This window comes from Vanellus vanellus (genome assembly GCF_965231255.1).
Source record: "Vanellus vanellus genome assembly, chromosome: 6".
Lineage (NCBI taxonomy): Eukaryota > Metazoa > Chordata > Aves > Charadriiformes > Charadriidae > Vanellus > Vanellus vanellus.
In genome coordinates this window covers 20,522,246-20,593,022 of record NC_138911.1, presented here as the reverse complement: position 1 = coordinate 20,593,022, position 70,777 = coordinate 20,522,246, and the positions used below count along the sequence as shown (strand labels likewise).

General features: G+C 49.0%; 2 protein-coding genes across 3 annotated transcripts in view; one reads left to right on the top strand and one right to left on the bottom strand.

Annotated features, from left to right (window-relative positions):
* LOC309673113 (uncharacterized protein) overlaps positions 1–5,667 on the top strand; it is a gene marked incomplete at its 5' end in the record, with an annotated part of 24,635 nt that extends 18,968 nt beyond the window's left edge. The window contains 4 exons of the mRNA XM_082484827.1: positions 1,199–1,264; positions 2,646–2,745; positions 3,936–4,088; positions 4,292–5,667. Coding sequence (XP_082340953.1) covers positions 1,199–1,264; positions 2,646–2,745; positions 3,936–4,088; positions 4,292–5,535 — 1,563 coding nt within the window. The 3' untranslated portion in view covers positions 5,536–5,667. The remainder of the gene's footprint in view (positions 1–1,198; positions 1,265–2,645; positions 2,746–3,935; positions 4,089–4,291) is intronic.
* An 11,331-nt stretch (positions 5,668–16,998) lies between these two features.
* HRAS (HRas proto-oncogene, GTPase) lies at positions 16,999–63,555 on the bottom strand. Of its 2 annotated transcripts, XM_082485879.1 has the most exons (7): positions 63,178–63,555; positions 62,388–62,515; positions 27,613–27,766; positions 22,784–22,962; positions 20,289–20,448; positions 19,427–19,551; positions 16,999–17,316 (listed from the first exon to the last, which is right to left on the bottom strand). In XM_082485879.1, exons 3-6 carry the CDS (start codon positions 27,721–27,723, stop codon positions 19,432–19,434), a joined length of 570 nt encoding a protein of 189 aa, XP_082342005.1. In that variant the 5' UTR covers positions 27,724–27,766; positions 62,388–62,515; positions 63,178–63,555; the 3' UTR covers positions 16,999–17,316; positions 19,427–19,431. The 2 variants fall into 2 exon arrangements, with proteins under 2 accessions (XP_082342005.1, XP_082342004.1); XM_082485878.1 differs by lacking the exon at positions 62,388–62,515 and having other exon boundaries at positions 63,178–63,554.
* Between the last annotated feature and the right edge of the window lie 7,222 nt (positions 63,556–70,777).

The following is a 70,777-nucleotide window of genomic DNA, read 5'->3' as shown; positions in this document are numbered from 1 at the left end:
TGTCTTCTTACACCAACTGCAAAGCCCGAAAGGTGATGATGCTGGACTGGATTATTAGCCCTAAGTGCTTGCATTTAACAGCTTTGCTGCTGCTTAAAGACAGGTGTGTAAGGTTTGCTGTGTGTTTTGTTGCTTGGGCATGTCCAGTTGTTTTCCCTAGCAGATGGTACAAGCCCATTTGGTGGCAGGAGGCAAATCTGCAGGACACATTGACTGCAGTCTAGTGTCTAAGGCAACTATTTCACAACAGCTGCTCCCTTCCCCTCTTCCCCTCCCCCCCCCTCCCCCCCTTGCATTTGCTCTAGTCAGTTGGTGTTCAGTGGCCAAACTCCTGAAGGTTTCTTATGCTCCCAAGGGGGTCGGTGGCCTGGCTCCAGGAAAAGCTGTTTATATTACCATCATCTGCAGCAGCTCTTGCTTCATGCTGCGAACGAGTCAGCCCTGGCCATATAAGTGAAACAGAGCCAGGACAGGTTTTCACTTAATTATAGCCATGGGGATGGGGAAGGGAATAACTCTGAAAGCTGCTCGTGCCTCCTGGCTCCCAAAGGCTCCCCAGGTTTGCAGGTGCCCAGCACCAGCTGAAAGCAAAGACTGGCGCTGGCCGTTAATCCCATGCGCTCCTTTCTCTTCCCATGCCCACCGCTTTGCTGGCTTTGCAGCAACAGTCACATCAACTCTGTGTATGTGCAGGGTGCTGTGCATCCCAGCACCAGCCATGCCACACCATTAGCCGTGCCAGAAAAAGGAAAGCTGTGCATGAGTGCTGCACTGTGTGCCAGACAGGGGTGGAAAAGTGATAGGCTGGGGTGATGTTGGTGAGTTTTTTAAGTTTTCCTTAGTCTGTCAGGCTGTCCTGCTCCTGCAGCAGCCATGCCATGCAAATGAGGTAGTGCTAGCAGAGCTGGCTTGACTGTGCAGGTCTGGATTTACCTGTGGGATACTGCAAAGTTGTGGCTGAAGTCCGGCCACGTCAAGGGTCAGGCTCAATTAATATCTTGGGCAAAGAGCCAAAGCAGGGCTTCTACATTGGTATTTAAAGCAAGCACTCTGGGAGATAGACCGCAGCTGCATCCTGCACTCAGACTCCAGCATTAATAAACCAACCAACCAAGCTCCCCAAAAGCCCTATGAGTTGCTTGAATCTCCAGCAGCCAGCCTGGTGAAATGCCTGTCTCTCTCTGCTGTCTTCTCCTAGGACAAGGAACAGATGACTACGGGGATTTACACAACCAAGTGGTTCCTGCAATGTTTCATTGACCGGGTGAGGATGCAGGTTGTTTGCTGCTCTGCTGCTTGCATGCATAGTTAATCTGCCTGTTTTTTTGAAAGGTATCATAATTTGAAGAAGGTGTTAATATTTTATAAGGTGGATATTATGCACACTCTCATAAGGCAAAAAAAATTAATAGGGGAGAAGCTAAAAATAACTGCATGTCACTGATGACAAGCCAATTCCTGCTGCCTCATCATAAGCGGTCGCTGGGAGGTGGCTCAGGAGCAGCAGTATACGCTTCAAAGTAAGCAGAGGTCTTTCTCTTTGCCCACTGGCACTGCTGCAAAGGCAATTAACTTTGGCTCTGGAAACAACATAGGGAGAAGAAGAGCTGAAGGCACAAACCTGAACAAATAGCACTGTAGCAGCTGCAGGCAAAGCAGCGGGCTCAGCATTGAAGACACATGAAAGCGTGAGAAAATTACCCTGATTTGTCCAGAAGTAATTTGCCAGTCCTGAGCCAAGACTACTTTCTTTTTAGGGGCAGCATTGTGCTTGCACACTTGAACGCAAGATCCAGACTTGCTAATGTTTAGGACATCTGTGTCCCCTTTCTCAGTTTTCTGCTGCTCCTTCTATAAAATAGCAGATGACCTCTTTCCCTTGAGAGGGAACTCACTGCTTTGCAGTCTGTCACTAAAAGCTGTGTAAAATGCAAAATCCTTTTAAAAAGCTCTTTTAAAAGCTGCAACAGGCAGCTTGCCAAACTCCAGAGAGTAAGCACAGCATCCTAAATTTGAACTTAAATGTCACAGTAGAACTACTATTAATTTCTGTGTTGGTGAGATGCCTTAAATCTTTGCTGGGAGATGATGGGCTGCTCCATCATTTTGGATATCAGTTCAGTCCTGTTTGCAGAGGTTTTTCTAGTAGACAGAAATAAGCCTGTGTATAAGGAATACCACTTTTACAGACACCAAAGGATTGATTATTTTTTTTTTAATGCTTGAGTGAAGCACTGTTGGGCCTTCAGACCTATCCCATAAATAGTCCTTCATCTGTTTGGGCAATTTGGATGGATACAGGAGTGTTTTTTCATGCCTGCAAGGCTGAAAGATGACAATGCTCCCTCCAGGGTAGGGGAATCCCTGTGCTAGTGTACCTGTGCAGAAAGTATCTCCTCTTCCTGCATTCATGGCTGGGTTTTAAGTACTTTCCTGGTCATGCAAGGCTTTAAGGCAAAACCATAGATGATAAAACAGGTTTTTGTGTTACAGATTAATCCTGGACATCCAGTGCCTCACCCTGTTGTGTGTTTTGGTGCGAGGGGACATAGCGATGCCACTAACCTCTCTATCATCTTCCCATCAATCAGTGCTAACAAGTATGGTGCTAATGAACTGGTTTTTTGTTTGTGTGTTTGAAACAGACCCCCTTCACCCTCACATTGCGGCTGTGGGATATCTACATCCTGGAAGGAGAGCGTGTGCTGACGGCCATGGCTTACACCATCCTCAAACTGCACAAAAGTAAGGTCCCAGCAGAGTGTGTATTGCATAGCAGAGATGGCACCATGCTGGGCCACCCTTGTGCTGCCAATCCGGAAAGCCTTGATGGCCACTACCAGCCTGCTTAGTGCCCTGTGCTGGCCCCAAAAGGCATAGTCCTATGCTGATGCTCTGGAGGGGAAATGAGATGCCACGAGGGTTGAAATCCTGCACTCAGCGCATAGCAAACCCCACCTAAAATGCTCCCAGCTGCCTCTTTTCATGCTGCACCCCACATCTTTTATCAACACTGTTTTAGGGGCAATAGAGACAGCAACCCATCTGTCTGCAAAGCTCTATGGCAGTTCAGCTGAAAAGGCTGTAGGGGGAGAAAGAAAGCTATTAATAGACTTCTAAAATGACCAAAACCTGTTTTTTTAAAATAACATTAAGGCAGTGATGTTTCTACCTCGAGGTCTTTGGGACTTTGAACCCCTCCCCCCCCCATTAGCTAGCAGCCTTGCTTTGTCTTTAATCTGGGACAGGAGTGATGCTGATATTGTATGATGGGTACCTTTGGGCCAGTGGGATTTATGGGACTGCATGTGTTGGCTTCTGCAAACAGCCACCCTGCTCTTCCTTCAGTTGAACGAAGAACAGGCTATCCAGAAATACATCTTCAAGTATCCCGTTTGTTTGCAAAAACTGGGAAACTGGCAGGCAGCCAGAAGTTTCAGCCTGGCTGTGAAATCATCTCTCCTCCCTGAGGAATGTGGTGTGGATCAGCCTCCCTGCCTGCATTCTGTTCCTGCCTGCATCGCATCCTTGTCTGCATCCCTTCCTGCTGGCTGGTGCAGGTTGGCATCCCTGACTGGCGGTTGTGGCTTTGACACTGTTCAGTCTGATGCTTGGGGTCTATCTCATGGAGCTTTTCCTCCTCCTAGAGGTATTAGTGAGAACTTCCAGAAATGTCCCAAAATGTGCATCCTGGTCAGCACAGGTCCCAGCCGCACCATCATCCTGCCATTGCTGAGGTATTGCCCAGTGGTGGCATGGATATGTAAATGTATTGACAACCCTGAGCAACAGTGGGAAGGTGGGAGAGAGGCAAAAACGTTCAGGCTGTCCCACCCCAGAGTGGGAACAGCAGCAGAAAAGCAATGCAGCCCATGCTCATGCTACCCTACAATTTGGCCCTGCCGCTGCCATTACTCCTTTCTATCATCCCTCAGAGCGCTTGCTGAAGATGACACTGGAAGATTTACGGGAATTTCTGCAGGAGAAAATTGCCGCTTCCCTGCAGTACGAGGACGATGCTGTCATTGAGCAACTGCAGGTGTCAATGACAGAACTGCGCAAGATGAAATTTGACCTCCCCCCACCAGGTGGGTAGAGGGGAAGGCGGGCAGCCCAGCAGGAATGGCTGATGGTACCCTGGGGAGCAGAGCATCCCTCTGGTGTGGCTGGGAGCTGGGGCAGCCTAGAAGGGCTGGCACCCACTCTGCCTTCCTCACAGCCAGGGCATGCCAGATGCAAAAATGAACTGATGCACAGTTTGGGTTTTATTTTTTCTCTGCTTCCAATGCAGCAAAGCCTGAGGAGTTCCCACGGAAACCCTTGGGCCTGGAGCTGTCCCTCAACCCAGTAGCCATGAAGAGCAACGTGGCAGCCAATGGTCAGAATGGCCGCGTGGGTGAGCACCCTCTGGACAAGGAGCCCCATCCCTACAGAGGTCCCGGGGAGCTGGCAGAAACAACGGCGGCTGAGGCAAGGACTTGTACGCTCCAGAGTGAAGCAGCTGAAGCGACAGACATCCACCTGTATCCTCCTGGCGGGGGGCCACTGGGAGAGGAGGGTTGGGTGCAGCCAAGTGAAATGCAGGCCCATGATCACCTCCTACCTTCAGAGCAGCCTCTTGTCATCCCCAGCCATACCGTGGTGGACCACAAGTCAGTCTCCCTGCCTGCCCCAGACAAGCACGGCTCCTTGGATTCCTCTCTCCAAAACATGCCAAGTCCTCCTGACTCAAGCTCCGCTGAGCTTTCCGCTACGGACCATGCGGTATGGCAGCCTGCTGTCTCACTGGTGGGAGAACAAGCATCTTCCCTCTGCAAAGAGAAAGCACTCGATGCACCCCCCCATCCTGTGCCAGACAGCTGGCAGCAGCTCTCCAGTGCGTCGCAGCATAACGGCCCCTCCGAGAGCAAACGTGAGGAGGAGATGGCTGAGAAATGCTGCAGAGCAGCACTGGTGGACAAAACGGACTTGAGGCGCTTGGCATCCAAAGCTGCATCCATGGGGGAGCTTGCCAGCCTGCAGGAGAACAGGCCAGGGAGCACCACCGGCACTGCACACTGGCCGGAGAGCTTGGGCACACCACCTGCACATGGGCTGGTGGGTCGCAGCGTGCCTGTCTTACCCAGCAGTGAGTTGGAGGCAGTGGGGCTGGGCGAGGGCTGCCCCTTCCAGCAGGTGCCGTCCCCTGCGGTGGAGGGGAACAGCCCCTACACCGTTATTAAGACCACCACTCCCCTCCACGTGGCCCATGCAACAGAGCAGGACGTCTCGAACAGAAAGCAGGTGGCATTGCCTCTGCCAGAGACTGGACATCCCCTGCCTGCCACCTCCATGGCACCACCTCTTGCGCTGGACCTGGAGGAGGTAGATGCCCCAAAAAGCCTCCAGAAACCATTAAACGCACTGAAAGCCCCACGACCTCCCCTGAGCCCCAAACCAAAATTACCAGCACAGGTTGCCAAATCTCACTCAGAGAACAGTTTCCTTTCAGGCTCTCCTCCCCTGACAAAGCTGCCCAAATCGGTGACATTTTAGTAGGGATGGGGGGAGGCAAGGGAGAGGAAGCAGGTGCTGGAGCAGCACCCTCATCCTGTTTTTGGGACTTCCCCGTTCAGCAGGGCTGTGTTGAAGTGACAGCACAGCAGCCATTGCCTGTCGAGCGGTGCTTTGGTACGAGTGCCCGGAGAGGAGGTGGAGCAGTGACCGCCGGCGCAAGGAGGCACAAGGAAATTGGGTTTGCATCTTTCCTATGGACAAATTGGAAAGTGCTTTCATTTTGTGTTTCATCAAAGCTCCCCGAGCCTCGTTGCGTGTCAGGGAGAGGCAGAGCTGGTGAATGTGTTGCGTGTTTTCTTCTGCTCCTGCCTGCTGTGAGTACCCATGGCTATGCAAGTGGGCGCAAGGCATAGGAGTCCAAAATGCTTTCTTTATAATGCCTGATCAATGCAGCCAACAGCATTGCTTTCAAAGGCCTTTGTAGCAATAGATCTTTATTTCTTTTCCCAGACCTATGGTTGTAGGCAGCAGCATTTTCAGGCAGCGCCAGGGCAGCCCACTACTTACTCTATGCAATTCCACAGGCAGTGCCCAGCTGTACCCTACTCCTGCTGCAGCAGTGGATGGTGTCCTGGAGGGGAGGTTTAACAGCTGGTGAGTCCCTAGGAGGTCTCCTTGGTGTGATCCCAGTGGAGAACTGCCAGCGGGGTGGTTCTTTCCCAAGTTTTCAAGGTGACAAGGACAGCAATGAAGGTTGAGCCTGGTCTCTTGGGCTGAGTGGCCTTTCTGCTGGCCTTTCCCTCACAGGTTCAGGGCAGCGAGCAGGCTCACTGCCTTTTTGGTTGGCCGAACAGGAAAAGGGGCTGCTGCCTTGGGAAGTCTCCTGCTTTCACTAGCAAGCTGCTGGAGGTGTGATGGTGTCTAACCATGGTGCCCAACCAGAAGCCTGCTTTTACTTTTAGCAAGTTAAGCATCAGAGTGGAAACAGCATAAGAGCTGGGGAAAGGGAACACATTGCCCAAAACCCAGTCTCAGCCCTTCTGGTTTAGCCCACCCAGAAATCAACAACTAAGGAAGGAAACCTGGGCACAGAGGTTTGGAAGATGATGCTGTAAAGCAGACCACTGCTGAGGAGTGGGTGCCCACTTGCCCTTCATGTACCAAGTCCTGGTGCCCTGTCCATCTCCTCCCCATCCCAGGGTGTTGCTGTTGCACAGCCCAAACCATTCGCTGGAGGTGTACAGGGACCCAGGGACAGCTTGCCCCACTGAAAGAACTGGTCCAAACTCATGTTCCCAGGTGAAGGGACTTCAGCAGGAAGGCAAATCAATGGAAGCAGGAGGAGATAAACTAGTCCAGATGTGTGGTATTTGACTGCTGTCCAGAAGGGGTTGGCTGCAGATGCTACCTTAGGTGGGACTGCAGGTGGGATTCCCATCCCTTCAATGGAGACCCTGGGCAAAAGTTCCTTAAAGTTCTAAGAAGACTTTGAAAACTGGTTTTTATCTCGGAGGCTGCTTCAGTAACATACTTAAGCCTACCTGAAAGCCCAGCAGAAAACTTCCACTAAATTACTTTGTGGGGTTTATCAGGGTTTCAGTTTTGTTGTTTTGTTTGGTTGTTTTTTTTTTTTTGTGGTGGGTTATGTTAGCAGTGGGGAGAGCGTCAAAGGGTGCACCCTACCTTTGGATGTTGCCAGCCAGACCACAGCACCCTCAGCTTCTGTTGTAACCCCTGCTCTGTTGGAGACCCCATCTTCTGTGGAGTCTCCAACCTTGCCTGTCTTCTCTCCCTCTGCAAAGCAGGGATGACCCTATTAGCTACCTCGCAGGGGTGTTGTGAGGAGTAGAGAGTTGCGCTTTGAGGAGAGGTGCTGTATGAATGTTCAGTATTTGTGTTTTGAGACACCACAGGTCCTTTCTAGGACAATGGTGCTTGAATTGGTTTTAATTTAGAGTACATTTTTCAGTAATGGTGCAGTAGTTAAACCTATTTGTGTGTTAAAATACCTGGGGACTACTTCAGGACAGGTATAGATTGCCTTTCACTAGCAGCCCTGGAGCTTGCTGGGAAGCAATGAGAAGCATCTGAGGGCTGGTGGTCACCTCTGGGCTTGGTTTCTGTAGCTTGGGGGTCTGTCCTCTCCTTGAAACACACATAGGACTCCTGCTAACACATCTGAGCGTTTGGCTCGTGTGTGCAAGAGCCAAGACCTCTTTTCCCTCATTTTGACCTTTCTCCCCTCATTTTGGGCACACAGCCTTAACACGTCATGTTGTTATGTGCCCAGGCTCCTCACCCAGCATGAGTCTGGGATGTTTTGCAGTATTCATATTTTAAAAGGTAGTTTGCTCTAATTTTGGAGAGCTGTCAAATGCTCAGTAGCCAACACATGGTGTATGGTGTTCTACGAGAATATGTGGGGCTTCCTCCCCTCCAAGCCCTAATGGGAATGAGCAGCAAGGTCCTCGGTCACCTCCAAGCCTGGGGGAAGCCACCAGATGGCTTCAGTAACCTTTGGACCAGGCAGACACAGGCCCTCCCATCAATGTGCTTCTTGCTGGGAAGGTCTCTGAGCTCCTCATTGTGCCACCTACGAAGCTCTTCTCCAGCCTGTAGCCCCCTGAAAGCTGGCAGATTTGGGAAGGGTTCCTGGGGCAAAGTAGCCTGAGCTGGCTGGGAGCCAGCAATGTGCATTGCTTTCCTTGAAGTGATGCTCTCACTTTAGCACATCAACGCATAATCTACTAGGAGATGACCAATTTTCTCCTTCTCTTCCTCGTGCTGCAGATGAAGGTGTGGCCATGGCAGGTCTGTGGCAGCAGGGGTGGGCAGGACAGGGGCTGGCCTCAGCTCTTTCGCTGGGTATGAGAGCAAGGGAAGGAGAAGGGCGAGGGTAGCAGCTCAGCAGGACATGCCACTTGCATCCCTGGCCCAGCCTTCTACAATGGCCTTAGCCCCGCAGCAAAAGCCACTCTTGCCACAAGCAAACTCAGGAAAGCAGCTCCCCCCCGCCCCCATTCCTTGTCCTCACAGCCCTGGGATAGCTCTTGCCTCACTGCCCTCCATGTAGCAACATTGGGGGGGGTGGGGGGTAGTTTGTAATTGAGCACTTTGAGTGGCTGTGGCACTGGCAGGCAGCAGGAGCCACAGGGACCAGCTCCGGCATGGGACAGTGGTCAAGGTCAGGGTCTCTTGGCCATGCACTTTGAAAGCCCAGCTACCATCTGCTTTTCTTTTTAATTGCTATTCTTGTTTACAGCGTGGAACGCTTCCTCCATGACTCTTTCTAATGTATTATAATTATTACTTTAAAAAATATTTTTATGTCTGTGCTTTTTTTTTTTTTTCCTTTTTTTTTTTTTTCGTGGCTTTTTGTAGGGAAGGTTTTGGGGGGGGCGGGGGGGAGTCAATCATTCCTTTTTACACTGATCCAAACAGACTGTCCAGAGTATTTGATGCTGTGTTTTACATGGTTGTAATGGTAACGGTTAAAGAAGTTTATCATAAAATCAGACTCCACGAGGTTTCTTACGGCGCCAGATGCTGCAGTTGGACCAGTTGCCTTCTCCTGCTGGCTTTCAGCTGGGTTCACCAGGTGTGCTTCAGCTGTGGCAGGTCCAACCTGCTTCATCTCTACCTTCCTCCCTGCTTTTCTACCATGGTTAAATCCAGGCATCCCCAGCAGCAGTGAAAAGAAAACCACCTTTCTACGTACTGCTGTCCTCTCCCAGCCTCCTGAGCCAAGGGCAGTATCCTGCCCCCGGCCCATGCACATCCCTTCTGACACAGCTGGTGGCCAGCAGCCCTGCTGCAGCTTTATTTTTTTGGCTAGGAATTCGGTTTTGGAGTTTGTTTTCCTGCCTGCAGGCAACGTGGGGAGGGTTGGATGGGACGTGGAACGCGTGGGCACAGCTCCTTGCACGGCAGGTGGGTGGGCGGGTGCGACTCACCATGATGCCATGTGAGTCAGGACTGAGTCATGCTTACGCCAGTCACTGGGAGCGTAAGGTGGTGCCGCTCACAGCTGAAAATGGATTTTAAAAAGCTGTGCATGAGCAGCACCTCTGACACACCCCAAATTTCATAGCCAGTGCTTCCTGTGCTTAGATGACCACGGTACTGTTGGCTTTGGGGTGTTAAATTTGGGCAGTATTCTTTTTCCCAGAGAGAAAACTGCTCTTTAGTGCTTAAGAAACATGGGTGAACACAGGGTCATCTGTCTCTACCAGAGCAGCACAGAGGGCACAAAGAGTGATAGAAAATGGAGGGGCCAGGATTAGCTAAATGCCACCCTAGGATTTAAGGCCAGTGCAGGAAATGCGGCATCCCCGTGTGCAATCCAGTGGGTGCTGTAGGCTGGTATTCCTGCTTCTAACAGTGCTGTGCCTTACCTAAATGAGGTGAAACAGGAACAGAAAAAGCTCCTACCTTGTTCTCCAGTGTCCTTAACTTAGGTTATTTATATTAACTCGTTTAAAAAATGGTCTGCAACGCTGCCAAAAAAAAAAAAAAAAAGGCCAGCAGCAGTGCAGTGAGGATGCAGCTCTCAGCACATCTCCCATACTGTTTAACGCTGGATTGCCAGCCCAGGGATGCTCCATTGCGAGCACGGGTGGGACATCCATGGGCTGGAGTGAAGCAAACCTTGTCTCCCCCATGTTGGCAAGTGCCTGCAGGCAGCCCAGTTGCACAAGCTGCTTTGTGTCACCTCTCAGCTGACAGACCCAGTGAACCTGTTGGCTTTCAGTCAGCACAGAGGAAGCAGCCGGTTGGGACTGGGTTTGAATGGCTGTGGCAGAAGTGTCCAGAAGGGCAGGGTTGCCCACAGGGAAGACGAGTCATGCTGGGTTTGAGGGATGTGGCAGGCAGAGTCCAGTTCTTCTCTGAAACAGGCTCAGTTCACTTGGTAATTGAAAAAAATGGAGTAAGACATTGCTTGGTATCCTTGGTCCCCACACCCCATGCATATGCCCGGTCGTGGCCTCCTGGCTGTGGCAGGGTGCTTCACCCTGCTCCTGTGGGGACCAGGGACAGGCAAGACTCCACCGCATCTCCTAACTGCATCCTTTCAGCTAACACAGGAGCCACGGTGGTACCCAGCCTTGAATGGGTGCTGAATGGTGGTCCCAGGTAGGGTTGCCTGAGGACACCCACTGCAGAGAGCCCTCCCCAGGGGGAGGCCACCCCTGGGACTTGCCCACCAGGTAAGCCTAGGACCTCCATCCCTTACCAGAGAAGACGACGACTTCTGGGTCAGTCTTGGTGGATGCAAGCCATGCAGGGCAGTGGCACACTCTCCTGCTGCAGGAAGGTCCCAGCACAGGATATGCTGATGTCCCCAAGGTGCTGCTGCTAGGGAACCAAGACCAGGACAGCCGTGTAGTCCCAAACCCAAGCTTACCAATACCCATTTGCTGTACAGCGCTGGGGCCAGTGACCAGTCCCGCTGCCTCTCCCTGCGTGCTTGGCATTTGCCATTATTAAATCCCCTCCTTCCCCAGTGGAGCCACTGCTTTCATCACAGCTTTCAGACAACCAGCTCCCAGGGCAGGTCCCTGCCCAGAAACCACTCCAATGCAGTCCCACAAGCTGCGCTCAGCTTTGGTGCCCTGGCAGCCCTCTAGGACTCCTGTCCTTCCTGGCCCATGAACAGCCAAACCAGCAGCGCCGGGAGCTGGCACAGGCGGGCAGCCACATCTCGCCCTGTCACTCGCTGGCTCTCTGCCAAGGCACGGCTGCGCTCCTCATCCTCCGTGCCCACCACCCCTAAGAGCTCAGCAGCCCTGCTGTGTGCCTCTGCAACACATCAGCAAGTCGGCGCTGAATAATTGATGCTAAGTGGAGCCAGGAGCAGAGCCAAGCCGAGGGAGGGAGCAAGGCTTTGGCCTGTTTTAGGCTCTGGTCCCGGGATGCAGCAGGGGGAGAGACGGGTGTGCTGTGTCTGTGAGCTTTGCGCCCCAGCCTGTTTGGCAGAGGCAGGGCTGGAGTTTGGCTGGGCCTGGGAGTCTTCCTCCTCTTCACCCTGCTGTGCTGCTCACCTGATGCTCGCACGCTGCTGTGCTAGCCGTGTGCTGCCTGCGTCCTGCTGTCCTAGCTCTGTGTGCTCTGTGTGCTGCAAAAGGGGCTGTGGCAACAGCGGCTGGGGGCTGGAGAGCAAAGCAAGGGCATGCAGAGCACAGGGCGTGCAACCCCCGGTCCCAGCAGCCTTGGCTGGGGCCAGTACCTTGGCTTTCCTAAACCACAGACCCTGTATTCAGCCCACAGAGAAAGCAAGGCTCGCCTGCCCTAGAGGGAACAAAGCTGCGCATGGGGCCAGTCCCATCTGCCTGCCCCTGTTCCCACCAGTTGCTGGTGGCCAGGACATTTGCTGTCACCCTGCCCTCTGAGCAATGCCCCCCCCCCCCCCTACAGCACATCATTGGGTATAAACCAGCACATGGAGAAAATAACAGCCCTGCAGCTGAAAGATGCAGGTCTGACCCATTCCTAGACCATCTCCCAAATCCTAAAACCTCAGTGACTGAGGAAGCCTGCAGGGCATACACCAGCATCTTTCTGGTAGAAAGGCAATCATGCTCATCTAACAGGACATGGGCACCATGAGAGTGCAGGCAGTAAGCAAACCAGAGCTGAAACAATGCGGCAAACATCTCACTAGGAGACACAACAGCTGGTCCTAACCCACGAGCGTTCTACTCACTGGCCACAGTTACAAAAGAGCCCAAGATGGGAATAGAGATGACTTTGAAGGCACACACAAAGGCACAAGTCTAAAGACAGGTCACTAAAGCCTGGCTTATTTAGCCCTAGTCTTCCACACAATAAAGCCGACTCTTCTTAAGACACAGAGAAAGGTTAACTGTAGAAACTTCCATCCTTGCTCCAAAACTGGTATGAGATCCCTCGAGGTACTTGCGGATAGATAGGGTGCAATACCACAAGCCCCTGCTTCCAACCACCCCATTAAGAGCCTCGGCCACTGGTGCCCTGGAGGCCACTCAGCCCAGCCCCATGCCAGAGCCCCGCTCCTGTGGTATCTAAGCTTGCAGCTCACTCAGGCTGGCAAGTACTTGGGGAATCTGGTTCTTGGGTGGCGTTGCTTACCTTTATGGCTTCTGGTGAAGTCAAGGAGAAGTGATACAGAAGTACCGCTTGGGCTGGAAAGGACTGCAGCAGTGGATTGGACCACAGTCCAGAAGGGAAACCTGGTCTGCTCCTCCTCACCCAACCATGCTGCAAGTGAGGAGGATGAGGCCAACATTTAGCCAGGGCTGCTCTATAAAACTCAGCCTTTCATTCAGCTACCCCCCCCCCCCACCTCTCAGGTCTCTCGCCAGCAATGAGTCAGTGGTGCCAGCTCCTGCAAACTCAACCCAGATGCTTGCCAAAGTCTTCAGCAAGCACCATGTGCTCATCTGTTTTGGAGCCACCTCTGCTGGCTTAGGAAAACGCTTCTGTGGAAGCCCTCACAGACTAAAAGGCATGAGATCTGTTCCAGTACTTTATCAGCATCTTTAAGGTCTTATAAGCAGTTTTGTCAGTTGACTCATCTGTGATGTCTCTGGAACCCCAACCCCTCTGTAATAGGGTGTGGGGCACCTGAAAGATGTGGGAGACAAACGCTTAGACGTCAGTCCTGAGAGATCTGGACCTGATCAAACCAAACCAGACCAGACCTCCTCAGCTATTCTGTCATTTAAGTACAGGTTCAAAGGTGGCACTCCTCCATCATCGGAGATGCAGCCTCAACAGATAATCAGTACAATGCTGCCTGAAGCCTTCTCAGAGGTGGTGTTCACACTTGCCCGAGATCCATGGCACAGCACCAAGTTTGGTCCAGCCTTGCCATGACCAGCTGAAGAGATCACAGCAGCCAAACATGAGTAGATGTGCCCAAGTATAGGAAAAAGCTTAACTCTATGGACGTCTGCAGCTTCCAGCTATGCAGCTGGAGCAGCTGCACATTCTGCTCACCTAAGCTTGTGCCACAGAAGAACTGAGATATAGGCAACAAACTCCTTGTCATAGGAGAACAATTGCAGTATCTGAAAACCACGTTTTCCAGTCCAGGTACTTCTAGAACAAACGTGCCTTAACTATAGGGAAAATCAACTAAATCAATGCCAAACCCAGCAATTCCTTCTCCAGACCTTCATTCACTCTACTAAAACTGTAACCCTGATACTACTTTCAGACTCGAGAAGTTCAGCTAGCAAGCAGCGAACACATAGTGAACTCATATACTGAAATCCTACCTGTCATGACCAGCAAGTTGCTCTCCTGTACCTGAATTACCAGCACCAAGCCAGCAAATGAAAACACCAAGTCCAAAGTAACAGCTCCACCTAAGAGAAGTGATACCATCTGGTTTTTGCCTACCCCAAAGATCAGATCAGAACTGACATATCTTACTACACATCAAAGGTCTGTCACAATTCTCCTGAAGCCAACCTCCTGGAACAAAGATGCAGTACTACATTAATACACGCTTAATACGTGGTTTCAGGGGAAGAGCTGCGGAGTCAAGCTTTCAGCACCTCTTTTTGCTCCCAATCTACCTCCAACTTTCAGCATGGACTTGAACATTGAACCTGAGTTGGGGTTCCTTGCAATCTTCTAATTACAGCAAAAAGCTAACCAGCAGTGCTTCCAGCTATATGGCTGCATTACTGACCAGCACTGTTTGACAGAGGGTCCTGGCTGCCTCACTTCTGATGGGTACAATCCACAAAAGGAACAAGATTTGTCTGCAACCTGCCAGACTTGGACTACCACCTATCAGCCAGGCCCTCCTAAGACGCTTGCAGTCTCCAGTTCCAGCTCCTACCTGCCTATTGGATTTCTGAAATGCTGTCCTGTCATAGCACTGTCCTACCACCTGCACCAAGGTGAAGCTGTACCCTGGCTCCTGAAGAACTTTAAGGTCCATTTGCAGAACCCCAGTGGCTCCCAGCACATCTATAGCCATACATAGAATAGGACTATAACCAGGCACCCCAGAAAAGAGCCTGTCAATATCTGGAACGACTTGAAGTGTACAGCAGATTGTGAAGTTTCAACTAGACTCTTCCACTGGGAAGAAATGTCTGTCTGGTGCCTGATAGTGTGCTGCTAAACACAGACACCAACTGCTGAACCGCTGATGAAACAGCTCATCTTCAGCACCCCTCAGTGCAACAGCCATTGAGGAGTGGCCCAAGGAAGCAACGGTATTTTGCAACTAGAAGATCCTCTAACAAGCTACAATAACACATGTGACTTGACCGGATCCAGAGCTTTCCTAAGCAAGCAGGAAAACCTCACCCCAAGGGATGCAGAAACCTCTCTGAAAGGGAGATGCTCATACATCAGCTTCCTGCTTCTGACCAACCTGCTGAAGGACTTTGTATTCCAGCCAGTGCTGCTCTAGCACACCCTTGCGAAGACATGCCATCCTCTTCCAAGTGCAGCTATTGCCCACCCTGTGAAGACACCTGGCTCCTGGTGCTCCCTAGAACTCCTCAGCTTGCTTGACCACGGCTCCCGGTCCTTGACTGTGGCTTCTGGCTCCAAACCAAAAACGAGGGGATACTCAGTAGTTAGAGCCATCCAGAATCCAGTCCTGGAGAGAGCCCTAAACACAGCATTACTTCTCATTTGAAGGTGTCCAGATAGAGCTATTCCATCCTTCAAGGGCCTGGCAAAGGATGGGATAAGCTCTATTGCAGAAAAAGAGCACCAGGTTCCTAGTGCAGTAACACCACCAAGCAAGGGCCCCCATGTCAACCCACCCACTAACTTCTAGTCATCTTCTAGAAGGATGAAATAGCCCTGCCCTCTGCCCTGCATGCAGTTGCACAGAAGCTGCCAACTTAGGAACAAAACCCGTACTTCCAGGGTTCACACTTGAAACACCTTCGTTTGGGAGGTTGTCTTGGAGCCTCTGGTCCAGCCCTACCACGTAACACTAAACTCAGCATCTTCAGCACTTCTCCAGCATGGGGACAGGCACTGCTGGAAACAGCACACCCAGGTAAAGGCAGGGCAGCTCCTCCCTTGGGTAAACTTCTCCCACTCAGGCTGGGATCAGCCCTTGTCCTGCAGGAACTGGGTGCCAGGCAGCTGCAGCCAGGGTGGGGGCTGTGCCCCACAGCAGTTAGGTACAAAACCCAAGCCGTTAGCACAAGTCTTTTCTTGCCCAGGCCAAAAGCAAAGGCAGAAACTCCAAGCAGCTCTGGAGTTTAATTCTGCTGCTTTAATTCTGCTGCTGCCTGGCGTGATGGAGGACGAGGAGCAGGACAGGAGACTGCCCACATGGATGCTGGGAACCCCCAGGTGGGCTGTGGCTTTGTGCCAGCACTGACCCGGGTTTCTGTACAGGTTTTGCCATGTGAGGCATGTGACTCACACGCTGCCCTCGCCACTCCCAACCCCTGCCAGCCTCAGCTGCCGAACCCGGCGCCTCTTCAGGTCTGGGCTAGCCCGTGCAGAACGGCTCCCCACCGCACTCGGCTGGATCAGCTTCCCCCTTTGATGCTCTTAATTTTGGATGCCTGCTAAATTAGCCTGTGCAATAGCTTGGGAAAGGGAAAGGCAGCAAGCACTGAGCCGCCTGCTGCACTGAATGCAACGCCTCATCTTGGCTCTGCAAGAAGCCGGTCAGACCCCAGGCAAAAATCCCAAAGGAGCAGGGCTGAGCAAAGACGGGCTTCCCAATAGATTAGCCCTTATCCAAAACACTCCTACCCACTCTAAACCCAAGGACTGGAAGTCTGAATCCTTTAGTCTTAATTGTTGAGCAGCCAGACTGCTGTCTGCAGTGCAGGAGACCCCTTCTGCTACGTGCTCACCAGTAATTAAGCTGTGCATAAGGCAAATGAGGATTTGCATACCATTATACACTGCTGACAAACAGGAGCAGCCCAAGGTATACGTGCTATGCAGGTGTTGGCGTTAGCGAGGTGCTGGAGGGGAGCAGAAAAGCCTGATTCTACCTCTGGAGCACATAAACATTTGGGAGATGCTGTGCCAGAAAGAGCTGCCTGAAAAAAAAAAAAAAAAAAAAAAAAAAAATAAAAAAAAAATCAAGGAAGCAACAAAATGGCACCAGCTGAGGAGAACCTAGCTCTCACATCTCCTCCCCAGTGCTTCTTCCCTTCCAGGCATTGCATCTGAGGCCATAAGAAAATCCCACAAGGACTAGGTCAACAGCAAAGCACCCAGGGGAGCGCCAAAGACAGGCTTGGACTGGTTACACTCTTCCACCCCACCAAAACGTGGGGCCAGCAAAGATTTTCAGGTGGGCTAGGGGGAACAGGGACAGGATGACAACTTGCTGGAGACAAAGACAGCTCTTTCCCTGAAGGATACCCCACCCCAATCGCCTTCACAGCCTACAGCATGACCTCGGTCTGTGGAGAGCAAATCTCAGTGCCCTTCCCTCACCACTGTCCCACCAGTGATCCTCCCGGAGCACCAGCAGCAACACTCTCTGGAAGGAGGACACAGCCATCAAGACGGTTTGTTGAGACCATCAAATAATAATTTACTGTGATTCAATCTGTGGCTTTGTACAGTTGCCGGGGTGGGAGGAGGCCAAAGGAGGAGGGGATGGGGAAAGAAAAAAAAGAAAAAAAAGTCGCTTGCTGCAGGCTTGGGTGAAGTACGAGATAGTCCTTGGAGGGGCTCATGCTCCCCCTGTCCTCTTCCTCCTCCTCCTCTTCTTCCTCTCCCCCTCCCCCTATACTCCTCCCCTGAATCCGTTTGCTTCTTCCTTCGCTTCACCTCTTGCCTTGCATTCTGCACAGTGGGAACCTCTCCAAGACATGGTCCAGTCAGCTGAAACCAGAAGAGGACACTCATTAGCACCCATTTGCTATCAGAATTTGTGGGAGGTGTTTCCATTACCCAGACCTCACATTTCAGGATGACCCTGCTAATGCCCACAGAGGGAAAGCAAAGGGCTATACAAGTTTTGGGAGGTCTGGACCTGGCTCAGCAAAGCATTTGCACATGCACTGAAGGGAACAAGCAAATGGTCTATAGAGTGATGGGTGAGCCTTGGGCATCTCACCAGACCTTCTGCCTCTGCCCAAACCTCCTTGTGGGAAAGGGCACTGTTTGGTGAGATCTTTCTCCCTCTTCCAGGGAGGGACACACAAAGTGAGTTCAGGACAAATGCAGCCAAATCTTCCCGGCCACACACCCACCCTTCTCCTCCCCAAAACCCAGCGTGTCCTTGCCTTACTTCTCCTTTTGTGCCCTGATATTCTTCCCTCTGCTCCTGGCCACTGCAGCTAGAATAAACTGGGATTTCTGGTTTCCAGCTTCTATCTGAGCAGAAAAAGATGTGGGCAACTCACAGGGCACACTCTCTTAACAGAGGGGAATGTTTCCAAGAGACTCCTTCAAGCCCTTCTTGCCCCTCTTTTTGAAGGCACTGCCCATGCCGGTGCTGGCCACCAGGCTGTGACAAGGACCGTCACAGCTGCTGGCAGTTCGTGTAGGGGAGCCAGTGTCCGTGGAGCCCATGCCGTCAGCTGTGAGCCAGAGCAGGAAACAAGCCCCAGGCTCACACCCCCATCCGGAGGAAAAGCTCCTGAACATCTGGAGGACCTGAACATCTGGAAAACCTCCCTTAGCAATGAGAAGTGTGCTGGGCACAGCATTCAGCTTGGGCCCCAGGAGACCTTGCGTGCCTCAGCTGGGAGCGGAGGGGTGGGGTACTCGGGTGTTTTTTTGCTCATAGGAAGCAAATGCTGCCGATGTTTCTTTTTTATTTTTTTTTTTTTTTTTTTTTTTTTTCGGGGAAGAGCTCTGCTGTGCTCACAGCCTTTGGCTCAAAAAGCTATGGAGGAAAACCAGCTGCCCACCTCCACCTTCAGCAAGACCCTCTTAGCACCATCTCTGGACATGATGCGCTTGTCTTTAGGACTCCAGCAGTTGTGCAAAGGGGTGAAGGGCCAATTCAGGTGCTTGGGTGACTCCTCAAAAGACATTAAGGGTAGTGTTCATGCAGGCTTTTCTCCCACACCCCAGTCCCAGATGTCCCTAGATGTACATCTTCCCGGTGCGCTCATTCCCAATTCCCTCTCTCTCCACTTCTGCTATGGAAGGAGTTGGTTACACAGCCAGATGTTCCCAGGCATTTGGCTTAAGGCCACCCAGCTCACACAGAGACAGCAGCAATAGGAGCTCTTCCTCACTGCTATCCATCGGGATTGCAATGATTTGAATAAACTCATCATTAAAAAAAAAAAAAAAAACAAGGAAAGAAAAGAAGAAAAACAGGCAAGTGAACACAGACAATCTGAAAAACATTGTTTCTGGCTCCAGCACTCACAATTTATAAAAGCAAAACAGCCCCCTTATGGCTAATTCTGAACATTGCATCAGTTCCAAATATCCCAGGGGAATAATAATGGGGAAAACTCTTCTGAGGAACACAGGACTTTCACAGCAAGACAGGTCTGCTCTGAAGCTTCAGGATGAAGCAATTTACATGGGTGCATTAGGAGGCAACGCGCTCACCCAGCTCTTCATCTGAATTCTTCCAGGGCCAGCCTGGTGAACGTGCAGCAAGCCGGACACCTGCAACACCAGCTTAACTCCTCTTTCAGAGGGGCAGCATGGGAAGTTTTCCCAGGGAAAGCACGGCAAATCACGTATATTTTTTTATTCAGTTCTGTAGAATTTTGTTCCATGAAATGAGGGGGAAAAATAAACAACCCTTTCCTCCTACACGCTTCCTCAGGAAAGGGGAAATTTTGACTTACCTGTGTTTTCACAGAAAAATGCTATTTCAATCAAAAAGGTGTTTCATTAAAAAATACCCATTGCTGAAATTGTTTCTGCTGCGTTCGTTTGCAGACAAGTACATCTGCAGTCACCACCTGCCTCACTTTCAATATACCCCCTCTGCACCCCACCTCCTGCTTCCAAAACTCACCGTAGTCACGATATCACACATTTACAGTTCATGCAGCCAGGGCCGCTCTCATCTGGGGGATTCAGCTTGCGCAGCTTGTGCTGACGGATCTCCCGTACCAAGGTATAGAAGGCATCTTCAACGCCCTGGAAGAAAAGCATCACTTGAAGCAGCGTCCCACTTTGAAAGGGGACAATGGAGAGAAGAGAGGGCTTTGCTCCCCAGCTAGGTGTCCCTAGTGCTGTCTTACAGCAGTGCAGATTGCAGAGTTAAAGGCATGAAACCAAGCTGGGAAAACTAACAGGGATCTTAGTGTGGCCCCCAAACAGTGAGTGAGATTGAATGAACAACCATGAGGCCAAGGAGCTCTTAAGTCCTTGAGATTCATCAGCTTTCAGCAGCCTGAATGAGGTCTACCACCCAAGAGAAAAGCCACCACTAGTCCACTGAAGGTATCAACTTCCACCTTTGTGCTCTGGGAGCCCCGCATGGTCCTTCCAGCACTAGTATAGTCTGCCTGTAGGTCTGCCAAAATAGACCATGGATGAGGTTAGCCAAGTCCCCTGAGCTTAGCTGACCTGCAGTGACTACAGGGGTTATTCCAGAGCCTTGGAGAAAGCTTTGTAGAAAGCCCTGAGAAAGCATCTTCCCTTCACTGCTGCCGGAGCGTGAATTACGCACTTCTCTGGAATGGAGGCTCAAGCCCGGACAGGGGAGGGAACATCCTGATGGAGCATTTAGCCTTGAGGAAGCAACTAACCCTGGCCCTCGCACCCATCTGTCTGCAAGGTGGTGTCTGCCCATTCCTGCCTCTCCAGGACAGCACTGAAGAAGAAAAGAAACAGAAGATTTTATTTTTGGTTTTTTTAAACCCTCCTCCTACCTGTCTGGTTTTGGCAGATGTTTCTATGTAGGGGATCCCGTAACTCCGGGCCAGGTCCTGCGCTTGCCGGGTCTCAACTGTCCGGGCTGGTAGGTCACATTTATTTCCCACCAGCACCATGGGAACATCATCTGAGTCTTTCACCCTCTTGATCTGCTCCCTGCAAGAGTAAGAGGTGCCAAACTGAAGGGAGAAAAGACATCAGGGAACAGCTCCAGGACACTCCCCACCAGCTTCTTCATCAAGAATTAACAGCTATGCTTCGTTCCTGCCAAGTGCCTTGTGTTGGGCTTTCAGGAGAACGTAAATGACCACGGCACGTAAGTGAGTAAACAGCAAAATAGCTAGGGCACTTTTGGAAATGAAAACTAAACATACTTCTGCTCTTTAAATGCAACTGTTTACAAAACACAACTTGAAATTATGACAGCTTATATTAAGACATGAGCTTAAGATAGTTTAAGCTAAATAAAAATGAATACTTAAGCAGTTACCTGTGTTATTTCCAACATTTTAGATCAAGTAATCCCTCTGAATAGGGATAAAAAAAAAAAAAAAAAAAAAAAAAATCACCTGCAACCAGAATTTGCTGAGCTGATAAATCGGCATTTGGCAGCCGTAACCTTTTCTGCAGATACACAGGCAGTATTTGCTTCCTTTCACTTTAGTTCAGGTCACTCAAAGTTAAGAAACCAACTGGGAAGGAAAAAGGCTGTAATGCTCGCTTCTTCATTCCAACCTCAGATTTAAAACTAGGTGGGCGAGGATGAGATCTAGCACTTCTAAAAATCTTAAAGGCCATTATGACCACAAACAATCCATTCAATTCCCTCCTGATAGATAATAACTTCCTTTGCTTAATAAATCACTTAACTTCAGCTGCAAAACAGCTTTTTTTTTTTTTAATTGCTCATGCATCCAGAACATTTAACATGTTTTTATATAACTAATAAAAGCATTATTTAAAATGCTGATTTCTGCATTTTAATTGAATTTAAATTCTCATCCAAAAGAAGCTGGACATGCATCACACACACACAAAAAAAAAAAAAAAATCATCTTTCTTTAATGTAGTAGAACATAGAAATGAAGTCTGACTATATGTATGACATGCCGTAAAGCCACTTACATGTTCCATGTAACATCCTGATCAGCAAATGCAAGTACTAAATTTAGTGCATGGGCTACACTTAGCTGAAAAGAGATACTTGCTAATGGTTACTAACCAGGGAGAGCCAGTGTTTCTCTGGGGAATATTCTTTTAAAAGTGCAAACACAAAGAGCACAGACAAAACGAGATGAAAGCTCGTGATTTACATCATGATTAAAACCGGGGCTTGAAACCAAGCCATCCTGCGAGTGATTCACAGGCACCAGCCCCAGCACAAGGATGAATGCTGCTAAATCCCTCAGGTGCTTTAGGAAAATCCCATCCTTTGTCCTCCAGTTGAGCTAAAACAAGCCAAATTAGTCCAACCATATAGTTATTACACTGAACAAGCCTGCTAACCGAAGACAGACATCTCGACAGCTCAGAGCAGCGCTGCTGACTGTAGTGCAAGGAAGGGCTGTGCCTGTGCTTGGAGCTACAGGATTACCCAGGACCCAGGTTTATGATGAGCAACTCGGGTACACGGTCCCTTGGTGGGCAGTGGCCAGAGTGGGGACAGGCAGAGCCATCTCTTGCATCCTCTGCAAGTGCCTACCATCACAGCCAAGCCTCAAAAAAAGGCATACAGCAGAGATATCCCTCCCCAAGCCAGCACTGGGGTAACCAGGGAGGACTCCCACTGCGTTTGTATCATCTCCTGAGCTCTCCAGTTCTGCAGGGGTGATGGCAGCAGGGGGGAGAAGCAGGATGGGTAACCTGGGTGCAGCCAAAGCAGGACCATGCCGGGATGGGGTCCCTGCTTTGCCACTGCCCTTGCAGTGGGCATTCTCTTGGGCAATTCACCTCGACGGGGCTCTGAATCTGCTCCGGCTCCATCTTTGCCCTGGTTGAAACTGAGCTCCAACAGGCCAGGACTGCCTCTACCCGCATGCGTGCAGCCAGCAGACCGCAGCCTCACCACAACGGCTGCCAGCGGGGGAAGCAGCCCTCCCTGCCCTTCCCAGCCTCCGCTCCCAGCTCCCGGGCCCAGCAGAAGTCGCTGAGATCGATTGCACTAACAAAGCAATTCCATTAATTAGGGAGGGAAGGGAGGGGGTCATAGAGGATCAGCTCTCTCTTTAGTCACCATAAACACTTAAACATTACATTACCGAGTCCCCAAAGGCCACAAGCAATCCCTTCGGATAGGTTTTATTGGAGTCACTGACATTAGCCGTCTGCTCCGTCTCTTCCCTGGGGAATGGCCACTTGAGCTAATTGTCTTTGCTGGCAGCCAGTGCTTCCACCGTGGGGCCTGATCTAAAAGGGAGGGCAGGAGGGTGCAGCAGCGAGGCCTCCCCTTTGCACAGGGCAAGAGGGAAGGGGTCCTTCCTTGGATACCGACCTGTACTGGTGAATATCTTCAAAGGACTTGGTGTTGTTGATGGCAAAGACGCAGAGGAATCCTTCCCCCGTTCTCATGTACTGGTCTCTCATAGCACTGTACTCCTCTTGCCCTGCGGTATCCAAGATGTCTAACAAGCAGGTCTCTCCATCAATGACGACTTGCTTTCTGTAGGAATCCTGCAGGCCAGGAGAGGGACAGAAATGGAGGAGGATGCATTAAGGGAGGGCTCGGGTCTGGCCAAGTACCGGGATGAAGCAAGTGCATCCCTGGGAAGATGCCAGGTCATGCTCTGCCTGGGTTTAACTCCCATTAAATAGCTGATTTAAAAATGGGAAAGAAAAAAGAAAAACATAAATAAAAAAAAAAGAGGAAAAAGGGAGGAGCTGAGTAGGTTTCCCCTTCTCGGGCAGAGGCATGGAGAAGACAGCCTCTGGCTTGTTCTCCTCATTCCCAGCCCTGCCTCTGTCAGACCAGGGGCAGCTTTGTCTCTACCGCACCACATAGCCCTCAACAACTATTCTCCTAAGCTTTATTTAGTCCCGACGAATCCCTTCTGCTGCTGCCCTGCCCAGGTGCTGGAAGGGGGCACCCAGGAAAGGCAGTTCTGGCTGGCCAGGGCTTCCAGACACTGTCTGTGATCTGCAAGGCTGGAAGATGTTTAAGATCACCTGGAAACGCTGCACCTCCAACACATCTCAGATCAGGCACCAGAGGCAATATGCCACCAGTAAGGCTGCAAACTGGGCTTTATGGTAAAACTCTTCTTCAAACATGAGAAAAAAAACCAACCCATCATGCTGTGAGGAGGGTGTTTCCCACAACCAGTCTGTGCCCAGAGGGCTCCAGGAAGGTAAGGACTATCCAGGCAGGTCCTTTGAAGTTAGGAGTTTTCCCTGCAGCATAGGCAATTGCAACTTATCGCAGATGTGAGGCCTGGAAATCACCCAGGGAATCCCTCAAAAGATTTCATTTTCAAGGCAGGCTCCTCAAAGCACCACTCCTCCCCACCATGCCTCTCCCCCATGTCCAGCCTCATCAGCAGGGATGCTGCTGGGCCAGCCCCTGCACGGAGGAACAACCTCATCCCTCCCCAATAGCTCTCCCCCAGGTACAGTGCAGCATCCTCGACTCTCAGCAAGAGAAGGAAGCCAAAACCAAAGGTGTGAAAAAGATGCGAGTCAGCAATATGACCACAACAGTGCTTTGCAGCCACTCACAGAGGCTATGGCTGCAGTTCAAAATTAATTCAAATGTCTGCTGCTCTTCAAACGACCACAACAATGTTATCAGATGAGCTTTGCAGGTTTGCAGACAAACAGCCGACGCAGCAAAGGTCACTGACAGGACCAGCAGCGGCACGGAAAGGGAATGGAGCCAACACAGCCTCCACCCTTTGGTTCATTACTGCAACAACGTCATCTACTGGGTCTAATTAAAGTCTTTCCTCACCTTGCGTCGACGGCCACGAAATCAGAGGAGATGAGATCTGCTCTGCCACGACCGTCTGAGCCATGCCTTCCCAAAAAGGGGACTGCTGACCTACCAGCAATAAGCGTGGAGTGATGGACTGGCTTCCAGCCAACTGCTCTGAAGGCAACTGGCCAACTGCCCTGCAGAGATGCACTCCCATTTCTAATCAATAATGTATCTGGAGCCTCTTTGGTGCAAGGTAGGAGAGCACTGGTTTCACCTCCAGGGTCCCCAGTGCCTGGCAGGGCCTGCAGTGCTTGCTCTGCCCAGCAGAGCATCCTCCCACCCCTGCACCCTGGTTTGTGTCCAGAGGACCAGCCTCTTGGCATATGTGTTCACAATTAATTGCCAAGTTGCCAACTACAGGTGGTCTCGCCAGCAGACAGCATACCTACAGAGAAGCAATCCCACACCTTGGCTCAGGTCATCAACAGGCTGCCCGTAAGGCCAGCCAGCTCACTAACAAAGCAAAGGACTTAGCAGGACTTGCATCCTGCTCCCCAAAGGAAGGGGACAAGCTCTCCCCACCCTTGCTTTGTGGCCAGCTTCATCCGAACCCCTCTGGGATGCTCGGGATGGCAGTTCAGCTATCCCTGCCATGCTGCCACGTGACCTGGCTGCAGTTCCCCAGGTAGCTGCCACCAGCTCACATGTCCAGCCACCGACACCCTGCAGCCTCAATGCTCCTCTGTAATCCCCCATATCCTACCCCGCCTTCTTGCACAAGTGAAAGTGGCTGGACCCAGCTGTGAAGTGCCAGGTGGCAAAAACAACGTCCACTTGGGATTCAGACTCAGGATCCCAGACAGATGCTGGGAGCACCCCACTTGTGCCGGGGGACCACGTCAAGAGGTCCATTTGTTAAACGCTAGTCAGGATACGACCAGAGGCTTGGGAAGCCTGTTACTAGCTGACTGCTAAAAGCTGGAAGACAAACCCAAGAATTTCTCAGCATAGTCTGACTCTACTCCATCCCTACTCATTCGCCATGGGACACTGCCAGCGGCATACATTTCCTTGTTGCCTTGGCCCTTCCGTTCCCAAAATAAAGGTCTTAAGGGTCCTCGGCAGCCCAAGAGCAGGCATGCAAGCACATGCTGTAACAGGTCAGCTGGCACTGAGTTACAAAGACAGACATTTGCATTAGTGACTCAGGAGGGGAGCAGACACTTAGTTGGGGTCTCTGCCCCAGACAGGGGACAAACTCACTTCTCCACCCTTTCTGCTCTGGTGAGCATCTTCTCAGTGCACTGCAACCTGCTTACATCTCCCTTCGCAGCACAGCCTGCGCTTGATTCATTTAAGTGATGGGTAAAGCCTTTGCTCCATGTATGTATACTTTTTCCCCCTTTTATCCTGCTCATTTCAGCATCACTGTGCTGTTTGTTAGCCAGCTGAACCATCAAGAGTCAGCTCCTGGGCATGATCCAAAGCAGCTGAGTCACAGGAGGGTGGTTTGTTGGTCATATTTGGATGGCTGGCAGGTAACTCTCTGTGTGTCCTAAATCACCATAAAATGAAGCAGAATTGAAAAGAGTCACCCTGGAATGAGTGAGAAGATGGCTGGGGTGAGGGAAATGCAGAGTACGACCAAGGGAGCTGCAAAGGCATCAGGGCTGGCGGGACCTGCAGGTGGAAAAGCACCAAGGTCGAGAGGGGTGAAGAGCAGCTCATGGCTGCTTTAGGAAGAGAAGAGGAGGAGAAGAGCAGAGTGGGGCTGGGGGAAGCGGGGGAGGAGCAGGGGAGGAGAGCAGGCATCTCCCAGGGCACAGCAGGAGCGGGCAGGGTGAAGAGGGTGTGCTGGGAAATGCCATGCAAGGTTTACATTCCCCGCTGCCTGTTTACATGGAGAAAATTCCCTGGAGGGTACGTACAGCAGGCAGGCAGCTGGAGATAAATAGGATGCCAAAATCTAATACATCACTGGGTCAGAGCTGTCTCTGCCCACCGTAAGGTCCAAAAGAGGATCCATCCATGCAGATATCTCCCCATCAGCAGCTCTTTTGCCAAAAACAACCTGGAATGGTTTTCTAAGAAAAGCATACGATGCTACTGGTGATGAGCACCTGAGGGGGGAGGAGCTGGGGAAGAAGGCAAGTGCATCCGTAAGCAAGGCGCAGCACCGAGACTTGGGAGGCCTTACATTAAATTCCAGTCTCTGCCGCAGACTTTCTAGGTGACCTTGGCCAAATGACATAATAGCACGTGCTTTTAAGTGCTTTCTCTCCTTCCCATCTGTAGGATTGTGAGACCATTTCAGCCTTTCTACCAAGCCTTGTCTTGCTTGTTTATTTAAGTTGTAAGTTCTTCAGGGTGGGGACTACACATACAACACCTACCAGAATAGATTTCTGATCCCAGCTGGGGCCTTTTAGCCATTATGATAATAATAACTGCAGCAACCACAGCTGCATTTATACACATCTGGTAGAGAATCCTTTAGGACTGCAGACAGGAAGGTTATTGTCCAAGAAGCATGACAAAGCTGTAAGTTGCCTTCCCAGGGTCAACTTACTCATGCAGAGCAGCGGCCGCTGCCCCCATCTCCCCCGAATGAAAGTATAAGTCATGCAGGGTGTAATTAGCATCTCGCTAGCAATGGTGAAAGCAGTCAGAGATTGGAATATGTCTTTAAAAAGTAAAAGAAAAAAATAATAGTGTAATGGATCCTGAAGACCAGACCCCTCCTCTGCACAGCCTGGAGGAGCACAGCGTCCCTGCCTGCTTCTCCAGGCAGGGTGCTGAGCTAGACAGGGCAGTGCTACTATCCACACCAACTATGAGACCCATACATCAACCTTTAAATCCTCGTGATGGAGCAGAACCAGCACGGTGGGGCCCCAAAGGTTCATCTGCTCAGCAAATCTTGCTCAAACTGCAGGACATACATAATACGACCAAGCCCTGATAAAACCCATTTCATCAGTAAATCTCAAAACATCCTGCACAAGAAGTCAATATATTTACTCTGATTTCACAGGAGAAATGGAAGCATGGGCACAAAATGGCTCTTCAATCCCAAACCTTTAACCCCTCCCTACACAGTCATCTCATCAGAAAGGAGGACTTTTGTGCTGTTTCTCAGCCCCTGCTCAGCTCTGCCTGCTTTTGCTGCCTCCCTCACCATCTCTCTTCAGCAGACGCCACTGTCCTTCTGCAGGAGGCACAAATCGGTCATTACAACCTCTGAACACACACGTAGCGACTCAGAACAGCTCTGTGAAGCAGAGGAACATCCCTGCTCAAGTTCAGACTTGAGACCAAGCCAAGCACGCTCTGGGTTGGAGGCAAGGTGGAGAAGAGCAAGAGGAAAACACAGAGAAAGAGAGACAGACCCCATGCCCAAAGCTGCTTACCTCTATCGTGGGGTCATATTCATCAACGAAATGGTTCTGAATGAGCTGTATTGTCAAAGCACTCTTCCCAACACCACCGGCTCCTACCACCACCAGCTTATATTCAGTCATCTTCCAGCCGACCCCAGCTCAGGATTTCCAGGAGCACCACCACCTGCAAGGAGAAACAGGGCCACCACATTAGGAGAGGGGGTCCCTCCCCACTGCTGCCTGCTCTGCAGTGGGGCTGAGCGGTCTGCCCCCCTTTTCTGCCAGAAAAGGCAGAAATCCGCAAAGCACAGCCTCGTTCCTAGGTATTAAGAATTCCCAGTGCCTCCTGCACATCCCAGGATCACCCAAATGCTGCGAGATAGAGACACCAAGGACTGGGATCTGGCATGCTGTAACACAGAGACACCTAATTCTGCAAGACAGAGGTGAAGGGACACGCCCCTTAAGGTTTTAATGGTTTTATAAGTCTTTTAATCTTTTAGTAGGGATTGAGGATGGGACAAGGTAAACCCACTTCACTGCTATTCTGTATGGCAAAGAGCCACCCCTCACTGCTTGGGCTAAAAACCAGCAGGCCACCATCAGGGATGCAACATACCCGTACTGTGCCTCCAGAATCCACTGTCTGTCTTTTGCTTTTATGGTCTGATGTTCCGGGGTCTCAAATGTAAGACAGCCTCACCTAAAACCATGAAACTTGGTCTAAAAGTACAGCACAGAACCGCAGCATCCTGAGCTATTTAACCTAATACTCTCTGCTAGTAATGAAGGTTACTTTAAACTGGCCAAAATAATCCATCAAACTGAACACAAAACTATGTTTATGCTGTGATATGCTGCAATCCTCCAGCCTGACAGTCAGGATGTAAACTCTACACGTTCCCCAAGCAAACCTCAAGAGGTAAGGGAGTGTTACTGACAAGAAAACAGACGTACAGGCTGTGTAAATCAAAAGTAAACCCTAAAGTAACCAATTTAAGAGGTCTAGTTTTCCAGAAGTGCTCAGCACTGTCTCCAATTTGCCTTACCTCAAGCTGGTGATCCAAAATCATTAGATTTGAAACCCTTGGCCAACACAGTTTGGATGTCAATGCCCACAGTAGAGGGAAAGAAGTTCCAGCCCCTGCAAATACACTGTTAACTCCATGTCTTCACCCTCAAGGCTGCGCTGAACTTCAAACCACAGAGCTGGTTTGAGATGGTGGCAGATCCACACCTCTGCCCGTCCTCCAGCTAACAATGCCTCCACTGTGCTGGCCAACACAAGAGGGAGGAGGACTGCAGAAGGGGCACCCCTGCTCCCACAAGAAGAAGCTGGCAGGCCCCACAGGGGAGCAAGACATGCTATATAGAATCATAGAATGCTTAGAGTTGGAAGGGATCTTAAAGATCATCTAGTTCCAACCACCCTGCCATAGGCAGGGACACCTTACACTACTCCAGGTTGCTCAAAGCCCCACCCAACCCGGCCTTGAACACTTCCAGGGATGGAGGAGCCACAAATTTCCCCGAGGCAACCCGTTCCACTGCCTCACCACCCTCACAGGAAAGAGCTTCTTCCAAATATCTAATCTCAATCTACCCTCTTTCAGTCTAAAACCATTACTCCTCAGTTCTATCATGACACTCCCTGATAAAGAGTCCCTCCCCATCTTCCCTGTAGGCCCCCTTCAAGTACTAGAAGGCTGCTCTAAGGTCTCCCCAGAGCGTTCCCTTCTCCAGGTTGAACACCACCAATGCTATCAGCCTGTCCTCATAGGAAAGGCGCTCCAGCCCTCTGACCATCTTCGTGGCCCTCCTCTGAACTCGCTCCAACACATCCATGTCCTTCTTGTGCTGAGGACTCCAAAGCTGGATGCAGTACTCCAGGTGGGGTCTCACAAGAGCAGAGTAGAGGGGGAGAATCACCTCCCTCAACCTGCTGGCCACGCTTCTTTTGATGCACCCCAGGACACGGTTGGCTTTCTGGCCTGCAAGCACACACTGCCAGCTCATATTGAGCTTCTCATCACCCAACACCACCAAGTCCATCTCCTCAAGGCTGCTCTCAATCCTTTCTCCACCCGGCCTGTATTTGCACTTGGGATTGCCCCGACCCACATGCAGGACCTTGCATTTGGCCTGGTTGAACTTCATGAGCTTCACACAGGCCCACCTCTCTAGCCTGTACAGGTCCCTCTGGATGGCATCCCTTCTAACCTGCATGTCAGCCGCACCACACAGCTTGGCGTCATCAGCAAACTTGCTGAAGGTGCACTCAAACACAACATCTATGTCACCAACAAAGATGATAAACAGCACCAGTCCCAGTACTGAACCCTCAGAAACGCCACCCATCTCTTGGACATCGATCCATTCACTACAATTCTTTGAGTGCGACCATCCAGCCAATTCCTTATCCACCGACTGGTCCATCTGTTAAACCCATGTCCATCCAACTTAGAGACCAGGATGTCACATGGGATAGCAACAAATGCTTTGCACAAGTCCAGGTAGATGACATCACTTGCTCTTCCCTTATCCACAAACACTGTAGAGCACTTGCCCGTGAAGATCAAGGCAAAAAAGTCATTGAGTTCCTCAGCTTTGTCCATGACCAGATGACCAGGTTTCCCGTTTTCTTATGGAGAGGGCCCACATCTTCCCTAGTCTTCCTTTTGTCACCAACACACCTATAGGAGCTTTTTGTGTTGCCCCTGATGTCCCTGGCCACATTTAACTCTATCTGGGCTTTAGCTTTTCTAACCTGAGCCCTGCATGCTCGGACAGCTTCTCTATGTTCCTCCCAAACCACCTACCCCCGCTTCTACCTTCTGTAGGCTTCCTTTTTGTGTTTGAGATTGTCCAGGTGCTCCTTGTGCATGGCCCCCTGGCTTTTCTGCCTGACTTCCTCTTTGTTGGGATACATCGCTCCTGAGCTTAGAAGAGGTGGTCCTTGAATATTAACCAGCTTTCCTGGGCCCCTCTCACCTCCAGGGCTTTATCCCATGGTACTCTACCAAGCAGATCCCTGAAGAGGCCAAAGTCTGCTCTCCTGAAGTCCAGGGTAATGAGCTTACTGTGCACCCTCCTCACTGCCCCAAGGACCTTGAACTCCACTATCTCATGGCCACTGCAGCCAAGGCTGCCCTTGAGCTTCACAGTCCCCACCAGCCGTTCCTTGTTGGCGAGAACAAGGTCCAGCATGGCATCTCTCCCCGTTGGCTCCTCTGTCACTTGGAGAAGGAAGTTATCACTGATGCATTGCAGGAACCTCCTGGTTTGCTTATGCCCTGCTGTCCCTCCGACAGATATCAGGGTAGTTGAAGTCCGCCATGAGGACCAGGGCTCAATGTAGGGCTGCTCCTATCTGTCTATAGAGGGCCTCACCCGCTCAGTCTTCCGGGTCAGGTAGCCTGTAAGCAAACTCCTACCATAACAACACCTGTCCCTGTCCTCCTTTTAATCCTGACCCATAAGCCTTAAGACTAAGTTGCTATCATGGAAGGTGCTAATTGGGAATGATGAATAGCATCAGGAGGAGTAAATCACACTTCTGCAATACCATCTACTTGCCATGGCCCTTCAGCAGGAGAAAATTCATCCCCTGACACCTCCTCCCTTAAATTTCTGCTACAACTCTGCTGAGAAAGAGGAAGTTTAATTCAGGAAGATTACAAAACTCCGAAGGTTTAAATAGAAATCCACCCTTGTTGGACTGCAACCCCTGCCCGCTGAAAGTCACTCCAGGGTCAGATACCACAGCCACCATCTGCGATCTCTGCGGAAGCCACCCAAAACACAGTGGGTAGCTGGAAGAGGGAAGACAAGCTCACGGTTGCCCTGGGCAGCTGACATTTGATGCAGCCTGCAACATTGCGCAGGGATTAGAACCCCCCCTCCCTGGACAGTTGAATCACTCCACCCTCTTCTCCAGGCTCGCCAGCCCTGCTCCCGAAACCCTGGAAGCTGGTACAAACTGTGCCGGCAAAGGCCACCCTAGATCCTGTCTGCATCTGATGCATTTGCTAACACAGCAAAGATCTAATGAAAAGCAGGCCAGAACTTTCCGCCTTCAATCCCCACCTGACTGCAACCTTAAACCACTCAGACAGTTCAATCATCCACTCGAGCTGGGAGCAGTCAGACACAACCACCTCTTGCCAAAGCCCTTTTCTGAGCTGCTGTCTTGGTAGCGGGAAGGCAAACAAAGCTCATGCTGTTCTCACCATTCAGGATCCTGAAGAAGGGCAAGGGAGGGGGTGCAAAAGAGCAACCAGAGCACAAGCATGATGCCAAGGAGGACCTTTGGTTGCTGTGCCATTCCTCACTGCTGAAGAAGCTGAAGGTTGTTAAACACAGTGGAAGCAGTGATGGTGAGAGAAATGAAGTGCAAATAATGTGATACCTGAGGTCCATGACCAAAAGCACCACTGCTTCCCAAAAAAAGTCTGATGTGCCTCTGTTCTAGCAGCCAAGGAAGAGATGCAGTTTGGAAAGCGAGGCTACAAGAGGCAACCTAAGTGATCACGCTAATTGACTGTGCGCACGTTGCTGTGCTCCATTAATGCACACCCTCACATATATGAACTTCTCACATACAGTACTTCTCAGGGACAAAAGAGAACCCCACCCCAGCCTTCTCAAATCTCTCAGATGGGAAGAGACAATTGCCACGAGGGACAGTGATGGGCTGAAATGGGGACTGAGAAGCAAACGCTGACTGACCATCTCCACCAACACTGCTGGCCAGGAGGGGATCACTCCTGCAGCAGAACAGTTTCACAGCTGAACACAGAGGGGTCTTGAGGGTCTAAAGAAACTCTGCAACCAGCTCCCATCTTTCATACAGAGCAGGGAGATCTGCAATCCCTAGCAAAACACACGGCAGCTGCAAATAAAGGCCTGCAGCGGCTACGATGGACCTTGCTCTGCATCTGGTGCTGATGATGGAATAGCTGCTGTGATGATGCTCAAGGGGAACTGTACAACTGCCCAGGTCTGTGGGACTTGCTAAGGCAGTGAGAAAAGCCTAGACTCAATATGTGGAGGAAAAGACATGAGTCCTCAAGGAGGCAGTTCTCCCTCTAGACCACCCCAGTAGAAGGCACTGCTTGGCCTATCCCTTCAGAAGACCCCCAGCCCACGCAGCCACAGCAGCCTCCTGGTCCACACTGCAGCAGGAGGCAGTCACCCATGGCATCCCTGCTCTGGAACCCAGCTGAGCCGCTGAGCTCCACTGCGCAGCAGAGGGGCAATCACACACCAGCAAGCCCTACACATCACCACCCCACCCCAGAGCTTTGAGCTCTGGCTCCTCCAGAGAAACACAGACCCACATCTCCCTACTCTTTACCCACCCCAAGAGGCAGGGGAAATGAGGGGAGCAAGAGAGCTATTGCTCCCCACTACTCACAGCCAGCACACAAAAATTTACATACAAGAAGTCTGCAACATTGGTGTTTGCTCACTCACATCATACCTAGAAGGTACTGGTGCCTTGGCTAACTCTTCACTGCTCTGCATGTCGTCCTCAGCCCAGCAATGCCAGGAGAGATTCTGCAGCTTGCAGAGGATGGCGAGTCCAGCCCACCCAACTATTTCATACCATCGCTGCAAAACATGTCCTAATGTAGAGTGAGAGTGTGGGAAATGATGGACAGCTCTGGGTGTGAGAGCTGCCTGAATTAATGTGTGCTAAAATCACTGTTCAGACGAGCTTGCTTCCTTTCACAAAGGATCCTCAATGCAAGCTCTTCACAGGGAGTGCGCAGACCCAACCACTCATCAGAGCGCATGCAAATGCTACACAAGACAGAGCCTGGCCAAAGGCTGCAGGGAAAGTGGGGATTTCCCTATGGCCAAGCTTTGTTACAGAGCTGGGCAGCTGGTCTTATCCCTAAGTTGACCTTACCAACAGCATCTCATAACTCCCCATCACGCTTTTTGCTCCTGAACATGGCAAGAGCAAGGCTGCTCATCGATGCATGCATAGGTTTTGATGCAGGGGTGGCTGTTCCTCAATGCCACATGAACATCACCATCACCACATGGGCTGGTTCAAGGAACAGCCATCCCAAAGACAATGTTTCTGGCTCTCCTAAAAAACAGAGGCAGGGAAGAGAGAGTGAGGCTCCTGCCAGAGAGATGGTAACAGACACCCCAAGTTTTCACCCTTAGTCGGGACACACCAGGCAAAGGTTTACAGCTGGTTAGTTGTTGTGAAAGCTTCTTCTGATGTGAGGCTTTCCAGATGAGGATAAACAAGGGTTTCTGCTTCTAAGCAGCTAACACAGAGCCTAGACAGAGCTGACCGAAAAATAACAGCAGGAAACATGAAAGCACGGCCTCCCAGTCCCATTCTGAGCAGGAACAGTGCTTCTTCCATCCTCTGCAAGCTCTTCAAAATCTGAAAGCCCAACCCAGGTCGCCGTCTGGTGTTTTCCCCGCCTATCCAAATTTATCACCTCTGCAGTACTCAACTGTTGCAGCCCCCAAAAGCCATGAAGGCCTATCAAACAAATAGCTGAGCAAGACGATGAGGAGGAGAGCCGTTCAGGAGCACCGTCTGGGAAGAAGAGGGCTGGGATCTGTGTGCCAAGCCAACAGCCCCAGCATGGAGCTGGAGCTGCCGCTGCTGTATTTCCTGACCTCATGGATTTTCTCCTGTAGCAAGAGGGCTCCTGGCTCCCATTCAAATCTGTCTAGGAAAGCCTCGCCGAGTGCTTCCGCCTGGCAGCAGCAGCTGCTCCCAGCCCAGTAGCTGGAACCACACAGCTCCAGCAAACAAGAAACATCTGCCAGCCTTGTGCAGGAAGCCAGGAGAGCAAGCACCCAGCCCCAGTGGGCACCAGCATCCTACCAGGCACCAGCATCCTACCTTTGTCTTGCAGGGAGGGGATGAAGCTGTAAGCAAGGGCAGAAGGCATGTCTTATTTCTAGCCTGCACATGCTGGACAGCATGGAGGCTTTGCCTGCAGAAGTTAAGACTGAGATACTTGGCAGAAGCTTTTATGGGGCTAAGACCTAAAGTAGGTGTAGGCATCAAGGTGCTACCCAGAGACCCAGCTGCGTCCTGCAAAAAACAACCTGATGTTTTTCATGGTCCCTCTTCTCCAGCACAGAGCTTCATCTGCAGGGGGAGAGGTGGTTTTGGGGACCTGACTGGCTTGACACCTTCAGAAGTTCACTCAGCAGAAGCAGAGATGAGGAACTCAAGTGGCTTGGCCCTATCAGTATGTCCCATCACATCACCACAGTTTCAAGTGAAACTCAGGTGTCAAGTGAAAGGCATTTGCAGTGGGCTTCCAATGCATTCACCATGAGGGAGGCTCTGACACCCTTCCAACAGGATCACTGAAGGAGCTTTCTCTGTGTGCTCCCTTTCCTCCTGTCATCTTATTTCTCCCCCAGGATGGACACCAAGGCAATTAAACAAGCCAAGAGACAGACTTTTGCGCAGCACTGCTGTACTGAGGCCAGCTACAACAGAAGTTTTACAGCTGTTCATTACTGAACATTTACCCTCTACCTGTCCATTGGGAGTCCCCGCATTTAAAGGCATCAGAAATCAGCTTCACCTCTGCAAATCTCTTTGGACGTATCTAAGATTGGGCACCCTTTCCTCCAAAAGCACTGTCCACAGGAACTGAGGAGCCCTTAGACCACCAGTGCCACAGTGTTTGATTTTATTTCCCTTTGGCAGAGATGCCCCGCAGGCAGAAATGGTCTGCGGTTCTCTAAGGTCCACCACACCTGCAAGCCAGGAATCCTACTCTGTGATTTTAGAACACTGACAAGGCAAACCTTGCTGGCTCACCCCAGTGACTGTCCAGGCTCCTCCATTTGCTCGTGCACAAGACTGTCACCAATGTCACAAAATACAGCCTCTAGAGGGACTGAAGTAATCTCTCCAGTGGTGTGAAATGCCATCTTTTGTTTTCACTCAAGGGTCAAAATGCTGATGTTCTCCACAGCCTGCCCAGTCTGAAAGAGATTAGGGAAATGAGTCTGGCAAGCTGATGCTCTGTTACAAATCACAGCCTATCCAATGCTTCATTTTAATTTACTTGTTGCTTTTTAAATTAACAAGTGGGCTGCAAATGTAACCCGACATGCTTCTTGTTGGTTTGCTGGCTGCGTACCCACAAACTCAGACAATGCAACCCACAGATGAAAAAAAAAAAAAGAGAGGGATGCCAAAGATGGAATAGAAGTTGCAAATGGTGGCCCTGCTTTGGAAAAACAACTTGAAGATTATAAATGTCTTCTATTAGGGGGAAAAAAGAAAAAAACCTAAGAGGAACAGAATGGCTTCTTCCATCCTCCGCAAGCTCTTCAAATCTGATGGAAAAGGCAGCCTGTCCCAAGAGACTGAGTGCAAAAATATTGCTCCAGAGAAGAAAAAGAAAAGGAGTAAGGAATGACATAATGTAGGAGGCTCAAAACACAGGCACACATTCAAGGGGAAACCCGGGAGGAAGAATATCAGAAAGTTGCAGGCAGGTTCGAGGCACAGACTGGTTTGGAAGAAAGGGATTGCCTCTCCACAGCAGCCATAAACCCATCCCAGCAGCAAGATGCAAGCCGTGGCTTTACACAAGGTCTGAAACAGGCACGGACGGGTCCTTGCACCTGGCCCAGCCCTTGCACAGTTTCCAGTTGAAGCACCTCAGGCAACACAACCCCTCTGCCAGAGACTACCCAAGCACAAAGGGCTTGTGAAGTCCCTGCTCGTCTTCCTTCTCCACAAGAGATGGAAGGACTAAAGAAAACAAGATAGTACCATCCTCACCAAAGTTGCTGTCCGTTTTCTGTTCCCTTGTTCCTGCTTCAGCTTTCTGATAGTCGAGTAAAAGACAAAGCTGTGCGATCACTGGCTGTTAGCAGTAAGCAGGTCCAGCTATGCTGTTCTTGCTTTCCCTCTCAAATAATAAATATTCTTAATACAGTTCTTTGTTGCCAGCTCACTCTAAGAAAAACAACTGGTAGGCAGCTATGCCTAAACAACCTACACAAGTCAGTAACACAATAACCCCAAAGAACAAACAGCTATCCAAGAGCTTTCCTTCTGGATGAAGGAATTGCTCTCCCAGCAAATACAGGGCACCAAAATTACTATGCTCTGGAGAAAGATTAGCAGACCCCTTATCTCAGGAGCTTATAAACCAGTACTGCTCATGCCCATGTCTCCAGTATCATGAATGTGGCACAGGGAGCAGCACGCCATCAGGAAACTCCGGTGGGTGCTGGGACATGCTTGCGAATCACACTGGTATCTTCACCTCCCACTATCACCACTTTACCCTTCTCCCTGAAAGAAAGGAGCCCATCCCACCATAGTCTCTGCAGAAGAACCAATCTTCCAAGCTAACTTCCACAGAGAGAAAGCATGCTGCTCTGCAGGTTACTTGCTGCCTGTCCATGGAAAGGTCAGAAGGAAACAAGCAAACAAATGATATGTCCCACCCCACTTCTGAACACAGACCCTTAAAAAAAATCACAACCAGATGGAAGAGACCACCCGGGCTAGCACCCAAGTCACTAGCTGAAAACACCAGTTGTCAGCATCTGGCAGCGCCAGTAGTTTGAAGAAATCAAAGACAGTTTTTAAATTATGCCTGTGATTTATGATCTAACACTTAAGTGCTGTCTGAGATTCTAGATGAGCAAGAGTAGCCTGCGTAAGGAAAGAGGAGACTGGAGTTTTGTCTGAAAGCCTGGTAAGGTGGATGCATGAAGACACCACGAAGCAAGCTGGGACAACAGGGAACAATTAAATAAAAACTGAGCTCTTATCTTGCAGTCAGGACTTAGGACCTAGCGTTGACTCTGCCAATGCATGTGGGAAAGCGGTGTGGGGGAGGAAAAGCTCTCACTGCCTACACGCAGAAGACTGCAAACTGCCAGGACTCCTCCACTTTTATCTCCTCTCCAGCCTCCCAGGGCTAAGCAGGTGGTTCAGAGGCAGACGCTTCCCTGCCTGGGCTGGCAGCTCTCCATCTCATCCTGGAAAAGAGACTTCTCCCAGGCCTCCTTGCCTTTTTCAGAAAAACAAATGAAGAACATACTCTGTGCAACAGAGAGGCCAAGGTGGAGCTCAAGACAAGAAGACACTTTTAACCCTCATTTGCATTAAAATCCCATCTATAAACATCAATGGGATGGGTGAAAGGCAGCGTGATGTACCTTGAGCATACAAAGAGACAGGTACCCAGGAAAGTTTAAAACAAGACCCTCATTATAGACGATAATAACTATAACTGCTAAAATGTGTGGTAGGCAACCACGAAGCCAGGCTCTGTGCAATCTCTTGACTTGCTAGACTCAGTACCAAATTGTATTGATCTTCCCCAAGGCACAACGAAGTAGAAACTCAGACCAGAGAAGCAACGTAGCGCCAGTGTAAGTGGACTTCCATAATTACAGCCATTAACAGGGACAGAGAACATCAGGCTTTGAGGCAAATGCTGCCCAGTAATGGGGTGGTATTACAAGAGAAGCCATCTCCAGGCTGGCTTCTTAAGGTACCTGATATCTTCCACCTGGTACTCTTGGTGATGAAAGGAGCACCCGCAGGCAAGCTGTTGGGGAAAGGTACAGCCTCTCCCAGGACCCACCAGTCCTGCCATAATGCTACAGCAGGTCACAGCTGCCTGGCTCTCTGCTGCAACAACATAAGAAGGGACAAATTCAGATCTCTCCACCGAGCTGCAACAGATAGAGCACTCGGTGCTAGAGCTGGGGGTGGTAGCCATGCATGAACAGAAACACCACCCTCCTTGTTGTACAGACAGGTAAGAGGATGCAAACAAGCCAAAGGACTGGCCCAAAGTCATCATTGGGTGGTAAAGCTGGGAACTAAATTCAAGCAACATGACTTCCTATCCAGGGTCTTCACATGAGACAAAAAGCTCCCAGGAGAGGTTTTGGATGGGAAAGCCATTGTTCTCCTGTTGGGTCTTTGTGTTGGGCTGTCAGAGCTGGTAGCTTGCCCCCCCAGCCCAGCTTCCCTGGGCAGGGATGGCTGGGGAGGCAGTGTACATCAAGCGGAAAAGCCCAGAGTGCTGCAAAAGGCGCCCTGCAATCCAGTTATCCTAACAAAATCACAACTGGGTCATGGTACAGGCAGCCAGCAGAGAGGCAGATGCTGTGATGCACAGATAAGCAACAGGAGATGCAGGTAGGACTGGGAGAAGAGAGGCAGGCTGAGCACTGCTCCTGTATTCCCCACTCGAAGCCCAGCTAGAAGAAAGGGGGAAGCCTCTGGTATAAGGTGGCCTTGTACATCACTTAAGAAAAGGGCCAGTCCCAACCTGACCACCACTGATGCATATCAGGCCAAAAAAAAAAAACATACCCCATAGTCAAGAAATGCATTTCCCCCCATGAGATTTCCATTCTCCTCTCCTTCATTGTTCCTCCCAAACAACCACTGACAGGGAAAAATTAAGAAACTGGTTTCAAGGAAACACATCCAAGCCATTTTCACTGAGAAGAATTTACAATAGAAATAGATCTGGCTCTTCAGCTTCCTGCTTGCTTTAAATCCTAACACATTTGTATTTTTACAGCGAATAAATGGATAAGGAAACAGGGTAGATGCAGTTGGGAAGTTTCAAGTTTCAAGAATTGTTTTAATAATGCCTTTTTTTTTTTTTACATTTAATGGATAAGAGACTTTTAAAAAGGCCAGGAGCAAAATAATATTACAAGAGTATTGGTGAGCTCCAGTCTCCAGGAATGAAACTGTGCACACAGCACATGCCCTATTGCACTACAGCTCTTTCAGCAGAAAGGTCCAGACAGCGAGTCAGCAGCATTGGGATCAGGTGGAAAGAGGTGGAAGCTGTTGGCCAGCAGCAGAAAAGTAGACAAATTAATATCTTGGGACAACAGGAGTCTTGTTTACTCCTGCCCATGCAGCACTCACCCTCTGGATGGGTAACCAGCCCCAGAGAGAAATAGGGTTGTCCTATCTGGGGATGGCTCAAGTCCCCCTGAGAAGAAGAAACACAGAGGAGTGAAAGGGATCCCTCTCTGCACGGACAGCCAGCTCTGGCCAGGTTGGACTCAGACAAGCATATCTTAGGGTTAGTACCCAATTTGGCTCCCCTAGCTTCCCTGGAAAGCATCTAGGATTTTATACTGGAAGGGGAAAAGCAGAGTCAACTCCCATCTCTCACATGCAGTAGGTATATCACAAGCCGCTAATCATATCCTCCAAAGTTTTATCTTTTCCAGGGAAAGGTGGTACAGCATCCTTTTTTCCCCCCCCTCATTTTTCAAGACAGAGGGTAGAGCAGCACCAGTGCATCTCTGCAGACTAGCTGTGGGTGACGCACAGTCCATCTTGGGATGAGGGAAGAAGAATGATTTTCCTTCTTACCTTTCCATTTCCACTCCCAACGGGACACCGATAAAAAGCTGCTCATACAGTTCCTTCAATGACACAGCTCAAAGGAACAGCTTGAGCGACCCCAAACAGCCAAAATCAGATACCTCCAGAGTGTCTCCTTTATTAGTAAGCCATTCACTTTACATAATCAAATATAAAAATCATCCCTCTGCATTCATTTAGCCGTTGCAGCACCTTTGCAGGCACACACCCTTATTTATTAGCAGAGCAGGGACAAAGGGGAAGAAGGCACCACAGCAAAAAGCAAACCTGCAGGGCTCACTTTAGCAAATCTGGGAGAAGGAGCTGGGGAAAGTGCATTAGAAAAGCAAGCAATGGGGCATCTTAAGGGAGCCAATGACATGGGGGCAGCAGGAAGAGGACATAAAAGGAAGCGAGCAGGCAGCTGCTGCTGGTACCTCCGTCCCTGCTCTCCTTCCCACTGGGACATCTTATTGGCAGTGTAACACAATGCTTTCGCAAGCACGAATATGCATCAGACATTATGCATTAGATACTCAGGGGCACAATGCTGATTTACAGACCCAGCAGCTGCAGCACTAGCCAACTGCAACCTAGAGGGATGGGGACACTGAGCATGGTTGGCAGAGAGGTCTGGAGAAGACCTCCAAACCCAGCCCTTCAACAGCCAAGGCGAATGAATTTGTCACAATCAGGTCTGAAGCCAGGCAGAGCCAACCAATACATTGCGTGTGCAATAATGAGCAACCACCACACAACACTGACATAAACAAAGGTCCAAAGTTTATGGTGGAATATTTACATTTGGATCCGCAGATTTTGTTCAATTTGGGTCCTGGACTACCCATACCTCACTTTGCTGTTCGTGGTAAATCTCAGCCACAATAGGCCTGTTAATGTGATGCTCATGTCCGCTTCCTCTGCAGCAGTCTGGATTTAAAAAAATCCAAGCAGTGTTGCTATGGGTGAGTTATTTAAATGCATCACTGTCACAGCACAGACCTGCTGCAAATAAGACTGAAGATGTACGGGTTACAGCTCTCCATATTAAAAAAGGAGGAATCTCCCTCTTTTGGCTCTTGAGCGACAAAGGGACACTGCACAGGGACTCATCCCGCCTGTCTTGCAAGCATCACAGCATGGATACAGAAGACATGCTGCTTCAAATCCGAGTAGCCTCCACACAGGTTTGTGTATACCATGTCCCGGGAACACATGGTGTAGCAGATCAAGGAAGTAGTAACTCCACCCTGCAATGAGGAACCCACAGCAATTAAGTGACTTGCTGACGGTCACACAGGAAACCTATGGTAAAGCTGGGGATTTCTGCTCCCCCACATTTGAGCTTTTGCCACAAGACTGTGCTTCTCATCAATGCTTGTGGTTGATTATGCAGGGGATAGGAGCATAACGCCTACTCCATCACCTCTGTCACAGCCTCCAGCATCTGCTGGCAGACCTGCGCAATCAGCAAAAGCAGGGGGGCGTTTCCTTCCAGAACTTCCTTGAGAGCCCACAGCAATGACAACATGCAGGATTTGAGTGGGCTCACAGCCAGCATCCACAGGCACACTGGGGCTGAAAAGAAACCATAGAAAAGCAAGACACCAAGCCTGTGTGAGATGTGGCTCCACCTCAACACCAAAGCCTGACAAGCTGATTAAGAAATAAGCAAAGCCTCTGAAAGCAGCAGGGCAGTTGAGGTCCCTCTGATATTGCCTAAAGGTTAGGTGTACCTAGGTCTTCTTGAAATCCCTCAACTGATCCCCAGTACCTCAGGACGTCCTTGGCAGGGGCAATGAGTAGATCCAGATCTAGCCTTGGTGCTGCACTTGACACGGCCATCAAGCTCCAGGGACCCTGCCCTATCTCTTTGACTCAGCTTAGGTGTTCCTCTACACAGATCAACAACTGATGGAGAAAAGGGCACCACAGGGCTCTGATACGCACTTGGACCAGCATGACAGCACTGGCAAGCACTCCCTCCCAACTCATTAACCAGATTTGTTTGTTTGAAAGAGGTATGGATACGAAGCGTGCCATGCCCTGACCTTCAGGGATGACAACTCACTATGGAAATGAGAGTCAGAGTGTTCATGAAGTGAATGGCCAAAAAGATGCAAGGGAGCTTGGACATAAGCTCCAAGCTGCAAACAGAAAAAGAAAACTTTCAAGTCTTTAGAAACAGAATGTCTTTAAGTAGGAGGAAAAGTCAAAGACCAGCACCTGCCCACAGACAGAACTGGAAGGGACCTTAAAGATCATCTAGTTCCAACCCCCCTAACTGGATCAGTGGAAGGGACACCTTCCACTAGATCAGGTGGCTTCAAGCCCCAGCGGCCTTAAACACTTCCAGGGATGGAGGAGCCACAACTTCCCCGAGGCAACCCGTTCCACTGCCTCACCACCCTCACAGGAAAGAGCTTCTTCCAAATATCTAATCTCAATCTACGCTCTTTCAGTCTAAAACCATTACTCCTCAGTTCTATCATGACACTCCCTGATAAAGAGTCCCTCCCCATCTTCCCTGTAGGCCCCCTTCAAGTACTAGAAGGCTGCTCTAAGGTCTCCCCAGAGCCTTCCCTTCTCCAGGTTGAACACCACTAATGCTATCAGCCTGTCCTCATAGGAAAGGCGCTCCAGCCCTCTGACCATCTTCGTGGCCCTCCTCTGAACTCGCTCCAACACATCCATGTCCTTCTTGTGCTGAGGACTCCAAAGCTGGATGCAGTACTCCAGGTGGGGTCTCACAAGAGCAGAGTAGAGGGGGAGAATCACCTCCCTCAACCTGCTGGCCACGCTTCTTTTGATGCACCCCAGGACACGGTTGGCTTTCTGGCCTGCAAGCACACACTGCCAGCTCATATTGAGCTTCTCATCACCCAACACCACCAAGTCCATCTCCTCAAGGCTGCTCTCAATCCTTTCTCCACCCGGCCTGTATTTGCACTTGGGATTGCCCCGACCCACATGCAGGACCTTGCATTTGGCCTGGTTGAACTTCATGAGCTTCACACAGGCCCACCTCTCTAGCCTGTACAGGTCCCTCTGGATGGCATCCCTTCTAACCTGCATGTCAACCGCACCACACAGCTTGGCGTCATCAGCAAACTTGCTGAAGGTGCACTCAAACACAACATCTATGTCACCAACAAAGATGATAAACAGCACCAGTCCCAGTACTGAACCCTCAGAAACACCACCCATCTCTTGGACATCGATCCATTCACTGCAACTCTTTGAATGCGACCATCCAGCCAATTCCTTATCCACTGACTGGTCCATCTGTTACACCCATGTCCATCCTACTTAGAGACCAGGATGTCACATGGGATAGCAACAAATGCTTTGCACAAGTCCAGGTAGATGACATCACTTGCTCTTCCCTTATCCACAAACACTGTAGAGCACTTGCCCGTGAAGATCAAGGCAAAAAAGTCATTGAGTTCCCCAGCTTTGTCCATGACCAGATGACCAGGTTTCCCATTTTCTTATGGAGAGGGCCCACATCTTCCCTAGTCTTCCTTTTGTCACCAACACACCTATAGGAGCTTTTTGTGTTGCCCCTGATGTCCCTGGCCACATTTAACTTTATGTGGGCTTTAGCTTTCCTAACCTGAGCCCTGCATGCTCGGACAGCTTCTCTATGTTCCTCCCAAACTACCTAGCCCTGCTTCCACCTTCTGTAGGCTTCCTTTTTGTGTTTGAGATTGTCCAGGTGCTCCTTTTTCATCCATGCAGGCCTCCTGGCTTTTCTGCCTGACTTCCTCTTTGTTGGGATGCATCGCTCCTGAGCTTGGAGTCCTTGAATATTAGCTCACTTTCCTGGGCCCCTCTCACCTCCAGGGCTTTATCCCATGGTACTCTACCAAGCAGATCCCTGAAGAGGCCAAAGTCTGCTCTCCTAAAGTCCAGGGTAATGAGCTTACTGTGCGCCCTCCTCACTGCCCCAAGGACCTTGAACTCCACTATCTCATGGTCACTGCAGCCAAGGCTGCCCTTGAGCTTCAACCTTGAGCTGGTACCGCCCTGGCAGACACCTGACAACCAGACATAGGTGGTGCTTACAACACCCACAGGCAGGATTTCACCCTGTTCTTCAGGACCTGGTTTCTCCTGAGAGCACACAAAGAAAGAGACCATGCAAAGCACAGCCCAAAACATCATCTGCAGCATGAGCTGGAATAGTTACAGCTTGGGGAAAGTAAACCGGGCAATATGAGCCCGTAGGTGCCCTTCTATATGAACCATCTTTTTGTCAATCACACCTCCAGCACAGATCAATCTCTACACAGCAAAATCCCCACACAAACCCCATGCAGCAGCAAAAAAAAAGCCCACAAATGGGGCAAGGAGGGAAAAAGAAAAAAAGGGACTTTTGAACTTTGAACTGTAATGCACTGCATTACAGTTACTGCAATGCAACTTCATTAGGGCAGTGTAAGCAACAGCCAGGAATGAAAGATGTTGTAGGGGATTCTCATGTAGCCCAAAACCTTCATTCTACTAATTCCAGTGGAAACCATCTTTGGTCCCAGAGCAGGGTCTCACCCTGCAACGCTGTGGAAGTGCACATTGCAGAGACGTTTAAAAAACAAACACAGAAGCATTCATTGGATTTATTCTTGGATTTTTTAAGGCTCATGCAGACAGTTCTGTACTTGGCCTGAAAAAAGCATAACCACAAAAGGCAAATTTAGAACTTCAAAGCTGACTTCTCCTGACAGCCCAAAGCCACTGTGCGTGTAATATGTACAAGGTGTAAGATTTTTTTAGTTTCCCAAAGGAAGAGAGAGGACAGTCCAAGCTGAGGAGTCAACCAAATGCACGAGTCCCCAAACTGAGATCTGACCTCAAAGGATCACCTTAAGGAAAAGGTAAAAAGTAGCATCCCTGCAGTGAAGCCATTAAAGCCAAGAGTCAATACCAGCTGAGGACCTCACTTGGTCTATTCTAATTTTCAACCTTATCCCACTTCGAGCACTTATCCCTCTCAGCATCTTGAGACAGTAGAAAGGTAGACTGACATTTCCTGGGAAAGGAAGGGTTACAGACACACCTTCATTCAGTTCGGAAGGCACAGAGAGTACCTACAGAGCAGCTATAAAAGTCAGCAATCATAAAGCAGAAAGAAGGAGGTGACTGAGTTGTTTCCTCCCCTCTGGAGATCTGGCTGCCATGAGGAATTGCACATGGTGCTGGTGGGTGCTGGCACAGAGAACATGCTGCTGTGATCAGTAGCCGAGTGTCTTCCCAGGACATCTACTAAAAGGCACAAAGCACCCTCTCCTTTCCCCTACCACTGGCTCATAAAGACACACAGAGCCTCCCTAAGGAGTTTCTCCAAAGGGGAAGTGACAAAAATAAGCCTGCACATGTTATATGGCCACATCTGGGTTCATCCATCCTAGTGGAGGTGCAGGCACTTGTTAGACAATGCCTGGGGACCACAGCAGAGGAACTGCTGCAGCAAAGATCAAGCTGACTCATGGTTCTTTGGCTTTGGTTTAAAATATAAACAAATAAATAAACCAAAACAAAACGTGAACTTCCCTTGAGGCCACTGGGAAAAATACAAGCATCTGCCTTCAATCCCCCAGCATATAATAATACAACTTTATTATTATAAGTAAAATTTGTCATATTTTCTATATGCTATTAGATTGGAGGGGTGGGAAGATCTGTTATATGACCCGCAAATCATCTGCAAATCATCAGTTGCTGGGAGTGTTTCATGCTATCACCCTTTGCCATCAAGCCCCCAGCCACTAGCAAACCAGTCCTGACCTTTTATTCTATTGGTTACCACTGTGCCTCAGCATCTGCCCTTGCAAACACCAGCAAAGACCCACAAACTGAAGATCTGATATGTAAGCCATGCTTCCTGGAAAGGGGGTTGAAACTGGACCTCAGGACACCAAAACCCTCATACAACTATCTCTCAGGCTCCAGCAAATACCACTATGAAAGGGTTCTAGGCAGGGCTGGTGGGACACAGAGATGGGATGTGCACCAAAAGACCACAGTCTACATGCTTGCTCACACTAGTGGCTGCATCCCTTTTCACATCTTCAGGCTTTTTTTGGTCTGATACTATAAATATGAATTGTAACAACTATGAAGTCACTGTTCGAGTGGTAGGAGCCTGGTCCTATGTGTGGTCTAGGGTTCCTCTCCAATTCTGTTCACCCACAAAATTTGTCCATGGTGCCTTTGCTGACTATTCAAGACTGCAAGAGTGTTTGCATAATGCTAAATGTCACAAGGCTGTTTTGGGGTTTTTTTTTTATTCCCCCCAGTGGTTAGGAAAAAGCAAACAAGAATACGGACAGGTAACATGAACCAGCACTGTTAAAGATGATCCAGTCTAATCAGATGATGCAAGCTTCCTAGCTCTTGTCACGACACGATGTGCCTTATGAGCTTCAAGTTGGACTAAGAAATTACTCATAAGATATGGAAATTATCCCCATGAGGAAATAGTCACTAGGAACAACTACAGAAAGTCTTCGCTTTTTAAAAAGCTGGTCTTTCAGAGTTTGGGCGTTTTTGGGGTTTTTTTGTTTTGGTTTGGTTTTTTTTCTCCCTCCCTTAAAGGGAGCAGAGAATCACCAAAGTATCTGCAGTCAGGGGCTCTACTTTACAGGTTCATTTCTCCTCAAATCCTCAGTAGGACAAAATTTTCCTTCTTTAGAAGAATAAATTCAAAGATCAAGCTTGAACTCTGAATTTTTACAGTATCGAGCAATCTCAAATGTGATCACGTGCTTTCACAGGAGCCTGGCAGAGAGACAAGCCACTGGTGAGATTTCGAAAAGGGGTGATGTGTTGATAAAGTCTCCCTGCTTCAATCTGACAGCAGTGGAGCCCACCAGTGCTGTTTCTCAGGGCTTCTAAGGCACACACAGCAGTTTCTCACTCTTGGACACCATTCACACCTAACTGGAAATAAACTGCTGCTTGATTTCCCCCTTAAATCCTCTTATTTTCAGAAAGCAACTCCCTGAAAACCATGTGTGTTCCTATAATGAACCTTCAAGGCCACAGCTTGGTGTAGTGGGTACAGTTCCTAAACAGTGCTCATGGTTCCCACACAGGAACTTCAAGTGAGAAAATAAAATTAAATTCAAGAAAAGTGAACCAAATGTTTGCAAAAAAACTCTTTTAAAAAAGAGAAAAAGCCCATAGAAAATCACCAGCTTATAAGTCAAACCAACCAACTTTAACCTGAAACACTACTGAAGCAAAAAGAGCTGCTGCAGTGTTTTGTACAGAGTGGGTATATTTCCTCTCACGAGAGGGAAAAGTCACACTCCAACAGCAAGGGGAGCACCGAGATACAAAAGCTGGTGACTGTCAACTTACCCTCACAATCCATCCTTAAAAACTTGGGGTAAACGTTGTCTTATTCTAAATTAATTCCCTCCATCAGAGGCTGATTAGGATCTAGGATCTGGACTCAAACCCCTACTAACCACAAATATTTTGTCACCTCATTTTTGCCTTTCACCTGCGCACCTAAGATAGGACACAGAAGGTGTAAGATCTGCATTAAAGAAAAGTGTATTTGAAGTTAGTATTTCTTACCCAAATGGAGATCTACTATAAAGAAGCTGTTCCAAGTCATGGCTGCTATTTCACAGGCTTCATTTGCCCTTACTTCCACATATTTTTGATCAAACTCAGCACATACTATGTCAGCTCAAACAGAAAATCTGACTTAAGCTAACCGTCAAACCCTGATCAGATACAAAAATTCATGTCGTTGGCTTTCCATCCTGCCAAAAGACTTCCAGGCTTCAAGGTCTGAAGACAACACTGATGTGATCAGCCGAGATCACTGTAAAACACACAGCCAATGGCCTAGATTGAGTTTTATAGGGTGACAACTCCTCCACGCCACTTTAAGCAAGTGCTTCTTCTGTTTGACAGCACCAAAGGAATTGCTGCCCTTGAAGAGCACAAAAAAAACCCCAAAACCCAAGTTCAGAGAGTACTCTAGAAAACACAATGAACCACAAACTTCATGAGGTTTGCTCAAAGCTTTGCCACTGTACCTGAAGATGAATTGTGCTCTCCAGGTCCAAACTAGATACCTTTTATTGAACCTGTACTAAAATGGAGGGAATTTACCCTCTGAAGGAGCCAATTTTCATGCAGTAGCTCAGAAGAGAAAATGCAAGAATAACTCTGTGAGCTGTGTTGGTGCCTGGTATAGCTGTGACAAGCATACTTCAAACAGCCCTCTTGAGATAATGCTACCTTAGCTGAATGAGGCAGAGAAAAGATATTTATTTGCAACACACCAGGTTCGGGGTCCTTTGACAACATCCTGTGGTGCGAACTTTGCTGTTCTTGCATGATCTGGGCGACGATACGAAGGAACGAGGCAGATCTGGCATCTCCCAGCTGCTGCCAAGCAAGTGTGGGAATGCACCAGTGAAGAAGGACCACACTGCTCAGCTGGGCTGGCATCCACTTTGACCAGACCCAGCTCATAGGCTGGGTACCTGCAGCACTACATATCATCTGTGCCTTGCCCACAGCAGCCACAACACCAGCAGACAAAAGCTCCCACAACCTCTCTGAAGCTGAATTTGCAGCAACACGTTGCTTCTTTGGGAAAAAGCCACAACATACTCATTTTAAAGTAGCCAGCTGGTGAGGAACAACAACAAGGAGAGGGAAAACAACCACCTAGCAGCACTTCCCCTTCTTTCTCTCACACAGACTTGAGAAGCTTATATTAATTGCAAGCTTATATTAATTGCAAAGCATGAGAATCTGAACCAACACACTCCTTGGGCAACTAGGGCCAACCCCAGGAAAATATTTGCATCTATGGGATCTGCAAGTTGTGCAACCAGCAAAATATCAAGCCAGATAAGGCAGGGACCTTTCACTAGGCTCTACAGAGACACACTTGCAACTCCACGATGCTGACTCAGGCTAAGACAAGTTGCTTTAATTTTCTCTCCCTTGCTCTAGCCGTCACAGGGGAAATAATACCAGCCAACTTCATATCCAGTTTGAAACCACTAGATGGTTATTTGCAGAGCTAAACCAGAAACCAAAGCAGCCTTTGGTGGAGTATAGGAGGGAACTGGGGTTCCCTGCAATGGGAGTCATCTTCCCGCCCCAAAGGTAAAATCTTAAGGAAGTTCTTGGTGCAACAAGGTTAGCTCTGCCCTGGACACAGTATGCAACTTTATCGCATTACACTTTCCCATGCCCAAGGCTTGATACAGTCTTGTCTGCCTAGATTTAGTTACACATATATGTTATTAGGGAATTAGGGAAATTAGTTAGGAAGATGATACAGTTACAAAACCTTCATGAAAGAGACTGATGGATCCTAGTTTCTCCCACCAGCTTTCAAAGGTCCATACATGTGCCTGTTCAACCAGGAGAGCAAACAGCCAAGCAACGCCACTGCACATCTCCCAGAGACCTATGAACCATCTCCTGTTGACAAGGCAGCAAGCATACTGTTGGTGGCAAAAATTAACAAGTAAAAAGCGCTGTTTTTCAGCATGCATCCAACCAGCAGCAGGTTGATCACAGCAAAAAACCAGTACTAGCACAATACCACTCCTACAGATGAGGCTCAGGGTTTTGCACATGAATAACACCTCTCCCTTTCCGACTTGTTTTTGCCACGTGGAATGAGTAACAGGAGGAATTACCTTGGGCAAGCAGGCAAAAGCAGTAGGTGCTCGCTTGCTGTTCGGTGCCACTAACAACGCACTTGTTGACCAGGCAAGAGGCTACTCACAGGAGAAATGCCGAGAAGCTACAAGGACTCCATGCTGTGTCAGATGCCCCTCTGCTGGGACGCTCTTCAAACATGGACACTATTTATTGTACCAAAGTCCAGAGGGGAAGGACAACAAGGAAAATACCAGAGCAAAATGTATGCTGTGGGTCTTAAGTACAAGGCCCCAATATACCTTTCTTCCCGAATTAAAAGCCTCCTGAAGGTTTTCATATGCCCTCCCTTGCCCTCTCTGTCCCCTAGAAGCACGAGTTGGAAAGTCAAAAAGCTTGTGGTAGACACGTGTAGCCAAGAAAGAGAGCACGGAGGGATCAGACACGTTGTGAAGTGAGGAAAATAAACTATATAACGGAATATAACATACTTTTTTGCCTTTTTCTGTAGCATGGTATGTGCACTTCCCACCTAGGATCAGCCAGAAATTTTCCCCTTAATAAATTCCCTGCTATTACAAATTTTGAAGTGACTGTGGTGCACACAGTAGACTTCCAGAAACTCTCTAGAGCTAACCACCATTTTATGGGTGTCTGAACCGATGGGAATTATAGCATGAGTTTCAGTAACAAATAAAAAGTGGGGTACAAAATTGACTCTGGTTTTCTTCACGGTCCTAGGATTTAATGCTGACTGCACAGGCACAAGACAGAAGGTCAAGAGCCTGGCACAGTACCATCCCCTGCCGAGCAGGCTTGCAACCGGCTCCCAGCACAGGGACTCAAAGGCTGAGTTCAAGCTCTGCAGACTCTTTGCTGTGGACAGGTGTTTTGCTCCCAAAACACCCAGTGCATCATATTTCTGCCACCAGGCTAATTCTTCCCCAGCAAAAGGCATGATGGAACAAGCGCTCCCAATCAAAGGGGAAACTCAGCCAGTCAAGAAAATCCTCCCCAGGCTACCAGGCTGTATTCCTTCCAGTTGGCTCAGCTTTGTTTTTCCAGTTCTTTAAAGAACAGCTCTGGGTCTCCTCCAACCTGCTCCCTGCAAATGATGCCAGGGTCTTCAGAGCAACCATGAAGGTTCAGCTCAAGTGAGATACAAAATCACAGAAGCCCCCAAAGCTGCATTATGGCATTTAACAGAGCTTTAGTGTTAGGAAAAAGCTCTTTTTCCCCTAACAGAAAGGGGTTTACCCACCAAGCCTAGAACACCCAGATGTGCAGGGTGGGTGCTAACGCTTGTTAATCCACAGTCTGAAATCCCCATGCCCTTGGTCTCAGCTCCAGATTTAGAGGTCTCATGCCTTTCCCCACTGCAATACAACAGGACTGCATGAGGTCAGGAGCTCCTGAGAAGTATCTGAGTAACTCGACATGCTAGCAGCTGCTTGGCCTCAGTATGAAAGGATGAAACAGGGAAAAAACTGCCCCATTTGTACCTACACTTCCTGCCTTCACTTGGTTAAAATGCCTCTTGGTCCAGAGCTGGGACAGGCTTGAAGCTCTGTCCTAGCACCTTTGAGAGGTGTTTAACTCTCACTTGCTGTTGGGATGATGTCCTGACAAGGACAGAGCACCCAGACTGCACATTTCTTCTAGCAGAGAGACTTGGGATTTACAGACCAACCTTGAGGATTCTTGTCTTTTTCATGATGTCTGATATACGATCCTTTGGGGCAGGCAACATTAGAGCTTGATGCAGACAAATGCAAAATAATGAGTCTAGGGGCAGGAAGCCAAAGCAGCCTGTGCACGTTAAATGGAGCTGTTGTGCTGCTAGGCTGGCCAGGGGAGAGATTGAGGAGTTACCCAAGATTTGTGAAGCCATCAGCCCTCGTGCTATGGAAAATTAAGAAAATTAAGCTCAGACAGGGATTGCAGGCAGATTAACTTCCCTTACCACAGAATGAATGAGCAATAAAAGTTGTTACAAAGGGCTCTCAAATAAAATGCCCTGGGGGGGTGGGGAGCAGAGAAGAGACTGCATGACATTTACACACAGTGGGACTGAACTGAAGGGTTCAGAAGAAAACAAGAAGTTCAAATTAGCTACCTGAAAGGGTGACTTGCTGGTAGCAGAGCTTTTTCCTCCACCCCAGCATAGTACTGTCACTGAGTTTGCAGGCTCCTGCCTCAGATTTTAAATGTTATCTCTTTGCATCCTAGTCCCAACAGGTACTTGCTTCCATTGACTCCACAGAGCAGGTCACACTGAAAAAGTGTGACTGGTGGTTGTCCACCTCCACACATTGGCTGCCAGTCACATCCCAGTTCCACAGCATGAGCTGTTTGATTATTTTAATCTGTTTTTTTTTTTTTTTGGGGGGGGGGGGGGGGGGAGGGGGGGGTGTTTGGATTTTTCCTTTTTCTCCTCCCCTGGGATTTATTCTGAAGTTGCTTTAAGCTGTGAATTGAATAAACTCATTCTAGATGCAGGCTTTGAAATAAAGGAGATGAAAACCTGGACTTACCTGAGAGATGCCATACTGCCTGCCAGCCCATGGTCACTGCAATCAACATAGATCAACCAACTTCAACAGAATTTGAACAAGACCTCGTAACCCTGTTGCAATGCAATTGCAGGGTTTGCCAAAAACCATGTACTTAGTAGCATGCTCTGAAAAAGCCTATCCCTCTGCTAGGCACTCAGCTTTCACCTCTTCACAAGGAGCACACTTCAGACAGCACTCCTCTTGAGGACCCTAAACAGGACTACAGAAGCAACTCCATACCTCTTTCTTTTCAAATTGTACATCTTCCTCAGACTCGGGCAGGCTTTCATTTGCTTTCTGAAGAGCATCCTGCAAGTGCCTTGTTTTCTCTTTCAAATGGTAGAGATTGCAGGCCAGCTTTACACAGCTCAATTTGCACCCACAGATTAGCAACTACAGTATCCAGCTAGCTGCCTGGGCCTTTAGAAGTCCCCAGCCAGGGACCAGATGGTACAGCGACCTGTACCTTAAGTGCTGTAATCCCCCACCTTTTCTTCTGCACCCCTGTCATCTCTAAAGCTGGCCAGTACCAGAGGGTCTCTCCTACCACCTGCCTGGGAGAATTACCACCAAGACCTCCCTTGCTGCCACAGCAAGGACATGTGCAAGGACCCATCAACAACTGCCCTGTTCAGAATATGTGAACAGGCTACAGCTCCATTAGAGTCAAAGGAGAAAAAAGATGAACCTAAATTCCAGATGCATGGGCATCTTCCATCAGTGGTTTCATCTGAGCAGCCTCCCTTTACTCACCTCCCATCCCAAACAGGTTTCTCATCCACTCCACAGTTGCTCTGAATTACCCCAGAGGTGACTGTATTTCAGCAACAAATTAAACTGTCACAATACATTCCTTTCTACACTGTTTTTTAAAATATGTGAGCCCTGACTGCCAGAGAATTGTTTTTGGAAAGATTAGATTATGTGCCTCGGAAACTGCTTTGAGAAAAAGTAAAGGGTTTTTTTTTCACTTCTTGAAGAAATCTACCTTCTTTTTTTCACCTGGGAGGTTGGGGGTTTTTTATCCTCAAAGACTTGGTCAATTAACTGCATCTTGTTTTTTAGATCTTTCCACAAGAAGTGCCTTGGCACAGGTTACCAAAAGGAAGATGGCTCATTTGCAATCATCTACCTCCAACAGAAATTGCCCTCTGGTTTATAAATTAATCCCCATCCAGAGGGCTACAACATCTCAATTGCCCAAATTTTCTTACTGTTTTTTTCAACCCACAACAAGCCAAGACACTCAGTTTTAACATAGGATATCTATCTATTTCTGCAGACACAAGTGCCACTTACAGCCTGGAAGACTTACATGGAAAAGACTGCTATTCCAGCCCTCCCTCCACTCACATCACTTTTAAGACTGGATACCTGAAATATTAAAACAACAGACAAGCCAACCTTGCTTGAAATGATAAAAGGAAACAAAATCCCACCTTCTCAGGGTTCATTGTCAGGAGAAAGCATTTCACTCATCATAAAATCAGATTAGCAACACATCAGCAGTTGGGTGCTGAATCTTTTGACAACCATCAGTTACCTAAGGAAGGGGGAAGCTGATCTTGCAGTCAATGCACTGGACTAGGACAACAATTTCTGTTCTCAACTCTTCTCCAGGCTCCTCCTTTTAACGTGAGTTTCCATTCCTCCACTCCTCAGTTGTAAAACAAGAGGAGTAATAACACCTCTCTTTTCCCTGCCCAGTGTCTGCCCTGGCTATAGGCACTAGTAGATACTTGGGGTAGGGACATATTACCCACAAGCAGTACGAGTGATCATATCTACCAGCAAAACACTGGGAAGGAACAAGAAGACAGAGAAACTCATGGATTAACTCACTTTCCACAGCCAGAACTTGGCACTTGGAGTGCAGTTTTTCACTTTCTAGCAGATATGAGGAGCAGCCAGGCCTGGACACTTCATAGGTTAGAAGAGGGTGGCTGCCTGGGCCGTAACCCACAGAAGAACAGGAACAGCAAAGGTGTACACTAATGTGGAGGAAGGATTCTCTCTTACCTGTACAGATTAATGCATTCATCATGGAAGGAATGTGGAGCAGAGGATATCTTGTCTGGCCCCTGATAATCAGGTGCAGTAGTTGTGGGGATCAGACAGCTAATTATTAAGCAAATGTTATTCAGGGTTTGAAAGTCCTAGCAGGACAACTGCCCAAATTCTTGCCTGGGATGGCAGATAGGAAATGATCTCAAGAAGAAAACCATGACAGTAGTGGCTGTAAACAGACAAGAAAGGCTGTTTTCCTCCTATCTGTATCCTCCTCGTGCCTGCTACAAAATAGGGACAGAACTGCTCTCATCCCACTGAGGCTTTGCCTTGTTAGACCAACACTGAAAGGCTGCTGACATGGTCTATAGGCCCATGGCAGGAGGACTGAGGTGGGCTTATGACAACACTCCACCTAGGATCAGCCCTAAGACCCTGTGGTTTGTGGTGGGGGTGGTAGCAAAGAAATCCTTGGAGGCCACAGTTAAGCTGCAGTGGTATGCCCACAAAAAGCACTTTGCTGCAGCTCTATATAACCATTGTCAGTGGTTTAAAAAACTTGTGTGCTCCAAAGCACCCTCCATCCTCAGTTAAGGATGACACAAGTCATCACAAGATGACCAATGCTGACACAAGTCAGCATGGTCAGCAGGGAAACAGCAACATTTACCAGGCAGCCAGCTGGCGGACCTCCCAATCAGACATCAACTGATTGTCTCTATCACTGCGTCTGCTCAACAGCCCCATGCAGATCATCATCTGCACATCAAATCCAGTCTGTGTGCTACACAGCCGTACCTCCTTGCACAGTCTACTGTCCGTCTTCTTGCTTTCCTTGAGTCTTGGTCAATGTTACCAGAGTTTGTAGAATGACTGCAGTCTCTGAATGACCAACTGAGACACATAAAGGGACAGTATTTTCAGAAGACAATGCTTTTCACGTTTGAAAACATCTCTAAGTAGGTGCCTGACATCTTTAGCCACTGATACTTTGATAGTGGGGGTACTGCACAGATGGGAACACAGAACTGATCTAGCACTGGACAACATGTTTGTGTTGACTTTGCCAGCCACTCTCAGAAATATGTCCTGATGTTACCTCTGCAGTGGCTTTCTGAGGTGAATACTATGGCTTTTACCCCTTCTGAAGAAGGAACTCTGGTACAATTGTACTAACTGTATCAGCTGCATCTTGCACAGGGATCAGCCAAGAGATTTCCACCTTCATCCATCCACCTCCCTGCTCTGCCACAGAGCTGGTGAGACCCTGCACATGCCCCTGTGACTACAAGCCACACCAGCACACATCCTCCTTGCTTCTGTGGAAAAGCAGGAGCAGAAGCATTTTTCCAGATCTAGGTCTGACTCTCTCACACTTGTTTCCCATCTTCACCATGGTCATGGTGGTCATTTTTTTCCAGTGCATGTGTGTTTTGAGAGTGAATACCTTGATGTTTGGAAATTCATGGGGGCCACTAGAATAGCCACAGAGTTATCAGCTGCAACTTGTACAGCAGAATAGAGGACATACATCTGTACTCCTAGATGTAGAGAGCAGATCTGACCCTCAAAGACTCGAGTACAAGTCACAGCCACTGCACGCTCCAGCAGAACTTGTGGATTTGTGTGTACTTCCTCATCCATCAGCAGCTACACTGACTGCCAGATGGGAGGTCACACCACCAACCAGCACAGCAATGTCCTCCTCCTGCCTGGCCCCCCAGCACTTATACTCTCTCCCACATCAGCAGAGCATGAAGCCAGCACATGCCTGTCAAAGCAGGTCAGGGAGCAGACCACTTGCCCAAGGCTGCCTGTGTGGAAAGTGGGACAAGACCTCCAGAAAAAGCTGGCTGGCCTCATATAATATCATGCAAATCAGGAAGAGACCAGGGGAAACAAGACTGGGAGAAACCTTGCATGACCAAGGTTATGTTATAAGGTTATATATTCAGCCTCCGCACACAAGCCAGGGAGGCAAGGGTTGTGTGTGCATTCGCACACAAGCACACAGGCAGGAGGTACCTCCTGCTTTCACCAGCATTTGTTGGGTCTTCAGGCATCAAAGCAGAATCATGCTGTGCACAGCAGGAGCCTAACATGGCAGGACCCAAAATGAGCCATTGCATCAAAAGACACAGCTCCAAGGGGAGGCAATGGAAAAGTTAGTTACAGCATTAGCACACATATAAGTCGGGGTCTGTACTATATTTACCTCCAAGTGACGTTTTATTTACTTACCATACTCAACTACTGTTTTTTGCATTTATCATACCAACCAAAGCCTAGTTTCTCAAGTCCAGCCTTCTCCTTTTTCTGGAGGATGAACTCCAGTCCCTCACGTAACACTAAGTTCCCTGACATCTCATTCCTGCTCCAGCAAAGCCAGCTGCAGGGAAGGATGCTACGGTCACTACAGAAATACAGGAGCCACTCTGGCTGCTGCAGTGGCTAGCTGGGGTAGGGCAAGGGATGAAATGCATCATTTTCAGACTACAATTTCATACATTCAAGTTTATTCTATTCACATAGTTTGGAGCAGGCTGAACAGCGCTGGACACGAGCCATAAAACTGCTGAAGACAGCGTGGAGCATCCCAGCAGACTCAACACTGATACTGGAGCAAGCCTACATGACAGCAGCCTGTTACCCCAACAAACTGCTGGAGAGCTCACTTCTCAACAAGACTCTAAACAAGATCCCAACTTGCCTGGGGCACAAGCACTTGCTAGCCAGACACTCCTTTGGAGATTTTTTCACCAATCTGCTTTTCTCAGGGAAGACGATCCCATGCACTCCTGCTGCCAGCCAGCTAAGCTCCTATTCAGCCTAGACCAGCAGGATAGCCGACGCTCCACCTTGCACAACAGCAGCCTCCACAATGCTTTTTTCCACTGATCGCCTCCTTGCTTCTCTTCCTGCAGAGCCTTACCCACTGAGAACAGCAACCCAGACCAGATCCCACTGTGCACACCCTGCATCCATCATTTCACTTCTACTCCCTGGCTTTTTAGATCTTGCTGCTCTCCTTCTCCCAGTAAAAGGACGACATCTCTTCATTTCACGGACCACAGCTTTTCCCTCACGTCTGCTGTTCTCTCAAGGATGCTAAACAAGCAGAAGACGTACAGGCATCTTCCCAGAGACATTGCAGCAATGTCTCTTTTTTTGTATTCGTCAAGTTATTGCTCCCACACACGCACATCTAAACTCAGCACCACCAGCTCTTGAATTTAACTCACATATGAGCAGTCTGATCTGTAACGGGTTTAGCTATGCAAAAGCAAAAATCCACTTATAGTTTGGCCCACAGCACGGTATTACGCAAGTACCTGGGCTTCAGTGCTGCCTCTGTGTTATGCCTGGGTGAGTTCCCCTCATCTACCCTTTTAGCAGATAGGCTGGATATCTGCTCAATATCACTCCTGAAGAAGAAAGCCCAGTGAGATAAGGCAACCAGCTCAGCCAAGACCATAGAGGGGGTCAGGACTCCTGGGTTCACGGTCCTGCACTTTAACCACAAAATCACCTTTCAGCACAGAGAAGAGCTATTCTAAGAGCCCACATTGCAGTCAGATGGGCACCATGGGCAGGTCATGCATTAAGACAGCGAGCACGAGAAAGAAACGCCTCTGTAGGCATTTAGGCCATTTTGCATCACACACAGCAAGCTGTAAAACCATATTCCAGCAGTGAGAAGTTGATAATGAAGTTTTGCTTTTACTGAACCGGTCATTAAACAGTGCTGGTCGCACATTATAGAAACACCCAGAAATAGGTGGCAACACACAGAATAAACCGGATCATCTTAAAGTATTCTCCTCCAGATATTTGTAATTATAAACCAAACATCATCAGTTTCCCTCTCTCCCTGCAGTAAATAATTAACTGCAAAAGAATATTCCTCTTGGCCCCATCCTCCCCAATCAATTTTGCTTCACAACGACATGCTGCCTGGATTGCTCGCTGTGTCAGTGCACCCGAGTGTTATCCAAAACGTTTCACAAGATATAGAGGAGCAGTGTAGCTGTTAACTTCAGTACAGCAGAGACCTTTCCTTATGGGTACGAGAGGGCATCATCACGTAACTCCCAGTACTTAAAGCAGACAGCTATGACATACACAGCTTAGCTCATTCACTGCAGCAACATCACTGCAATCATCAGCGGAGGCGAATCACGCACTCTGAGCACTCCCATCACACTCCTCTGGACTGCCTGAGCTTTATCGCCAAGGCATAGAAAATTTCCTGCCCTGAAATACAAAGTTTTCTATTCCTTTCATTGTTTTGAGAATATCCCCCCCCTAGATCCCTAGATTTAAAAAAAAAAAAAAAAAAAAAAAAAGGCAAGTCAGACAAGTCTTCTCCATAACAGCACTTTCATTTTTAAGCGACTTTAATCTTTGAATACTAGATCTAAGTTGAATATTGTGACTGCTCAGTCATGCACAATAACCTGTTTGCCTCTTGCTACTTAGCCTCATCAACTTCACATTCATGCAGACTCTGAAAGTAACAGGTCAACCAGAAAACCTTCAGAACACTCATTCCTTTTGCCCTACTGAAAGATACCTCTTGGACGTAACCCCAGAGGGGAGGAAGGAGGGAAGCAGGACTGCCCGGTAGGGAGGCTGGACTTGGTTGGGCAGCAGATGGAAGCAGCTTGCACACAGATACATAGCCAACGAAGAACACAAGATCTGCCATTTGATCCAAGTTGTTTTCTTAGCATACAAAGTAAAATTCACTTTAGAAAAAGGCATAAGGAGAACACAGGCAAAAATGAGAGCTGGGAAAAACCTCCAGAACTGCAGGAACACCCTTCCTGCAACAGCCAGAAAACCCAGGGAGAGGTAGAGAAGTGTTACCACCGAGCAAACATCTTCATACTCACACACAGTTTGGGCTTAGTTTTATGTTTTTATGGGTTTAAATGCATACCAGGTTTAGTTGAGCTGGTTATGAAGTGTTCAATAAAAATCTCCACCAGGAAGGTGGAAAAAAAAAAAAAAAAAAAAAAGAGGAAAATTGGCTAATTTAGACTCAAAAAGCTTGGAGAGAGAGGCTGAAGAAAGAGGCAGAAGAAAGAATGAAAGGAAAAACATGACACAAAAGAGATAGAGTAATGCAGGGAAGGGAAAAATTAAATGAAACAGATACTGAGGACAGTTCGGGAAAACATAAACCACAAAAAAGTGGAATGAAAACTGGAAGGGAAAGATAAGAGAAAGAGGAACACGCCATGGCAGAGCAGTTGAACGGCAGTTGGCAAATAGATCATTTGTTTAATCTCATCCATATTTGTAAAATAATTTATTTGATTAATACCTTTCTGTGGTCTTCAACCAGCTATAGAGCTGATCAAATATCATGTCATAAATATATTATTAGATTAATACAGGTCAAATACAAATACATTCAACATTCTTATCTGCTGCTTAATAAGCTCTGGTTGTAAGTTTACACTTCAAAAATGTTAAAATAGAAAGCCAATAATAAGTTACAATTACATAGAGTGCTTGGAGCACAATCATTTTGCTTTTCCTAGACCAACAAAAAGTACAGCAGCATAACACATCTGGAAAGAGAGGAGATGAGACATTTCTACCTCTTCTCTTCATCACTCTCCCACAAGGTTTAGGAAAAAAACCACTACTAGGGACCTGAGGGACCCCAGACAGGACCGACAGATGCTGCCTCTCTCTTTGAAGAGAGAGGCAGAGGAGGAAAAAGAGACTTATGAGTTTAGAAGGAACTAAACTACTTTAATGAAATATTAATAATAAAATAAAAAGAAATAATGAAAGATCTACAAAACCATACCAAGCTCCCGAGATGACAGTCACGTCACCAGCTGGCACTGGGGCAGTCCCAGGCTGGACTCAGTGACGGACGGGAACTGGATTCCGGATCTGGATTCAGGGTCGGGATCACAGGCAGACAAACAGAGTCCTCCTCAGACGTCGGCCATTGAAGGAAGAGAGAGTGACCCTTTGATCCCTCAGCTTTTATACTGAGCATGAGGCAGATGGGATGGAATACCCTGTTGGTCAGTTTTGGGTCACCTGTCCTGTCTGCTCCTCCCCACAGGTGGGATCCCACTATGCTTTTCCGCTTCCGACCCTCCAACGGGGCAAATAACAGAGTTGGTTGGCCTTGGGCGTTATAGCAATAAGTATAAGCCAGAGCCTCTCTGCATACCATGCCTGGGCATCAGCTATAAACAATTGGTCTTATCACTCAGAGAGTGAACACTGTCTGCACAATATGCAGTTAATTTCAGTAGTTAGAAGAGGCCCAGCTAAGAAGTGAAGTTACTGAACAAAATTGGTTCTGTTTTACCTCAAACCAGGTGGCACTTTTTGTCTTGGGTTTTATTTTGTTGACTATTTCCCCCATATTCAACTTTTTTACTCCATAAAGCTTTTTTGACCCCTTAGAACTGGGGAGCTCTAAGGACAGCCTAGCAGGAAGGTAAATTTGGGGTGCACCAGCAGCAGGAGGGGTGGCAGTGGGTGCCATCTCCAGCCTGGAAGCAAATGTTTGCATTTGTGAGCTTCGCTTCGCTACTCTTAAAGGGAAGAGAAGTTAGGTGAAAGACAGCCAGGTGGACAAGGATACCTCAGGACCCCTACTCTCACAGGTAAAAGCTTCCCAAGTACCAGCAGTCTTTTCCAGACCTCCTTAGGAGAACGAGGAAACAAAAGGTCAATCAGCACACAATAGCAAGGGAGCTACTTTTCACAATAGCTTGAGAGTCCTCAGACCACAGGCCAAAAGCCACCAAGGCAGACCATCTCCACGCATGTGGTGGCAGGTCTGCCAGGGAGCCCCGTGAAGCAGCGCCAAGCTCAATGAGGAAACTGCAGCCATCGCTTTCTAGGCCAACGTCTGAGAAATCTGAGGTTACTCCAACCGCTGCTCTACCTTCACCACTGACAGCAGCCAAGAACCAAACTCACCACAGGAGAGAACCACACCAAGGGTAACTCCCTGGGGCCAGAAAAGTGTCCCTCAGGTCATAAGTCCTGTTTAAATATTACAGCGATATCCCAAACTGAGATAATTATTGATAATTACAAGATCATTTTTATGTAAACATGGAGGGTATTACCATGCATACTTCATCTCTTTTTAATTAAAACAAATAAGAGTTTCACTGAAACAAAAAAAAAAAAAAAAAGAAAACACAAAACCAAACACGCTGACAGCTCCCACCCCAAAGCAGACTTTTCTGCAGTGATAACACCCATCAGCCTCCAGACCCACAGAGGAAACTGAACAGGGAAATCAATCAGCATCAGCCTCCCCGGTGCAGAAATGAAGCAGTTCACACATTATTAATCACACAGGGAAAACGTTTGATGAGGAGAAGGAAAGGACCAGACACACGGAGGGGACACACACATGGATTCAAAGTCACAGCTGTGTTACAAACACTTGGGAAAAAAAAAAAGAAAAAAAATAATCACACAAATCACCAGCTGCAAAATCAAAATACTTTGTAGCTCTGCAAGGATAAACACATTAGCAATTCTGACCAGGAGAAACCAACATCCACCATATAACAGTCTAGCAACTCTTTAGTCAAACCTGCACAAAGCCTCATGTGCTTTTCTCCGTTCAAAACCAGTTTCTGCCCCAACCCGCACAAACTACCCATGCCAACCAGACTGGGGTACATCACAACAAAGCCTCACCTGGAGTCTGTACCCCTTCTGCATCTCAAAGACCCACCCAGGAGCAACTTTGCATGGCACAGGCTAGAGAGACATGACTTAGGGCATTGAGATACTCAATGGCTTGACTGGGGTCCAGGACTGACTTGGGTCAAGCTATTCCTGCTGTACCATCCTCCTGCTTCCAGCTGTCCTAAGTATTTCTCCAGCCGCTCCAGAGTTTGCCAGTCCTCTCTGATTTCTCATCGGCTCTTTTGTCTCCAGGCACACTCCACTGTACAAGGCAATTAAAACGCATCCCCAACCAGGACCCATATAGGCCAAGCAAGCCACCAGCTGCACCTGCTCCCACTTAGGGTTCGGGGTACAACCCCTGAGACACCCTTGCAGGGCAGGCAGGGCACAAGCAGCCTCCGCACGCCGCAGAGCCCCGGCAGCGAGCATCCCTGGGAAGAAGGGAGGTGCCGCCAGCTCCGCAGAGCCGCACGCACGCAGGAACAGGGGGACCTCGTTCACTTGCTCGCAGATGCACGTACCTGCACCTCCATCACCTGCGCACCCCCTGCGCACCTCACCCCTGGCCTGACGACACCTGGCAGTGCCGTGAAGATGGTCTCTCCTGGGGGTGTCACTCCAATGGGGGAAGCCAGAGCTCGGTGGGCACCTGCTTTGGCAAAGGGTGGGGAGTCCAGTGATCCCCCTTGGGAGCATCATAGGGGTGGTGTGGGGGATGCAAGGGAATGAGGAAAGGCGGGTGCAGGGGGCTGCAAACTGGGGGTGCAAGGAGGGAGAGGGGGCAAAGAGGGCTGTAGCTTGAGGACGCGGGGGGAGCAGGAGGGCAAGGAGGGGAAGAAATGGGGGCTGCAGATTGAGGGGGGTGGAGAAGGGCAGGAGGAGTGCAAAGGGGGTGCAGGAGGAGGGGAAGGGATGGAGAGCAAAGGGGGTGCAGAGGCTGTGGCTCGGTGATAACCCACTTCCCCCCCCACCCCCCCTCGGCGGCCTGCCCGGGGCTGGGGTCGGCAGGCAGCGCCCAGGCAGCAGAGCCATGGCGCGGCCAGGCGAGCAGGGAGGTCCGCGCCACCGCCCCCAAACACCCCCGGGCCCCGCCACCGCCCACCAGGCCGGGTGTCCCTCCCCACCGCCTGCCCCGGGCGACAGTCGGGGTACAAACTTCCCAGGGGGGTGCAGCCGCCCCGCTAACAGGTGGCGGCGGCGCTGCCGGCCCGTCCCCGCCAGGGCGGCCGGTGCTGCCCCCCGCCCCCATCGCGTCCCTCCCTTCCACCCCGCCTAGCCCCAGCCCCAGCCCCGTCGCCGGCGGTCACTCACCAGCTCGTCCACCCCGCCAGGCGGGATGCGCGTCCTGGAGAGCGGGGCGCGGAAGTTTAAAGCGGGATAATATTATTTGTTTTTTCTTCCAACGGAGGAAAACCAAACAAGACGAGGCGCCCCCCAGGCGGGCGAACCTCCGCTCCGCACCGCACCGCACCGCTCCTTCCCGCCCGGCCCGGCCCCGCCGGGGGCTTCAGCCGCGCGTCGGCCCGGCGGCAAGATGAAGTTTCCACCGCGGTGGTGGAGGCACCCCCGGTGTGCTGCGCCCGCCCCGCATTGGCACCGGGCGCCGGGGCGCTCTGTCGCCGCCGCGCCCGGACAATGTGCGTGCGGGGGGAGCGGAGCGGAGCGGGAGCGCGCCCCGCCGGCGGCCGCGGCACACGCCCAGGGCCGACGCCCCGCCCACCCGCCGCTCAACGGCCGCCCGCCCGCCGCCCCTGATAGGTGGCCCCCGCTGCCACCGCCCTCCGGGTGGGCCGCGGTGTCTGTCAATCAGGAGCCACCGCCCGCCCGCCGCGGCCTGGCCGTGGGGCGGTCCCTGGGGCGGTGGCGGCGGGTGGCTGTGAGGGGGTAGGGCACTGCGCCGCCGCCTCGTCCCGGCGTGTGACACCTCCTTCTCCCCCCCCCCCCGCCGCCTGCGCGCCCCTTCCCCCGGGAGCCGCGGTGATCTCGTCGTCCCTCCTCGGGACCGTGTCCCTGCTTCCCGCCCTGCAGCGGGCCCTCCGCAGGAGCTCCTCGCACGCGGGGTGAGGGGAAGGCCCGGCGGGCGCTGCGCTGCAAGCGCCAGCCGCCGCCCGCCCGTTCCCCTCAGCCCGCTCTTCCCCGCGGCTGCAGGGGGGTGCTCTACCCGCGGGGGCGCCGCGGCTTTCGCGGTAGCTAGCAGGCTGGCAGCAGAAGCGGCCCCGACAGGGCACGCGGGGTGGGAGATCACCTCAGCCCTCCGATTGTCCCGGGGCCTGCGAGCCGCCGCTCGCCTGAGGGAACGGGGCTGCTGCTGTCGTAAGGGCCCGGCCCTCCAGGTAAGGCGGCCGGGAGAGCCCTCGCCCGGCCCGCTCCCTACAGGCGAGGCCCAGCGCCGCACACCGAGGGTACTGCCCCGGGCTGAGCTGCGTTTCGAGGCTCCCCGCGGAGGCCCGGCGAACCGCGCGTTTTGGGGAAGGAAGACCAGAGGCTGCTGGAACGTAGTGTTTATGACCAGTCACAGCCCCCAGCTGATAACCCGTAGGTGAAACCCAGCTCACGGGGCGCTTTTATCTAGCCCCAGAAATGCCTAGAAAAAAATAGATGACTCCAAATTATTCAGGAGCGATTTAGGCCACAAAAGAAGAGATGCCTGAGTTGGCTCTGTTTAAGACAGCTGGAGTCCAATTAGGCATAGCAGCGGAGATACACACTGCATGAACAGAATTACTCCAATTACAGGAAAGGTCCGAGCGTCGTGAGAGGGTCTGTCTGATCCTGTTTGGGTCCCACAAGGAGCACTGCTAAATTGGAGCTGGTAAACCTTGATAGACTCGAGCTTCGTTCCATGAATTCAGGTCTGCCAATGCAGCAGTTCCCATCCTATCACAGTACACCCATGTTACCAGATGTTTTCTGCTCTTTGGCACCATGATTCCCCTATTACTTTGGAAAGTGGATAGTGGATTGCACAGTCACATTGTTATCCAGGAGCATGCAAAGGTGATCAAGCTTTGATGCAGAATATGATGCCACATAAAGTATGCATTCCTGGTACTGGAAAAGCACTGTTCACTCTGACGTATGTTTCAAGCACACTGCCACATTTTGTTGTTTCCATTAGAAAAGTATCTACTAATCTGAAAAGGGATCTAGAAACCATTGTTCTAGATACTGCATTTGACACATAATAAAATGAAAGCTCATGCCCTGCAGAGCTTGTAGCGAGAGTAGATTAGGTGAGTTCTAAGGATACCCGTTGAGAGAGTTGTTCAGGTTTTTTCAGGTCTCAGAGACATGTTGCACCAGCACAAACAAACCTGCCAGAGCACTTTCTAAAAGCCAGCACGCAAACAGACAGGTCCAAACAAAAAGGCTGAAGCTTTAACCTACCTTGAAACTCTTTGCTTGCTTCTAACAAGCCCTCCTGATTCTGAACAACCTCTCAGTTCTCCACAGAAGCAAGGACCGCAGCTCACAGAAACACAGCATCTCTCCTGAGCAAGCCAACAGCAGGAGCAGCAGCACACAAAAGTGATGGGTTTTTCACAGGCAGACACACGTATACACGGCGCACCGCCTCTCTGTGCTACCTGTCTCGTCTTGTTTTAGCTGTTTCTGGCAAGCAGGCAGGGTACTGGAGCATGCAGAAATCTTGCTTTTTGAAGCACCCTGAAAGCGGGCTCATATTTTTCAGTACCTAGGTGGCCCAGAAGAACTTATCAGGGAGCAAGAACCAAATAGGTAGTCTAACAGACACATCTATGGGTGAGCCTCACTTTCATGCTTCATGGGCTTCTCAGCAACCTACAGGAACCAAGAAACAGCAGAAATGAGACCAAAACTGCCTCTTTCTTGCTCATTCTTCAGTGCCAGATCACATCAGGATATAAGATACCTGAGGACTACTTGTTTGCAGACTACTGGAAGACAGGCATAATCACCTATTGGTGAGTCATAACCACACAATCGCATAGGGGTGATGACACAAACTTGCAAGGACACAGAGTGATATAGCTTAAAGATGTCTTCTCCCCCTTTCTATTTTTGGATAAAAAAAAAGCAAGATATTGGGACAAAACCCTCAGTTGCTGCAAAGCAGCATAGCTCCATTGCTTTTGGCAAAGCTGGGCAGATTTGCACTTGCTGAGGTTATAGCCTGTTCTGTTTGTAAAAAATCATTCTGCCTGAACAGATTCTTCCTTCCTTTCTCTTAACTTGAATTTAGGAAAACGTCTGGCCTGTCTGAAGCCTCTGGAAGACAGAACCCTCTTTTTTACATGTGGGACATGCAGTGCCACAGCAACAGCAGTGCAAATGCCACCACAAGAAGGTAGGTCAGTCTACTAACTAACTACTCCGCTAACTCATCCCGTAGTGTCTCCAGTGGGACTGGCAACAAGCTCCTCCAGCCTACCCACCAGACATCAGTGCAGCTCCTGTATGCTACTGCAAACCTCAAGTCAGGCAAAGAGAAATGCACAGGTCTAGAAGTCCTGGAGTGCTACTAACTATTGCAAGCCCTGCTTTACAGGAGAGGAAGGCTAGTCAAAAACTGGGCCCACTGGCATGCAGAGCAATAAAAAGGAAATGGAGAGAATCTCAGAAGATCCTTACTGCCACAGTAATATGGCCAAAACAAAATCTGCAGTGGGGTTCAAAAGCTGTTCCATCATCCCCATGTCTTCAGATTTTCCTGATCATCTTCACCAAAGTGTATGTAGCTTGCAGGTGGGAGGCCATAAGTCATGGCCGTCCGTATCCCATCATGACTTTTTGTAACAGCACTTTAAATGCAGTCTGAGAAGGTACATCACTGATTCTTGTAGGTGCTGTGACCCCAAAAATAGCTCCTTGATATTGTCATTCCCTCTTTAACCTCTGCAAGAGGGGAGTCATAGACAAGGTATGAGCTTAGCTCTCCACTGTGTGACATACAAACATGCACCAAGACCTTAGTTAGCAGCTGAACTTGCTCATCAGCTATAGATCAAGGCCACTCCCGACATTTTTGAAAAGTTAAACTTTTTTAGATTTATTTCTAGTAGAAAAACTTAGGCAATGGCCAAGTTGAACTATTCTTTCTCTCCCCTAGAAAACCCAAAAGAACATAAAAAGTTCTTGTCAACATCAAAATCATCAGCAAAGTAGATAACAGTAATTTTTTAGCTTCACAAGGATACATACTTGAATACGTTCAGATATACTTCATATAGTTTTGATATACTGAAGTGCATATCAATTCTAAGCAGACACAGAGGGTAGATTAGTGATGTCAATTGCTTTTGTTGTTCTGAGTCTCCTGTTACTTTGCCGTGTCTACAAGTTCACCTGACTCTTAATTATGCAGACTGCTTCCTGGTTCTTTCCATGGCTTTTGAGTTCTCCCTGCACTCAGCTAGTCGATTTTCCTGGATACAGACTTTTTCTGTGTAACTGAAACTTTCTTGAAGTGTTTGGAAAGAAGACTGTATCACTGCGCTCTCCTTAACATTGTCTCTGAGAGTGTACTGAGAAAAGCAGAGGTCCCTGTGAGTTTTGCTTCCCCACAGCACCACATTCTTCATGATTTTTTAATTTATTCCTCCTGCAGATACAGCAGACTCAAGAAACCTGCAAGTACTTTTCCCATACTGGGATGTTTTCCTTGCTTATCTCTCCCTGAGCTTAGAGGATACATAGTGTCAGAAAGCAAACCAATACACAATTGACTTTTAAATTTTTGAGTTTTCTAAAGAAAGCAAATTGTTTCCTTTTAGTCTCTGACAATGCAACACAAGTAACTTGCCATGGCAACCACCTTATGAAACAGAAAAAAAAAATATCATCACAAGGTGCTTTGTTGCTATAGCAAGGAAAGTAGCTGAGACCTTATCCTTTTTGTTCACTGGTGGACCATGCATCATCTAAGTACCAAGCTGTCAGTAGAAGTTTATGTTCAATTTGGTTCAAGTCAGCTGCCTCATGGCCTATCTGATACTTGGATCAAAGCTGAAGTGCAATCAGAAGGAAAGAAGGAAGTGTTCAGAAGAATTGAAACAAGGCTAGATTCTCAGAAATACAAGGCCAAATCCATTTCCGCAGCAAGTTGACGCAACTCTGCAGATGCCAGTAAGGGATGAACCAATTTCTTCTGAAATTAATTTGGCTTCCATTCTCTAACATTCTCCAGTCCCCATCCTGCCCCCCTCCCCCCCCCCCCCCCCGCCTTCTTCCTTTCTTTTTTCTTTTTTTTTTAAAGTGGAATAAGTCTCTGCAGATCTGGGAGTATTTTGGAGTTACCTGGGACAGAGGATGGAATAGACTCACAGAGTCTGTCTTCAAACCCATTCTCTTTACAGGGATACTTCTGGGAAGGGCAGACTCATTGCTATGAAGCTCACTTGTGTTAGTGAGAGAACTTAGAAATGGCAAAGGGAATTGGCTAAGGGCAGAGAGGGGAAACCCTCATAATTATTGCTGTGGGAGGAAATCAAAACTGAGCTTTGTTAGCTCAAGGGAGGACAATTTTGAAAACTGTTATATGTGCCAGTGGAACTAGCCTGTGCTTAAGACAGGCTTATTTGTAAATCTGGAGTGGGTCTAGGGTATACACAAAATATTTGTTTTACTCCTGAGCTGGAGAGGATGTCTTCTGCGGGATAGTCTTGAAAAGTGAAGGAAAACCTGAGAGTTTCTTAGTCCCTACACTATTCATAGAAGCTACAAGTAACACAGCTCCAACTGTGTGATAGAATGAAGTGTATGCTCCCCCTTTCTATTTTAAAAACACTCTCTCCCAGTTAAAGTTTAGGCTGTTGATATTGTAGTATCAGGCTTGAGAAACAGTGGCCAGCCTTCTAAGCTGCCCGGGGGCTTAGCTGAATTTACAGGTAAAATTATTGTGACTCATGGACAATCCTCTTCTAGCTTCCTGGTGAGGCTGTAGAGAAAATACTGCTAGATCACAAGCCCCAACAATAGCACGACTTGGAAAGCAGCCTTTGAGAGAAGCTCTTAATGTATCAGATAAATCTACGTGGAGATGCAAGGCTAGAATTTACTCCCAACAGTGAATTGTTATACTGTGAGTGACTGACTATAAAAAGACTATGGGGAATATCTGAGTCTTCTGCAGCACAAGAAAGTCATCTCAAAGAAACCATGCTAAAACTATTCGACGCTATAATTTAACACAGTCTCCTAGAGACTGGGAAAAGTCTGTGGGCTAATCCTTACTGCAAATCTCACCAAGAGACATACCCACAAGAGACTTCATGACTGAAATTCTGCAAGCGTGTACCATCATCCCAAGGGCCTGGATCTCTCAGAGATACCTAAGGCTTGGAAGTAGAAGTCCAACAGAGGAAAAAAGAAGACGGGCCAGTCCTGGTTTCAAAGGATTTTTTAAGACAGATACTGAACTGGAGAGATCTCCTGCACTAATCAATTAACAGAAGAAAACCCTGAATTAATTAATGAACCCTCAATCAAACAAAATCTTCCTCTATATCATCTCCAAAAACATCACATTGCTTCAGATGACCCAACCAGTGAGTGTACCCAAACAGTGAGTGGGACCGCTTTGTTTTTAGTCCCCAAAATAATGGCATTAAGTTTGGATTAAGTTCTACTGGAGTGCTTAGGCCTCTTTGAACCAAACCATTTGAAACATTACAGAAGACTCTGGGTGGGCAGAGCAAAATCGTTAGTCCTGAAGAGTTATCTGATCCAGCTCAGGATCTTTCTCATCATGGATTTCCTTTTTTAAATAAGCAAGGAAACCAAGAAGTGCCTTGCCAGGTGCCTGGCCCAAGCTCCACCAAAGATAGAGAGAGGAAAGATTCCTATTGACTGAAATGAATTCTGCTACCAGTTGGATTTGATCAATTATGAACTGAAAATAGAAACTTGTAGAGACAAGATGCTCTGGAATCACAGAAGGGAAAGGCTTTGTAATGAAAGCTTGGAAGTGGAAGGAGGTCTGTGTTCCACAGTTTAAAAATACAGACAACTGCTGATTCTTTTTTTCTATAAAAAAAAAAAAAAAAAAAACAACAAACCAACAACCCAAACACACACACACAGATGTAATTCAAAGACTGGTCATTTCCACTGAGTCAGCCTCGTTGTAGAGAAACCATAGGAATGAACAACAATCCTATCTCCCTATACATGGTATGCAGTAGTTAGTAACATGAAGCCCTCACCTGAGTGGTAGTGAGATGTTTGGACTTCAGATTTTGCTGGTGGGGGGAAGAGATGAGATACAGATCTCTGAGACTGTATTTACAAGCAGCGCCGCTTTCTACATCTGCCTGCTAGTTTCAGTCTGATCTGAAGCATGCTGCCCTCTACAGAATGTGTCCCATTTGTTCCTGTGGGTGTTTTCTTAAGTCCCCAACACAAGTTCTTTTAAAGTTTTTGTGCTTTTTCCTGGGAGTTATAGCTGATGACATGGTCAGTCTAGAACCTGAGTTACTTAGAAATGGCACTGATTCCTTCATGAAATGCCCCCACCATCAAAAGTCACCAGGGTTGGTAAGGTCCTGTGTCTCCTTCCACTGTCAGCTGAGCTCACCAGTGTAGATCAGCAAGGGTCACGTAGGTTAGGAGGTCTCATAATGCAGAAATCTGCAAGTTGGGAGCCACACTGATTTTCCTGGCAGTGGTTTGCTGGCATATGTACAGGAGCTTTTGTTAGCCGTCAGCTTGAATTGAACGTCAGCCATTCCCTTGGAGCCTGATCCTCAGATCACTGCACTCTGAGGGAGGTTTTTTGCTTTTGTCTTCATACAGCAGTTACTCAGGTCTTTGGAAGTTGAAAGTCTTATTTTTTGTAAACAAGCCCTCATGATACTTAGGCCCCATGTAATTTTCATTTTCAAACTCTACAGAAAAGTGTGAACACTTTACAGCTTGCACACTGTCAGTTTCT

Excerpts from the sequence above, each read along its gene's own strand:
- HRAS (XM_082485879.1), bottom strand. The coding sequence starts at position 27,723 with ATGACTGAATATAAGCTGGTGGTGGTAGGAGCCGGTGGTGTTGGGAAG. Across the intron at positions 22,963-27,612 it reads AATATGACCCCACGATAGAG|GATTCCTACAGAAAGCAAGT; the intron begins GTAAGCAGCTTT and ends CCTGGCCTGCAG. Across the intron at positions 20,449-22,783 it reads GAAGATATTCACCAGTACAG|GGAGCAGATCAAGAGGGTGA; the intron begins GTCGGTATCCAA and ends TTACTCTTGCAG.